Below are 51661 nucleotides of genomic sequence, written 5' to 3' on the forward strand. Positions count from 1 at the left end.
TCTCTTCCTCCGGTTCCAAATTCCACATCTCTCAAATTTATACAGGTCCTTTCAATTTTCTATGAGAGCATGAACCCATCCAGCATCTCATTTACACAAAACCAATAAGACGGGATGATGGAAGGGGAGCAAATTCTGGCTTCGATGGAAAAATGTTATGAACAATCAAACAGGTTAGAAATGAACAAAATTATGTGACTTTTTTCAGATTGACTTGTGTCACGAGAAATATAAAATCTTACTTTCAGCATTCAAGTTGGCATGAACAAGCTATACAATCTCAGTGTGGTCTGATAATGTTAAAAACAGGGTCAGATGCACAAAGGTATAAATCCCTCTACTTTGTTTCTGTACATATTTCTCTGTCTGCTATAAATCCAAACTACGCCTCAGCCTACCTCAAAGGTTTGGCCTTGTTTGCCCTCCAGCAAAGTGGTTTAGAGATGTTAATCATCCTGTGACACCACAACTTGACAGCCTTGCTTTGATAGGATTTCTGCCAATTACAGCCATTTGTTTTTTACCTGGCAAATTCTGTATTAAGCATGAAGTTGTTTTTCTATATTTTAATGAATGAAGCTTGATGTGTTGATCTTCTAATTGTGTTTTTAATGAGTTGTTTTGAGACATCTGATGTAGTTCCTGCAACACACATAGAAAAGGGTATTATTTGAGAGCAAGAAAGTAATCTTTTACTCAGGACAACCATTTTCAGAAAACTTTCATTTAATTTTGATGCCATGTCTCTCACTATCACAATGCTACATGATTGGGAAAGTTCCTCTGATAACTTGAACAGAAATGGAGATTTCTAACAGTTACACAAACTGCCTTGTGTTGTTGTTGTAGTACATGAACAATGGCTGTACATTGACAGATCATAGATCAGATTTATCCAGTGTCTGATCTTTGAAAAAAATAGAGATTTTACATGGTATACTTTTGAATGAATTTTGCAAGTCACAGCTCTTTGCATTAACTACATTGAGGGTAATGTTTTCTTTTTAGTTCTAGGTTTACATGGAAAAAATTCTAGATTTCATACCTGTGGTGTCAGGCTTTTGGACCCCACTGTGTGTGTAGCGTAGCGTTTTTATATGTGTAGTATTATAGCTCTCTAACTGTTTGTGCTCATCAGTAAATCTGAACTTATGGAAGATCACAGTGGCAGTTCGGCCAGAGTTTGATAATATTGGTAATCCCACAGTGAGACTACAATAATCAGCACTCAAATACAGTGATAAACTTTCACAGAAGAATGGATGCTAAAAGCTAACGGAAAATATGACTGCAAAGAACCCTGCAGTTAATTGATGACGTCCCAAAAAAGTCATCTGCAGAGGTTGGTGGAGAGCAGCGACCTCATCATGGAACACGACACAACAAGAATTGTTAGAAGAAGGATGGTTAAGTGTTATCTTGAATGCTATATCTGGATCTGCTCTGATACCCTTGAATGAGCCATTATGGCCTCTGTACCTGAATGAGTGGTGATAAAGAGGATGATGCATCTGAGCTCTCTGCTCATAGTCTTAACAGTGACAGCTATTTGTCATCTGGAGAGTGTATCTGTCTTCTGACTGAAAGGTCTCGCTTTGCCACAACACGCTTTTCACCGTTTGCTATTGCAAATTATGCATTTCCCAGGAAAATAAATGACTATACTGTATGAACTGTATGCTCACTTGTAAAGGAAGACTAAACGACCAGCATCAAGGCTGTCTACATGCTGTCGACCACTGACTGAACATGCATTGTTTCGTATCAACCTTCGTCCCAAATTAATTGTTGATTATTTGAAATTGTTAAAATTGGCTTTGTTCTTAAACATTAGGAATGAAATAAGTCTCAGTAATTTTCCATATGACCTAAAGTGATCCAGGAGTAGAAAGACAAAACAATTGGGAAAGCCTGGGAAAGCAAGGGCAGATTCACACACACACATTGTTTTGGGCTGATCCAGAGAATATGACGAAGCATGTTGAACCTACTCATGTCCAATCATACTCGGTTAACTATTCAAATGTTACCTCAGTAAAATGAACAAGGCTAGCCTTTGATGCAGATATCTAAGCTAGTTTAAGCTGAAAAACGACTAGCTTCTGCAAAGAGCACAAAATCAGACAGTAAATGTTGTACACCTCTTTCTTACAGTGAAAGTAATAACAAAAATGAATAATTCTGGGTTTCTGTAAATCTTTCTGGTCACCTGTACTGCAATCAAGATTTCTTTTTTTACCAGCCTGATGATAAATAACTGTATGGGGACAAATAAAACTGTGACTGTAGATTTTTTAATGCAGATATGTGCACTAGAAACTATTTATAATTTCCCAGATAAGATTGATAACAGCATTTCATCATTTCATCATTATGTCTTAAGAAAGTGTCTCCTCAAGCATATTTGATGCCGCAAATTAGTTGCATTTAAGCAAAATTTCCAGGAAAAGGATGTGATAAATGCTGTCTCTGCATTTTTGTTTCTCATAGAAGCAACCCTGCATATTCCATCCTCCTGCCTCCTCCTCTTTCCTCCGTTCTCTCTTCTCTTCTGTCTTCTTACCCCCAAAGAGATGGGGCAGTAGGACTGCAAGCTAATTTGAAGCCAATCAATATCGGTCTGTGTTTCTTCCTGTGTGTCAGCCTAGTCCAGTGCCCTTGTCTAACTGCAGGCAGAGAGGGGAAGCATCTGTTCGAGGGCTATCGTATTCTGACCGTAAATCTATGGCAGCCACTAAACACCACTCCTCCAAACATGATGCTGAGCGCAAAGGTTATCTGACTGAATCCAAATGAGATTGATTCAGATGCCAAGTCCAGTTGTTAAATGTGTGCACTGACAAATAGCTCTCTCACTAACTTGATGAACTGCAGAGAAGGCATTTTAACTGCTGTTTGAGGTTTAGTATCATTGGATTAAAATATAGGGATTTGGGGTGTTTTATGCAATATGTACACATGAGCTTACACAGGTGAGCCCACACACATGCATTATATCGCCTTGCTTACACTTAACAATGCCAATGTTCAGTCTCTGACTGTTCACAAGTTAAGACCAGTCCCCTCCCTCTTCTCTCACACCCCTTCTCCTTCATCAGCCAATGAGGTTGCTGTCTATTCATGAGCTGGAATGGGAGCAGGCATGTGTAGGCAGCCTGCCACAAGAGGAGGTGTGTCTCCATGAGCCAAGAGTGTGTGTACAATGAGAGTGAGCTCACACTGAGAGAAGAGGTGGTGGAGGAAAGAGTGTCTGTAGGCATGCGACTGAGAGTGAGGGGAAGGAGTGACAGGCAAGAGGGAAAGGGGAGCCAGGTGCACTTTACTTAGCCGATGCACTCACATAAAACACACATAGTAACAACCCCCACTAAAATTTTACACTGAAACACGTGTGCACGCCTTGCTCAGAGCCACAGAGAGGGATCTCTGAAGATATATGGATGAAAAAGAGGACTAGGGGAGCCAAGGAAGAGGAGCCCGAGTGTGTATCGCCCCGGGGGGAGCTCACACACACCGCAGACTGCGCACATACTCCAGCGGGCACTCTGCACTGTTTCCCTGACAACTAGAATGGGCTGCAATTTGTGCACCTTGCAGAAACGAGAGGAACACTACAAACTGCTCTATGAGATTGCACAGGTAAGTGCAACTTAAAGGAGGAGGAAGAGGGAGAAGTCACGATGACAGCGTAGGTGATGATGTAAACCATGGCAAGAATGTGTTGGTGTCTGAGAAGAACTGTATATTCCTCCAATTAGCAAGGAGGGCAACAGTGAGACAGTGTAACAGGAATGGATAGAGCAAAGTCAGAGAAAATGAAAGAAAGAGGAGAAAAACTGCACGCTTCTGTAGGGAAACCCGGAGAAAAACAGGAAAGACAAGAGAGCAATGTGCAGAAATTAGTTACTTCCAAGCAGCCAGGCAGAGATACAGTGTGTGTGTATGTGTGTGTGTGTGTGTGTGTGTGTGTGTGTGTGTGTGTGTGTGTGTGTGTGTGTGTGTGTGTGTGCACCTCTCTCCATCAAAGAGAGTAGAGCTAGTTATTTCTCCTCAGTGGCAGAAGATGTGAGAACAAGTTCAGCACTTCTTTCCGCGCTGGCTTCAGGGGAATTCAGCCCATCTTCTCTGCCTGTGACAATCTAGAGGCAATACAGTTCAAAGGCAAAACCAGCAAATGTGTTCTGCTGTTTTCCTTTGAGTTGTTTGTCAGATGTGGACATACTGACCTGAAACACAATGGGATTTCTGTTGCGGCTCTGCTGTAAAAATCTTCTTCACCAACTGAAATTGTTAAGCCTTCTATCGAAAGTTCTTTGTCCTGCATGTATGTTGAATGAGTTTGCTGATATCCGTTGAAAGTTACAAAATATTTAGAAAGAAACAAAACACACATATTAGAAAAATCATTTTTCTAGTCATTTGAAGATGAAGTTAACAAAGACATAGACTTATATTATCTCGAACAACAATTATACTGTAATTATGAGCAGTTAGATGTGGTGAATGTACAACTTGTCATATTGCACAGAGCTTAGCAGGAATGTGTTGATTAGATAGTGGGAGCATGTGTGAATCTTTTGAAAAACTCCAAAAAAATAACACTGTTCACACGTCTCTCCCACTGCTTTCTGTATATCAACAGGGATGTTTTAACAGGTTCCAAACTTCAATTCAAATATGAGTATGCATGCAGCTACACTGTTTTTTATGACGGTGATATTTTTGTGTGTAAAGCTGATTGTGGGAAAACACGTGCTTTGGGTTTTTCTCTTGTTGGGAACAGCGCAGGCCAGGATTCATTCATCATTTAGTATCTTACACTGTTACAGACACCAGCGAAACTGAATACGGCATAATGAGGCTGGGCATCACTGCTGGTTTGTTTTGTAATGCATATCCTACGCTATCATCCAGACTATTAAATTTCATAATGTGTAGACACTTTAACATTGGTTAATACAGGTTATTTGGCACGTTTTCAATTGGTTGGTGTAAATGATTTTCAAAGGTGACATGGTATCCTCTGTGTTATAGGCTCTTAAAAAATGATCAAACGAGTTATCACCACAGTAACCTTCCACTGTTATTTGATGTTGCTTTTATGAACCTTTTCCACACTGCTGCAATCTGAAGATAATTTGGATTTCACACTAAATGCCCCGGTGCATTAATGAGATGGTGGATGTTTGCATTGTACATCTAAGAGGACTACAAGAGAATTAGCTAGCTCAATTAAAGTAAACACTAGGGGGTCACACCTCCTTTTGTGTCGTTGAAGTCAATGGAATTTACTTGCCAAAACAAAGGCACAAGTGCCTTATGCCTTGCATAGCTGTTTAAAAATGTATAAGTAAGTTTTAAACTGAATTTTAATAAAATAATGTTTGATGTCCCTATAAAAAAAGTTTTCTTCAGCTATATATACCAGTATAGCCTGAACGATGGCAAAAACGTCAATTTGTTCCTATCTGGAAAACTTTCAGCAGAAATCCTGATGAGTTATGTTCCCTTGAAAGACATATACTAACCTTGTGTCCAATTAAATGCGTTATAGAATTTAAAATTCAATTAACTACATTAACATATTGAGAGGATCAGTCTTTCTTGCTTCTGTTTGTACAGTAAACACACTGTTTGTATGTCAGCAAATAGCTCTCAGCTTGTCATGTCAGGGGAACTCCAAAGGAATAGTTTGGCATTTTGGGAAGTACACACTTTTTTTTTGCTATTTAACAAATTTACCCTATCCCCCTGACCCCTGTACTAGTAAGTACGACAGTGTGTTTGCAACTTTTTTGACAGGATAGTTTTGCCCAACAGCAATAACAGTAACCTGCCCTTCAGTGTACAAATAAAGCCCCTCAGTCAAATGAAAGAGTGATGTCCTGGACATACAAACATTTGCCACCATTCCTGCAAAAAAACCCTTGTTTGAAAAGTTGTCCCACCAACTCAGAGTCTGGTGGTGATGTTGGCATCAGTTTCTTTGTCGTAGGAGTGTTTTTCTTATGTTCCAGTAGACTATAACATGTTCTGAAGCCTCCGCCACGAAATATAATCGGAGAGTAACTTTACATTTTTGTGCAAATAGGTAAAAAGTCCTGGTAGCACAACTAAGTCTGCCGTTGACATGTAAAGAAAGAGGAGATCAGCACGTATACTGATGTTAAACCGAAAGCATAGCAGCGCACAATATGATGATGATGATCAAAGTATTTTCTCAAAAAGTTTGGTTTCCGTGCCCAAAACATGGATACCTGAAATACCTATGTTCACGTGTAGAGGCCCTAAGCCACACTTTCATGTGTCTACTTATCTTTTTTGCCTTTATTCAGGCAAAGACCTTGAAAGGGAGCGTTCCAGCTGATTCAAGGCTTGACAGGGAGGGTAATGAGCAAAAGAAACTATAAATAAACAATCATCCGTACCGTCTGGAAACAGATATGACTCGTGATGTGTTTTCCATGGTTTGAGACAATATATAAAATATAACAAGATATGCCAACAAGACAAGAGCAGAGACAATCTCAGTGTTGGAGACCAGTGACCTTCCTTTACTGAAGTCCTGCAACTCTCTTTCACGGCATGACACAACAGATACACAGATTACTATAATTTAGGCAACATAATAGGAACAAATATGTTTTACCATAAAGTAGATTATTTTCCACCTCAATGATGATCCTCCCAGACTAATCACTGAATGGTGTATGCGAGGTTCAGTGCAGATGTCCTCATAGCTGCCACTTTTTCCAGAAATCAAGCTTAAAATACATTTCATTAAATTGAATTTGAATGTAGAAAAGAGACGGCAGCTCTTGTGGGTTTAATGTTATTGTCTCACATTATTCGGGTCCTAAGAGTAAGCCGCATTTCATATGGCATCTATAAAAGGGCCACAACATAGAAAGAGCTTCTGGCAGTTCACGAGTATAAAACAACAGGAGATGCAACATAAAAAACTGAAAAAGTAAATTTGGCTGCAACTAAAACAAAAATGACTGTTATAGTTATGTTGTATTTCTCCAACGCACGGTAAATATCTTGGCAACATGGCAGACAGTCTAATAATATTTTGTCTGTCTGTGTGTATACATAGGTGAGAACACCCACTTACCGTTAAACGTACAATGGTGTGTGTTTGTGTGGCAGTCGGAGGACACCTACGGTTCTCATTACCAGTATGAAAGAGTGGAGGAAGAGAGAAAGAAAAGGGGCTCACCAGGCAATAAGTGTGTCAGTGTGACTTTGTCCTGAAACTTGAGGCTGAGGGGATTCTGCAAATCCAGGGAGACTCCTCAATCATCCCTGTGTCGCTCTCTCCTTTTATCATTCCACACTCATTTCTTCTCCCTAACCTTCATTATCGCTGCTCTCTGTATGTTTTCCTCCCTTTCAGCAATATGTTTCTGCCTTTCATTTTATTTTGGCACACACAGCATTAAATATGTTTCACTTCAAACCGTTCTACGCCATAAGACACTCTGTGCTCATTATACCAGTGGAAAACAAAAGGATGCTGATGATGTAGCTGAAGCACGACGGCAACAGGCCTGGTGATACACACTTGGGTAGATGTTCTGCCGCTGTGGGACTCTTATGTCCATGTGTCATGGTCAGTGGCCCTTAGCTTGGTGATTTCATGTTGGAAACAAGACAGTGTGATGTTGTTATTCTGTTGCTGGAGGTGTGAGGGACTGTTTCAGTGTGTTTATCTGATTTATTCTGATCAGCAGAGAAGCAGACTGCTGTCCGGTCTCAGTGGCCCTTAAAATTACCATTTGGTGCCGTCATCCATTCTTGACCATAAATTTCTGGAGACAGTTGAGGTACACCGCAACTTCTGGGCTATAAAATCATTGTGTCCACATCTGCCATCCAAAAATGATGCCTTACATTACATTACATGTAATTATCACTCACAAGGCTCCAAATACTTTACAAGCTAAAGTTTTGTGATGCAAAGTGTAGCAGAACAATGCAAAACTGTAAGATGCTTAACATCTCTTTGAAAGTCATGGGAGTATGTGTCACACAAGAGAACCTGACTCATGCACCATCTGACCCATAATGTTCGGTTAGAAATTAAACTAAAAGGATGACCATCTCACAACTTCTGCACCCTTTAGGTGTCACCGCCTCATTTTGGACATTCGGATCATTGTACATATAGACTGTGGTTGTGGCTGTATTGGTTTACCAAGCAAAACTTTTGACAATAAAAGAGACAGATCTTGTGTTAAATTAAAAAAGATTTTTAGGGGTTAGAATTAAGACACGTGGTTAGGTTTCAGACTTACAAAGTGAAAGACTGGGGTTAGAAAATGACAGTTCCCGCCATGCTATGTTGATGCTGCCATCCTCAAAACAACACACGAGGGATGTGTTGCCATTTCAACATTTTTTAACCATGGACTGTGACACTGCTGTGATTTGGAGATTGTGACAAACCTATCCATTACACATTTTCTGGTGAGACAGGGTTGTTAGGCCCGCTCTTTTATCAGCTTGCTCATCAAGATGTCCACAGCAATTATAGACTTGAAAAATTACTCTTACAAATGCAAACTGTCTTGGGTACTTTTTGAGGGAATTGAGAGCTGTTGTAAGCACCAGATGTGCTCAACTTGCCAAATCTGCTTAGGGTACTGCATTGATACGTCCATTAACTACTATTTAAAAAAGTCAGAAAAGCTCGTCAATCTTTAATAAAGATATACTTCTTTGACTTGTTAGTTTAATTGCTTTGTAGGAAGACGAAATAAGAACATTATGTTAATGAATGGTTTTTGATGGATACAATCGAATATTTAGCAACACACACATGAATTTTGTTGTTGCAGTTTCTGACGTGAAAAGGCCCTAAGGACATTTTTTTCTTGAATTCAAGATGTTAAATGTCTGTGCATGAGGCAAATAGAAAATGGATTGCAACTGTTTTAAAGTTAAGGTAATAATTCTCCCTCTATAATGTTTGGAACAGCCCTCTCATTTAAAAAAAACAAAAAAAACCCAAAACAGAGCATTTCAGAGGCCAATTTGAGTTTTCAGCCCGCAGGCCTGCCCTGATGTCCTCTACAAGACTGACTATCTCAGTTCACACAGCTGCACTATCCTGACAGGACCGCTTACTGCTGGACCCCAGCTGCCCAGCGGCCACTGAGAGATTTATGGCTCTCGTCAGACCATTTACATTCAATGTTTCATTTGTGATTGTATGTGTGTATCTCTGCACACTCACACTGTGGGGTTCCATTCAAGCTGTAGCAAATATCATTCCAGGTATTTTGCTTGTGGCTGTTGCTTGTATTAAATTGTCCCACAGCCTCTGGCCTTTAGAGTCTCACAGGTCCCATATCATCTGTGCTTTCAGTTTGACCAAAGTCAGCACTATTATAGCAGTCGGTATTGAAGAACAAAATACAATATCTATATTTTAGCTCCCTTTATGCACCATGACACACCATGGCAAATTGTCTGCACATGGGGAAGGACCCTCCAGACTCCTAATAAGGTGTGAAAATTGGTTAAAGGTTTTTTATTGTTTCTTCAATTCAAGCTCAACAGCCACTCCAGATGTTTTTGCTGCTCCCATGTGGTCAATACATATAGAATTAACCTTTTTATCAAACAAAAGCATAAAAATGAAAGGTTTCTGAAAAAATCATAGTTGTGGTAAAATAACTACATTTATTGTAAACTTTGACTGGACAATTAAAACTCCTCACACGGAATATCATAGAAACACAGGTGAGGTAACAGTTTGTCCAATGTGGATTCTGCATCAATAACTTTTAAGAGACACTTTCGAAGAAACTATTTAAAGGCACCATTCCTGACATTGAGGCCTTTTTAGATGTGTTTTGAGGTGACTATCTTGATATAGTGTTTGCAGTTTTGATGGTCAGGCTTACGATATTGTGCCGTTAGCTCCTTTTCTTTCCATGAGGCAGATTTTCTGACACTGAAGGTGACGACTGAGGTCATAGCATTTTTCTGAAAACATGCACCTTACCCCCTTGCATACTGTATATGTGGATATATGTGTTTGTGAGCTGGAGCTGTCTCTGGTGGCAGCCTTTCTTTTAGAAACAGATGCTGTGCCTCATGTCCATCCTGTTAGACACCACAGAGGGGCTAGACGGACAGCCCTTCACCCCGCCATTGCCTATGGTGTCCAGGGAGTGCCACACATAGCAGGGGAGGCTGTGGTCGGACCCACACAGCCGTCGCCTCCATATGGCCAAATCAGAACTGGACAGCGACTGCATTTGTAGGGATTTGAGGGACTTGAAATTCATCAGTGCTATATGTGTAAAGCAGAAAATGATAAGTTTAGTCATTGTGAAACTACAGCGATATACTTTAGGCATGTATGACACAGAAGATTGAAATACGCTCAGGGATCTCACCTTCACTCAGTGTGTTTGGGCTGTAAATGCGCTACGAAAGGGGGGAAATTTAAAAAAAAAAAATTGTGTGCTTATCAGTAAAGCATCACACCCGCCCTTCTTTTGTTTCTGCCTGTCTCAGTGTCTGATGGGACTTTCAGCTTTGCAGAAAGTATTGAATGAACTGACCTTTCCATTTTTCCTGCATTTTTCAGACCAACAAGTTGTCTGCCTGTCTGTGTGGGTCAGTTGAGTTTGACCTTTTCACCTGTGAGCGTAATTCTCCTTGACAAGTCTCTCAGGCACATACAGTATACATGCACACACTTGCTGTGTTGTGTTTTGAATCGCAGTCAAATTGCAGCTGCTGTGCTGTTGCATTAAGGGCTATCAGATCGAGAATACAAAACCTTCCAAATTATCCAAGTAAACTTTTCGATTATCCATTAAATCAGTCATTTCTTCCCCAAAAATGTTAATCTAGCATTATGAAAAACAATTCTGCTGCTTAACATGGATCATCAGGTGTCTTCCATCATGGTAATAGTTGCTCGTTGGAGCACAGCATGGTGATAATGCCACATGATTTAGAGGTACATATGGCCTCGTCAGTGGCGCTGTGGGTAGCACGTCTTGTGGTTGTAGGCCAAAAGTGGAAATGGGAGCTGGGTAAATATTCATTGTTAGCCTCACACAGGAAAGAGCATCCTCGTGTTGTTTGACAAAACAGAAATAATGTGTGATATTTTAATTACGTCCATAATTTCTACACGAATGTTGCGTGAAAATTGAGAGAGACAGAGAAAGATACAGAAAGATGCACAATGACTAAATGCTTCTTAACGACCGGTGTTTATTTGTAATTGTGCCTTTTTTTTCTGTCTGGCTAAGAGCAAACATACACTCCCCTCCGTGTGTGTGGGGGTGTGTGGGTGAGGGGGATGTGGCATAAAGTCAGGGGAAGACTAGTCCAGTATGGATGGGGGGAGGCAGGGGAAGCAACAATCGCCGTTTCGCTCCACCGGCCAACAATCTCCCCCTGCGTTGGCTCTGATAAGCCCAGGATGAAAGCCCTTTCTCTGGGCAGAGTGACACCCCCCACCCCTTCAGACAAGGCAAAGGCTGCCCACATGATGCATGTGCACACAACTACACAGAACAAAGGCAGATATGCATATTTGGATCCACTTTGTTAATGTTTGTACTACACAGAAGGATCACACAGGAGTCATCCATTCATCAGTTTGACCGTCTTTTTGTCATTTTTATGTGTTAAAATGTCATTCAGGTTCTTAGCACCTGACAAGAGGACTTATCAGTTGTTATCAACCTCTCCCTGATTACCACACTGATCAACCGAGTGGCCTGGACAAGAGGATAGGAGCTATGAAAGAGGAAAGCAAAAGATGGGGAGGGGAACTGGATGAAGTATGATAGGAAGGGTAAAGAAGGAAAGAAGATTTGAGGAGATGGTAAAGTAAATAGTGGAATGATGGGTTGTGCACCATCAGTAAATCTTTTAAACCCCTGCATTCTACTTTTAACCTCTTCAAAACAGCAGCCCAACCTCCTCCTTCTCCCATCACTTATCAGTCACCAGACACTGTTTCAAGTCTGTTCCATTTCACTGCCCCTGTCTGTCTTTCTGCCTGTCTGTTCGACTCATTAATAGCATTTGCCACAACCCCGCCTTCGGAGGTGCAATGGATTGTTGCTGCAAAGACCCTGCAAAGAAAAAGATAGCAATTGAAGGCACAGAAGTGGCCCGTCATTCATGTGTGGCAGAAAAATCCATTCATTTTTGTCTAGCATGTGAACTGTCAGCTCGTGTCTGTTATACGGTCACATGCTGCAGGCTTTGTTGTCAGGTTAGACTGGATACAAAGATGAACCATCTGGAGCAGTTATGGATGAGGTGCAGGCATTTGCTGCAGCAAAAAAACTGCACACGTACTCATGAAATATGCACAAAAAAAATGTCCCTTGATATTTAGCCATTGCAGTAGGGGGGGGAAATATTCTAACTCAAACTGTGAGACATAAAAAACCTCCAGGACACTTCACATGAATAACTGCTTTTGAGTTGTGTACATTTACAACAGACTGCTTGTTTTAACAGCTATTTTTCTTCAACAGCCTCTGTCACATCTCCTCTACAACATGGTATCAAAGCAAAACAGCCGTGATGATGCTTAAAAATGCAAATAGCCTAACACTGTGCCACTGTCAAGCATGTTTTGAATCCTGGGACCAGGTGGTCTAAAAGGGGATTAGGTTACACCAGAGAGCTGGTGTTGAGTTCCCACTTAACCAACTTGGGCTTGGGAGTAATCAGGCCCACTCAGAGCCTGGCAACGAGTCCAGTTACAGATAGAATAACACCAAACCATCTGCATCGTAGGGGGTGATTACATTTAGCAGGAGGTGTAACCACAAACCTTATGCTGATATCGGAAATGGCCTCAGGGTGGAGACCGGCTGAGGCTTTGTTTTTTTTTCCTCGTCTGTGTGTGGAAATGTGTGGCACCATTTTATACTGAAGGTGTTAGATTTAGGAATGTATGTGGCCACCCATTAGCACACATGAAACAAGCAGAACACCCAAACCAAACGTCATGTTGGATTACAGTACTAGCCTGATTGAAACTAAATATATGGAGTTAGTCTTCATCAGCATCAATGCATAGTTATGTTGTGAGTGTTTCGCATTTTTAAGAGATGAGCTTTGCCACCAGGTTTAGTGTGCAAAAGGCATTTAATAACAAGCATGATGTTAAGAACATGAACTTTAAATCCCAAACTGTTTAAACAGAATTTATATAAAGATTGTCACATTTTAGGAAACCCAAAGGAATATACCAATCTCGACTACTTACGGGGTAGGCCTGTGTAGCTAATTTGTATTTTCTGTGAGGAACAGATGAAATGAAAAGCTAACAACCTGAGGAGAATTTAGTAAAAGGATCGGAGAAGAACACAGCAGACTAGAAAGCAGAGTGTGCTGCTAATCCTGGAAACCTCTGGGAGAACCAGAGAAACCTCTCCTCTTTTACTGAAGGATGTAGCATCAATGATTTCCAAAAAGCAGCTCTTACACCTGCCTCATACTGATTTTGTACTCGATAAACCAAAATCATACTTATCACAATCACCAGACTGAATGACCACACCAAACAACATGGAAGCTGATGTTTCCCTTGGCAAGACGAGTAGGCTACTAAATCAGTCATTGCCTGCTGAGTGCATAGCCTCTGATTCATCTTCATTACAACATGCTTCACAGCCTCGTTACTTGGAAACTCTCACAAATTAGGCTTGTGACCCATTTTGAGTATCAATAGTCTGAATTAACGAGTCTGTGTGTGATACAATCAATTGTCCTGCCACTAATGATCACCCCACTAGCTATATTATATTTCGGAGGATTTGATTAGCTTCACACATAATGTAGACTTGCAGTCATCCTGAATATTGAATGTAAAGTCTTGACTGAGCCAGGCTGAATGAGGGGTAAATTGCACAACAGCGCATCTCTCACTTATCTAACGAGCTGTGCTTTTGGTTGACGGTATTTTTCATTGCAGGGAGAGCTTATTTCCTGCTTACATCTAGTGAAGTGTGAAGTCGTTTTTCAACTCCACCAAAGGGCAGACTGAGGAAGCTTTATGAATAATGCTAATGTGTTAGGTGCTTCCAGTGAACATAAACATGCATCACTTGAAAATGAAAAAGGCAAAAGTTTAGTGGAAGGAGAGAAATTGTTCACTTCACACTCTAGGCTTCTTCAAAAAAGAAAGATTTAGATTTATGCAAAAAAAAGCAGCACATGAATCTTTGATTTTGCTGCTCCGCACTGAAGTTTTCACTTTTCAGGCTTTAACATGTTTGCTAATTATGCCTCCTGCATCTGTAGCTGGTTTTTTCTTCTTACTTTTGTCTTCAACCAAATCTCTGCTCATGTAAATAACACAAGAATTACACTAAATTGCATTTAATATTTTTTATAAATTTTAAAATGCCTGATTTTAATATTTTTTCTCATCAAATGTCATATGTTTTACTGTGTACATTCCTACGTTCCAGTTCAAAAATCAAAAAAAGAAAATGAACTTGGCTGCTTACTTATAAGCCACAGGGGTCTATGCTAATTTACGTCTTCAGTCACAGTGCATTCAGTCCCAGTCAGCCTTTTGATTTTCTATTCATCTCTTCTCTGATATTTGCATGTGGGGCCACTTTCATGACACCACTGAAGACCCTGCTGGTTGTGTCTATGGTTAACCTCCAGCACTGTGGTTGGTTAGACCCAGAACAATGAGCACAAGGACAGCTGTGACTGAATGGAACCTTGACTGAGGTTGTAGATTTTCTTTTTCACTCTTAAAGAGCCAATTTCCCCAACTTTTAAGGTACAAAAAAAGGTTTTAATATTACATCTTGATGCTTTATACCAATATATAAGCTTATAAATTCAGTGAAATCACTAGTTCTGTGACAAACAAGAATAAAAAAAATTGTAATCCAATAACCATAGATTTGTCAGTTTTATTAGAGAAGGGTGTTAGGGTATTGGAGAAGAAATCAGTATAGATAAAAAAAAAAAAAGTCATACATAATGGAATATGAATAAATAATGGAAAAAATAAGTTTTCTAGGGCTAAAACAAGTTTATGCCATGTTTTTTTATTGGTAAGTGCATTGGAGAAAATGATGGAAGCAAATCTGACTGAAACTGCTACACTTGATTGGGGCTATTCTCAGATTTGGATTTATACTTTTCACCAGTAAACTTTAACAGCAACGTGATGATGTATGTATGCTCTCGATGAACCACTTTTAACATCTACAGGCTTTATCCAAAGCAGCTTAAAAATTCGGAACATAAAACTGTTACAGAAGTGCGAACTAAGTGCAGGTTAGGTGTGTTAAGGTGTTAGACATGTTATAAGAGTAGGATTTCTTGAAATAGGAGTCATCGAGAGATTCTTCAGGTAAAGAAGCACACAGTCTTGCTCTGACAGTATTTGGTAGCTCTTTCCTCCCTTATGGGAGAACAAATGAAAACAGTCTGGAATGTCACTGCCTAGTAAATAAGGATGTCAGTACTAGATGGCCTTTTTTAGTCTAGATAGCACGGTGTAGATCCTACAGTCCCTCTGTAGGCATGCATAAGTGGCTTTAATCTAATTCATCCAATAATCTGCAGCCACTGGTAACCAGTTATGTTCAATGAGTAATGGAGTGACAGGTGTCTTTTTTGGTGATGCATCGTAGAATCTGTAGAGGTGTCATCATTAGGACTGTTTTTAGAAAAATTTATTTAGAAAAAGTTTAAATGACACAAAACATGTTCAAATTCACATTAACCCATCTCCCTCTACTCCAGTGGAATAAAGGTCAACAATACCCTTCTAACGGGATCAGGTGTGGCTCGCTTCAGTCACAGTATTACAGAGATACATGGTATCAGTGATGGCATTGTTACAAGCTTCTGATGAGGGATCTGCCTAAGCTTAATTTGCCAAATAGCAGGCAGACAAAAGTGGCTGTAAACCTGACATTGCTGCTCTTCTGCGGTGCCTCCACTAATTCACGTTTAAGACGGCAAACTTGCAGCTAAGTCTACAGATGCTTCCATAGAGACTTTATCATTGTTAGTTACCCATCCATGGTGTAGAATCCAAAATACTTCTATGCACTGCTTTAGATTCTTTGTTGTCATGATGGTCCACTCGGCGAGGGTTTTGGTTATTTGGGTGATCAGTTAAAAGCAACATTAATGTATGCTCCCTGATAAGTTAAAAGGGCTTCCAGTTGGTTAAGTATGCACATTTTTGAAGCGCTCTCTGCTGCATCACCACAAATTACTGGAAATCCTCTGTTGCAGTCAGAGACTAACTTTTGAATTGTGACGCCAGCTTGAATTTTCATGAAGGAATACATGACAACAGTGCAAATTGCCAATTTTTTATTGCTAATTTTTGGAAAACCATTGCAGAACGTCATCTTCCAACTTTGGTGGGTTTGTGACTTTTTTTTAGCCACCATGTGCAAACAGAAGCCACAAAGATTTTTTTGTGTTTTAATAAATAATCAAATTTTTTCTAATTAATGTAGGTCTCCATGTGGGCGTCATGGAAAGAAAAAGAAAAATAGAGGTCGTCAACTACTTTATTCTAGAGAATAACTGGCATACCAAGATAAGCAGTGTATGTTGCTCAGCTCTCTCATACAGAGGGGTAAAAAAACCTAACCTCTTTGTGAACTCAGCCGTCTGGATGAATTATGTGGGTCTAATCGGTGACCCCCACGGGCCTAATTCAAACTCATTGCCAGTATGTGTTGTGGGGCTGGAGGACGGGCCACTCGTTGGTTAAGCTCAGCTCACTGGCTGTTGTTTTAATGGCAGATGAGAGATTAATGGCAATATAATGACTACGGGGAAGACACAGCGCAACAATAGAGTCTTGCTACAGCACAGGCCAATTACATTACTCTGTCAAGGCAACGTTCTGCATGAGTGCACCTATACACAATTATACATGCGTAAAGTGTACATAAAATAACATTCAGATAATCCCCAGACGCACAAACACATTCACATGTGCAAAAGTGAAAATGAAAATGAAAAATGCATTTATTGATTTCTCAATGAAGAAGTTTTGCAGTCATCCAGCATTAATGGTCCCTGTGTCATCAGGGGGGAAACAAACTGAGCTAATTCACAACCAGCCAGCCCCCTGTTGTGACAAAAGGAGGCTAATTTATGCATTGGTGACATGGTGTGTGAGGAATAAGAGTGTGGCAGCGGGGCTGGATGCCCACTCTTGGATTGTGGTAAATGTGATTTGGTTGCTAGGATGTTGAGGGTGATGAATGTCTTGTTGATGCAGTTTGTCATAACCCAGGCTATCCGTGGCTGCTTAAAGACACAGAGCCTATTAGTTAAACGCAGACACATGATGTACAAGCCCAACAGGCAGAAAGCATCCGTCATTTCATGGGAGAAAATGAAGAAAACTGCCAGGCCATGATTGATATTAAACAAAATTGTGGATTATATTAGACTGTCTCAAGCAGAGCTCTTAACGTTTGCCAACAGGTTATTGTTTTAAGTACAAGTTGAAGAAAAGGATGTTTCAATTGTAGTTTACATAGTTTAGATTATCACATAGTAGAAAGTTATTGTTTTTCCTTGAAAGTATTGGCAGATACTCTGTCATAGATGTCTTGTGACCTTCAGAAAGGGACTACAAGACAAATTATGTTTCATTCTGGGGCTGAAATGGTTGAGAAACATCAGTATTCATGAAGCCTAATTGAAAGGAAGGCCGCCTTGCATATAGAAGTGGCACAGAGAACAGGAAATAAGATAGCTTCTAATGCATTCACTGACAGATGATAACCTTTGATTTCCCCCCTCTTACATCAGAAATGGCTGCTTGGAATGACAATCACAAGTCAACAGTCTCTGATGTCTGTGTGCAGGTTTCTGTCTGTGTTAAGCCAGGGCAGAAAATATATACGCATACACAAATATGTCTTTGTTTGGACGACCTGAGCAAATGGAACACAATTTACTAGCTCAAACTGGTTGATTTACAGAGAAAGAGGCAGATAAAAAAATGGGGCAAATACCTGAATAATGCAACAGAGAAACTGAAAATGTGGAATGCAGTGGAGAATGTGAGGAATAGATGTACATATTCAGATTAAAGGCCACCAGTTACAATGAAAAATATGCTACCCTAAATGGCAAACAATAAGAAGTCATTTAGTGTGGAATTTGGTCTGCTGGATGACAGTCGTGTCTTCAGCTCGACCAACAAGGCTCTCCAGCCTCCATATAAGGTCATTTTCACATGTCAGCAGTTTCACACAATACAGATAGACTGTATTCCTGTATAGAGATAATTACAAACCCTGGAACATGCGTTTTATGCAGTTTTCTGTCAAATTATTTGAAGCACTACATGTAATGTGCCACCCATCTCCCACTACTGCCTTCTTATGTGGATTTTGTGGAAATAACGTCTACTCTGATATAGAAATGCTCATAAATCGAATTTTCCTCCTGTCACTTGTGGGAGTGATACTTTATGGGGAGATAATCATAGTTTTGTTTCTTTGAGCCGACTGTACAAACTTCATTGTGACTGTTTGTTTTTGTCTGTTGTAGCAGACTCCTAAGTCTCACCATGTGTTTCTTCTGAGTCCCCTAACATTCGAATAGGCAGATCTAAATGTTAGCATTAAGTTGCTAACAAGTCCACAGTTGCTTTGCCAACATGCCAATGTCTAGAGGGTATTTACCATGTTCACCATCAAGTTACCCTAAACTGGTCGTGGTCAAGAGTACAAACAAGCATTCCTTGCTATCTCACATGTCGTGACTAAGGTTTCGAGAGGAAATTAGGTACAGTAAGTTTCCAGCAATGAAATTCTATGTTAAAAATGTTTGCACATTATAAAGATTAGGGATCTAAATAGGTTTTTGGAGGAATATCAGAAATAATCTTAGTCTCGCACAACTAACAGTCATCAAGCCAGTCATTTTGAAGGACACTTCGGCAGTGCACATGCTTCACGGTGAAGCCTGAATGTAGGATAACTATTTGAAGAACAATACTCCAGTCTGCTTTTTCTGAGTATCATTGAACAAGGACATTTGAGAACTGACTTCTAATGTTGCTGAGACCCCTTTAGGCATGCTGTTCTTTAGCTTAAAGTCCTTGCGGTTTTATATTTATGCTCCCTCCCACTGCAACATCTAACAGCTAAAACAAGCCAGCTCTGTGGAGACACTTTTAGAGGAAACACACTAATCTCCTGCACACAGATACCATGTGATGTAGAGAGGATTGACCAAAACGGGCTACTTAACGTCCGTCCCGCCAGTAGCTGTTAAATCCATGTTTCATGTTGTCACGCTGACATCCTGAAGCAGAATTAATTGGTTGTTTTTGCCTATTGTGCAGGAGCAAATGTCTGGGAAATAAATAAATAAATAATTCACGAACACTCATAACAACTTGTACACACATTAACAGACATGGACATCAATACATTCACAGGTGAAGATGAGCACAGGTGGGAAGAGCTGAACTAAATTTCAACCAGTAAGGGTCCTAATAAGAGCTGAAATCTCCTTGAACCCGGTGCCACAACTAATCACACACACAAACATGCAGGCATATGCACATACCCCGTTCTTCCCTCAAAAATCCTCCCCCCTTCTGCACTCTCTCCCTGTCTGATTTGCATTTTGGTTAACAGTCTAATTGCCTCTCATTAAATACCCTGTCATTTTGATTAATTGGTGTGATACAGAAATGTGAAAGAGCAGAGCATAACGATGCATAAGAAGCAGTTGCTGATTGGAAAAGATGGTCAAGCCTGGCTAAAGTGCAAAAGAGAAATGTTGTTCATGTATATCAAAACAAACAGAGATTATTCATGATCCTGAATGAATGAAAGTTTGACAATCTGAGCTTGCCATCACAGTTATAGTAAAAGTTCCACAAGTCTCCTCTCCTTAAAGGAATAAGTTAAATGTTAAGGTTAACAATAACTACCTTCCTATCTTTTCAAATCATGGTTGACAGATTTCAGTAGAAACATAGACAATGAACAATGATATATTTTCATATATTTTCAATATTTGAATCATCGATCATTGGAACAATTTTGAAAACACATTCACTGTTCACTGGGTGGTAGCTCACTCCCATGCGAGCATTTTAGTTTAAATTAAATAACTAAATATCTCAGAAAGTCATGCTTGTACTCAGCTTAACCTACAAAACAGTCAAAGATGATCCTCTGTCCTATCAAAACAACTGGAGTGGATGAGCGTACGAAGAGCAGCCATTCCGTGTCATTAATGGGAGAGATGTCAGTCCCCTTGTTCTAAAAGGTGTCTCTGCATTTGGAAAACCTGCTAAATTCACAACTAAATTCAAGATCCGAATCTGGAAGAGTTAATTGTGTCCTATAGTTAATAGTACAAGGAAAAAACTGAAAAAGCTAATGTTGCACCCTTTGAGAAAATCAATAAATAAGAAGGCTGGGCATGCCACCTAAAACTTCATGAATGGACTTTAGATTCTTCTTCATCTTTTTTGGCATAATCAAACCTTGTCTCTGTGTTCAAACTAAACATAGACATTAGTTTCAAGTATTTTCATCTGGCACAAGGCGTTGACTAAGATGGTCCACTTGCACTTTCAAATGTACAAAAACAAGATTGTCTTTTCCTTTGTTGCACCAGTTTATATTGGGAGGAGGAGACTTTTCTTATTGAAATTAGATATTTCTGACAGTGAGACCTCTTAAATCATCCCAATGCAGGAAGAGAAGAAAGAGAAGATTTTTTTAAAATTACTAATGCTCGCTACATGTGCTTCCTCACTCACAAGTATTGCGGTTTTCTATCTCGCTTGTGTTGAGCTGAAGTTCACAAAAATAACGTTGAGTGCTGCATGTCCTCCAGCAGTTACCCAACTGCTGCATAAAACAAGTTATAGCTGCCAGGCTTTAATTATATGTGCCCCAGAATTGCTTCATTGTATCAGTAAATGAAAAAATTTTAATCTATTTACTTGTGGCTTGAGACTATGTACTATTTTCTTTTAAATGTCACATGAAATAAATACTTTTTAAGTACAGTGCACAAGCAACAATTTTCTTTTAATTATGGCTGTGTTCAGGCAGTCTACCTGTGCACTCACCCTCGACATCATGTTCACAGTGTGCCCTAAGAAGGGCTGATGGGTAGCCAGCAGATGCATTTCAACAAAGCCTACGGAACTTTATGTGTCACATGATTACATGTGATTTCAGTTCTTGGTGTCACAATTCAATTTGATTTGTACCTATTGAGTTTCACTGTTAAGGAAGCACCAGGCTGTGAGGTAGCTACTGTTAAAGTTGACCACAAATGTATTTACATATTCTGCCAGCTATAAGAGTTGAAACAAGTTGAACATCCAGCCGCTGACCAATGCAGTTGCCAAACTCCCAGCAAATTATGAGGTAACAGAAACTTTTATTGCTAAGGAGAAAAGCTACACATCCTTGCCAAAGTTACCAAAGATGCTGCAGCACTTACACAAAGTGGCCTCACACTTGTTTCATATATGTGAACACTGAATGTGTCATTCAGCTATTGAATCAGATTTGCAATAGAAAGTTATGCCACTCTACAAGGTTATCCAGCCTCCTCCCTTCTATCTATATAGATGAGAGAGATGTAAGTATTTGAGTGACAAAAGAAACAGAAAAATGTGTGAATGAGAGCCGTTGTATTTGGAATTTTGGCTGTATTAAAATGCACTTAGACTTTTTCCAGAAAGATGAAAAATGGAGTATGTAGAGCACAACTAGGCCAAGTTGGATCTAGTTAAGCATATACATGTGGGAGGGATTGGACCCACCCACCACATCACCTGTGTGCGGTAGTTTGCACGTCATCGGTAGCTCGATGACTTGCACAGTGAAGCTCAGGCTCAAGTGAAGATTCTGGAATGAGCATACTATAGACTGTCCAGTCTTTAATTTCGATGTTATTTTTTTCAGTGGGACTTAGTAACCAATCAGTGCTAATTGACCATCTGTCAAAACAGAGCCACAAGTACATAAAATACATTATGTCAAAACAAAAGATTAGCTGAGTCTCACCTTCTGAATCTCTCATACCCACATATATTGTAAAAGTGTTTCTATGGTCATTCTATTGACATTCTGGAAGACTGTTCCAGATTTTAGAAGCATGAAACTGAAACGCAGCCTCACCTTGTTTAGTCCCGACTCTGGGCCCCAGCAGGAGACTCCTCTCTGAGGTTCTCAGAGTTGGTTCATATGGCTCTAACATGTCAAAGATGTACTTTGGCGCTGGACCATGAAGAGACTAGTACACAAGCAGAGCTGTTTTAAAGTCTATTTTCTGAGCAACAGGAAGCCAGTGCAGAGACCTGAGCACTGGACTAATATGGTCGTATTTCCTGGTTCTAGTCGGGACTCGAGCAGCAGCATTCTGGATGTACTGCAGCTGTCTTACAGCCCGTTTAGAGCCCAGTGAGCAGGCCGTTACAGCAGTCTAACCTGCTGGAGACAAACGCATGGATTAGTCTTTCCAAGTCTGGTTTAGACACTATTCCTTTGATTCTGGCCATATCTTTTAGATGGTAAAAAGCTGCTGATGTTATTGATTTAATGTGGCTGTTAAAGTTCAGGTCTGGGTCCAATATGACCCTGAGATTTCTAACCTGAGAATGGACTCTATTTACAATGCACTTTACCTTAATGGCAGCCATTTTTGCTGGTTGCCTTGGTTACAGGTATAAACACTACAACAAAACTTGGTCACCACTTGGCTGGGTTTGGGTGATGATATCACCTGGTTAGGGTTAAAAATTTGCTGATGTTATTGATTTAATGTGGCTGTTAAAGTTCAAGTCTGAGTCCAATATTACCCCGAGATTTCTAACCTGATTATTAGGTTTTAGAGAGGTGACTGACACTTTCTCTTTGTTTCTGTGGGCCACAGACAATGATTTCAGTTTAGCTGGAGAAAATAGTTTGGCATCCACACACTGATCTGTTCAGTGACACAACGTATCTACAGGCCCGTGTTCTCCTGCCATCAGTGACATGTAGATTTGAGTGTCATCTGCATAGTTGTGGTAGGACACATTATAGCTGTGTATTAGCTGGCCTAGTGGAAGCATGTAGAGATTGAACAATAGGGCAGTGTTGTATAAAGTACTGAAATCTCACACTCAAGTAAAAGTATAGGTACCCCTCCAAAATATGACTTTGGTAAAAGTCCAAGTCACTGACTGAAATGTTACTTGAGTTAAAGTCTTAAAGTATCCGAAACGTCTTGTACTTAAGAATGAGAATTACTGTAAAAATAGATGTACTTAAGTAATGTAATGAAAAGTATAAGTAAAAAGTAAACAAGGCAAATGCAGTTTGAATGACATTTTTTATATTTTGGTAAACTTTGAAGGTCAAATACATTTAAAATCTACACACAACCAAGTGCAGGCAAAATTTAGACCAGGTTTAGACAGAAAATACAAACTTTGTGAACCTTTAAGTTTTTCTTCTTCAAGTAAGGTCAGTGCTGAAAATGAGGCGTACATTACACCATTAAGAAAAAAATGAAACAAAAGAGGCTGCTACTGTTATTGCCATCATTATAAACAAAGGTTTATACAAAAAAGAAAACAAAAGAAAACAATAGGATAAAACTGAAGCTTATCTGGCATCTGAAGAGGGAGTCCAGTTTGAAACCCCTTTTGTAAACCTTTCTAAAAAATAAATAAAATAACTCAGTACAGAAAATGCGGCCAACATCACCAAGAAAAAAAGCTGTTACGATTACTGTACTTCACAAGCTATAGGAGGTGCACACACAACCGGTCATTATACAAAAGAAAAAAAAGAATTGGGAGGGAACTGCAGCTTATCTGGCATCTGAAGAGGAAGACCTTTTTTGTAAAACTACCTTAAAACCTAAAAAAGGGGAGTTTCTGTAAGACAGAATTTCCACGTCTTTGGGCAGGCATAACAGGCATGGGGTCAAAACACTGTTGCGTTTTTTTTCTCTCTCTCTCCCTCTTTTTTTTGTAACGAGTAACTAAACCGAACAATGAAAATGTATTGGAGTAAAAGTATGCAATTAAGTTCAGAAATATAGTGAAGTAAAAGTGAAAGTTGTCAAAAAATTTTAAACTCGAGGAAAGTACAAAGTATTCCCAAATATACTGAAGCACAGTAGTGAAGTATTTTTACTTTGTTACTATACAACACTGCAATAGGGGGCCCAGGATTGACCCCTGGGGAACCCCACAGGTCATAGCCATTTGGTCTGAGACGCAGTTACCAATTTCAACAAAATATTTCCTGTCCTCGAGATAGAAGTTTAAAGCACTACCAGAGATTCCCACCCAGTCTTCTAAACTTTGTAATAAGATTGCACGGTCAACTGTGTCAAAGGCAGCACTCTGGTCCAGCAGAACTAAGACTGAGACTTTGTCTGCGTCTGTGTTCAGGCGGATATCGTTTGTCACCTTGATCAAAAATCCCACGAGTTAGCTGGGAAGAGGAGAATCTGAGTATCTTTGCTCAGATCTTTGCTCAATCCTGTCCCAGATAATGGGCAGAAAATGGATTGATACTTATTATTTTGTAATTCCTAGCTAATTACTTTAAAAATCCAAGACCACCATATTTAAGTGTTTCCTGACAGTTCTTTATTTTCAATTTTAAGACTAATTTTTCGCAATGACATTTGAGGGAAAATTGCAATGGGATTGCTAAAATTGCCTGCTCCTGGACTCTTGCAAACTGCTTTAATGTCAAAGCTTAATCTAAATGTGTAAATAGAACAAAATAAAAGAGCAGAAATGATAGAAGCTATTAAAAATCAAATGTCTTTCAAAGGTGACTTCATAGAGGCAGTTGAGGTAATAAGATTGTATCTTGCTCAGACTGAAAATGGCTTTTGCTTCATAGCAATCACAAAAAATTTCATATATCCAGATTAACTTAAATTTATTTATAGACCAGTTTTGCCCATTCCACAATGGGGGATATGTTGGCATCTTGCATCAACGAATCAGAGTTGATCCGTGTTCATTTCCTACGATATATGTAAAAATGGGCTCTTTTGCGAAAACATGTTTGAGAAAAAAAACCTGGGGCACTATCCAGTTGCATACACTTCATCCCTCCTAAAGACTGTTTCCAAAGATTTTTTTTTGTTTCAGGATTCCAATTTTTCCTGAAACATTCAGCAATTTGCAATACTTTCCTTGTATGGAATCAATCATCATCTGTGGTGAATCATCTAAATCCATGACCCTTGTTACTTTAAGCACATCTCTAAAAAAGTCTTTGAATGCAGGGGCAATGACAAGTTCTTTACCTGTGCTGAATATTCTCCTTGGTCACATTTTATAATGACTGGTGGCAAAAATGGCCTTCTGCGGGTGTGGTTCCCCCACAAAACCTCATCATGCGAAGAGATATTAAAAGGAAATAAAACAGCCATCACAAATATAGTTTATAATCTAACAGAGAAAGTCTTTGTCAGTATATCTACTGATAAAAATGTACGTATATGGTCCGACGGTGACTGGACCTGCCGGCAGAGCATTTTTCCTGAGGGCATGAAAGAGGCCCCAATTTCCACTGTATGTTACAACATACACAACAACGAGTTGTTCCTGGCTAACTCGGATATAGCCAAATGTCTAGGGAGAGGAACAAATGATTTTCATAATTCTTTAACATCCCACAACATACCTGTGTGTAGTGTGCTATACCACAACATTTACAAGCAGATTGTCTCTGTTCGCATGAGTGGTATTGTGACTATGTGGGATGTTCTTACATTAAATGCAGTAATGCAGTTTAGAGTCACACCAGAAAAGTCTGTTGGGCACACTGCTATTGCCTTCGATTAACCCCAACATTTTATTTATCTATATTTATCTAACGTTTGTAGTTTAAGTTCTGCAGTTTGCAGGTTGTGATGGCAGTGTGGTTGTCTTTTCCTAAGCCCATAAGGATTTTTTCCTACTACATTTCCTTAGTCCTATGATGTTTTCCATCAAGCTACAGAAACATAGCTTTTGGAAAAGACAATAGGAGATCATTTTGTAAAGAAGACTTCTCCACAGCACCCTTTGGTCTGAGTATGTGTGGATGTGTAGGAATCCTTCCTTCTTTTTTCTTCCCCAATAAGTTAACCTAATATATTGGTAGAGAAGTGGCTGTTTTCCCACAATACACTGACATCCCAAGCATGCTTGGAGGCAGCGCATTCTATTACATCGCTTACTCGCAGATCGTCTCTATTTGCTTAAAATGTGTTGTGACAGTGCTGGATGTCCTAACATGAAAAGCAGTCATGTAATTCAAGGTCACTTTAGATAAGCCTGTGGAGCACATGGCTATTTCATTTAATCAACAATGGTTGATCAAGAACTGCTATTCTGTGAATGTAACAGGTTCCCACACTTATTGAGAATTCCATACTGTTTAATTGTAGATGACAACACAGTCAAAACCATGAACTACTGGTGCAGTGAAAGAAATGGTATGTTTTTCTAAGGGAATTCAAGTGGATATTTGTTAGTAAAAAAAAAATGAACGTACCAAGAAGTCTTAGATTAACTGTTAACCCTTTGAGTAGCTGGGTGGATCTCTGCACCGCAGGGTATCATGATCCATTGTAAACCTACTCAAACGTGATTTATGCATACGACCACATTGTATAGATGCTTAAAGTCTGTCTGGAGATGATGTAAAGCTCAAACTGTGCGTGAACATGTGTGTTTGATTCCATTTGCTCACAATGGCATCGTATCTGTCAGATTTAGCTGAGAGGTTGAGTGGTTTGGCTCTTATCTCTGTCCAACAGACACGCACATACACGCACAAACAAACACTTATTCTTATCGCAGAGTTTTTTTTACCACTCATGTTCGTATTCAGGAGTGGAAACGACATTTAGCCATCTTAAAGGCTAACTGATAAAACCCTGACACATCGGCTTTCACTGTGTCTCAAGCCTGTCTCGACAAATCAATCAAATCAATACTTCACATTTACACTTTTTTTTCCTCAATATTCAGAGAACTTTTCTAATGGGGATACAATCTGGATAATGCTGGAGATACTCCAGGATGTGTAAACGTATCTTCATTAAGTCACATATGTACAGTACTTTGATGCTGCAAGATCTTAATGCCTCTGATAGATATAGATTTTTTTAGCCAAAAAATCAAAACAATTAGACAATTCATTAACGCAACACAGACAAACAAGAAAACTAATCTGTGTCTAAAACCTAGAAATAACTCTGACGTTATGTCACAATTTAATATTGTTAATTTAAAAATCCTAGAGGAAACAGTTCGGCAGCTGAAATCAACAACTTGTTCTCTGGACATGATACTATCCGACTTTTTAAAAACCGTTTTTACCTCAGTAGAAAGTGATCTCCTACGAATAGTTAACAGCTCACTGGCATCAGGCATTTTTCCCAAGTCACTAAAGACAGCTGCCATTAAGCCACTCCTAAAGAAGAGAACTCTAGATGCCTCTATGATGAACAACTACAGACCTGTCTCTAACCTCTCTTTTATATCCAAGATTGTTGAGAAAGTTGTATTTAACCAGCTCAACGACTTTCTGAATGAAAGTGGAAGTCTTGATAACTTTCAATCAGGCTTCAGACGTCATCACAGCACTGAAACAGCTCTGGTCAAAGTGTTAAACGACATCAGGTTGAATACTGATTCTGGTAATGTTTCAGTCCTGGTTCTGTTGGACCTCAGCGCTGCATTTGATACTGTAGATCATAGAATCCTGTTGCACAGGCTGGAAAACTGGGTTGGACTTTCTGGAGCGGTCCTTAACTGGTTCAGGTCCTACTTAGAAGGCCGGAGTTATTTTGTTACAATTGGCAGCTATGAATCTGAGTGAGTGGCCATGACTTGTGGAGTCCCCCAGGGGTCAATTCTTGGACCTCTTCTGTTTAACTTGTATATGCTCCCTTTGGGTCAGATATTGCAGAACTTTAACATCAATTATCACAGTTATGCAGACGATACACAACTTTATGTGTCTCTGTCACCGGACGACTGCAGCCCAGAAGACGTACTGTGTCAGTGTCTGGAGGAAGTAAACACCTGGATGAGAGAGAATTTTCTACAATTAAATGAAGACAAAACTGAGATCATTCTGTTTGGTAGCAAAGAGAAGAGGGTCAGCGTTGGTAAATATCTTGAGACTCCGGACCTTACAATCACTGACCAAGTTGGTAACCTCGGAGTGTTGATAGACTCAGATCTGATTTTCAGCAGCCACATCAAAGCTGTCACCAAGGCAGCTTTTTACCACCTCAGAAACATCAACAGAATTAAAGGTTTCCTCTCCCAAAAAGACCAGGAGAAACTCATCCATGCATTCATCTCCAGTAGACTCGATTACTGTAATGCTCTTTTAACTGGACTTCCCAAAAAGAGCATTAAACATCTGCAGCTCATCCAGAACGCTGCTGCTAGAGTTTTAACCCGGACTAAGAGATCTGAACACACCACACCAGTTTTAAAATATTTACACTGGGTTCCAGTCAGTCACAGAATAGATTTTAAAAGCCTGCTGATGGTTTACAAATCCCAGAACGGTTTAGGCCCAAAATACATCTGTGATATGTTCAGAGAATATAAACCCAGCAGAGCTCTTAGATCCAAGAACTCAGGTCAGCTGGTCCAGTCCAGAGTCCAGACTAAACATGGAGAAACAGCATTTAGCTGTTATGCTGCAAATAAGTGGAACAAACTGCCAGTGGAGATTAAACTTTCACCAAATGGAGACATTTTTAAATCCAGGTTAAAGACATTTCTTTTCTCATGTGTCTATGCATGAAATATCTTTTAACTTATCTAGACTGTTGACTGTTTTTAAATTCATTTAAATGATTTTATTTTTCTCTCTTTATATTCTTTTATGTATTTTTAATGCTTCTTGCACTCCCTGCTGCAATGCTTTTATTTTATGTAAAGCACTTTGAAATGTGCTATACAAATAAATTTGATTTGATTTGATTTGATATAAATGTTTATAATTGGAAGTGGTTTTAATCACTCAAAAGAATAAGAGTGACACTTGCGAAACTAATCTTGCTGAAGGGTAAAGCAAAAATGAACAGTGTTAAGACTAGAAAGAGAGTTCCCTCTCAGTCTCATGTGATTGATCCTCTACCTCACTTAAAAATCATACATTTCGATGTATTTAATCATACACTATTTGCTTTTCTCTATAGATTCTGAAATGTTCACTCTTTTTTAGTTTTGAGTGCATCTTAACAAGCTTTTAGCTGATCCAATCCCATTAAGACCTTGTTTTTCTCATGTAAATGACATAGATTCTCCAGTTTTGGTGTTTAATTTGTTGCTCCAGCACTTTTGTCCTTCACGTTTAAGCATAAATTTTGGTAAATGGTCAAAAAATTGTGTACAATTAAATTAGCAAACTTGTGTTTTTCCAACTCCAACATTTTTCTAAATTAATCTCATTATTCTCAATTGGAAACTTGCTTTTGTAATTCTGCCAACACTACTCAAATGTGCTATTAGATCTGCAGCAATATCTTTATATATTCATAATATTACTGCATAAACAGGAAAGCAGTCAACAAAAAACATGGTCCAAAATCAACCAATAACATTTTCATTTCTCTGGTTTTCTGAGTGCGTGCCCTCAACGAATATACAAAGTAAGATTGCATTCATGAGCCACAGTATGTTCCTCCCGAAATGTAACACACCTCTTTGAACCTTAACCTTTAGGAGGGAGTATTTGAACAGACAATAGGATTTGGTTTAGGGCTACTGGGAACCATTTTTATTGGCAATGATAACCTTTAACTTGAGAGGTGTATGAAAGTGGTGCAATATAGTTGGTTCATTTCAGCTCTCCCGAGGGGCTGCCATGAACTCTGGACTATTTTTATTCCTCCTGCGAAACTTTCATGGGTCATATCAGATGATATAATGAAGTGATATTGTGTCTTTGTCATCTTGGTCACAAGATCACAGTTGAGGTGTGAGAAAGGGATCATGTAGTCAAAATGGAAACTGTTTGCTATCTACATCTCAGTACATCTACTGGTCGTGTATATGGCTTTCATGCCTGATATCCAAACCAACCATACACACATGCACATAGAAAGGAAGCTGCTCTGATTGAACTGAACTACAACTCCTGTGGGGACACTGTCCTCGGGTAAACAACAATGACACAAAACATGGGTGAATTATTTGAAAAACAAAACAGAAAAATTTAAAGTGCATCGGAAATGTTGTTTGTATGAGTTACTGCATATTTAATGCAAATTATGTGTGATAAAAATGTAAATGAGACCGATTACAAATCGAAAAGAAATGCAATTTTAAACTGGACATGAGGAAAAAGAAATACATGAATGAGCTTTTTGACTATGAACCATTTGGCAGAATCTGCATCTCAGTTAAGCCAAAGCATTAAAGCCTTTCTCAAACTTAATATCCTCATTTGTGGTTTAATTATCTCTAATGCTTTTGTGTATTTGATGTACATAAACACCTACACACACACACGCGTACATAAAACCTAAACGTTCTGAGCCATTATCCTCTGTCTTTGTGACATCTGCCAGCCATTAATCAGCTCCCAGTTAGCTCACCAACGGGCAGATTGGATAGAGGAACAACAGCAGGTAAACACTCATGCAGGTGTACTTACAATGACTCCTTGCCTTCCAGAATAGTCTCTCTGAATGAAAGTGAAAGTGTCTGCCTGGTGAAAATAAATGTTGTGGAACTATACTTGTATCTGTGGCTCTTTGACAATGTGATAGTTGAGTCGGTTTGAGAAATTTGAGCACAAACATGAAAACTTTCACAGGTTTGTTGCAACTATCTCTGTAAGCTTTTGCAATATTTAATGCAAATTTGTCATCTGTCAGCCCTAACATAGCAACAAATTTATCATGTACGAGTCAATCAGAATGATACCAGTAGATTGATACCAATGACTATGATGCTTTCTGTAGGCATAATTGGCTGCTACTGACCACCATCCTGAGCACTCTTCAAGTTTCAAAGATGTATAACCAATAATAATGCCGACAACTGACATGAATGTCCACATTTTATGCAAAGGCTTAAAGGCTGAGGCTTGGTATCAGTCTGATACTTACAGACATACACAACCAATGCTAATAATCAGTTTGAGGATGTGACAAACTAAGAATGGGCACACTTAAAATCTTAAACCCGGAAATATGTACAGGGATGAAAAAAGCCATGAAAAATTGCCAGTGTGCCATAGATCAATGAATATGGACATTGAAAGCAGTCATTGCAATGTTTGACACAAACATGCCTTCTTTCCATTGTTTCCCGTGTGGCACACACTTGTTATCTTGGCAGTCATGGACGTGATGTCGTGCTGCTTCTTCCCATTTTGCTTCTCATTCATCTGAATTAGTATTATCATTCTATGTCTAATGGGCTTAAAGTGGTAGGAAGTCAGTGTAAATGATGCGGCTCAGTTAGATTAATTTGAAAAAGAATGAGAAAACCATGGAAAAGCCCATTTAAGCAAAATTTGGTATTTTTTTGGCTGGTTTAGTAAATGCAGCAGCCTAGTACATTATACAGTCTCTGTAAATGTGTGTGTCGTCAAAGCATAGCACATGTTTTAGACAATTGGTCAATTTAAATGTCTGAATCTGCTGGGAAAATGAACTGTGCTGGTAAAAAAAAAAAAAACACAAAAACCTGCCAAAGAGCCCTTAAAGCATTTGTCTTGTAAATTATTTATTTATGATGGAGAACTGGAGAGACTTGAAAGGTACAACAAGGTTTGCTGGCCGGAATGTGGAATAAGTTGCTCCATGACTCATAGATCATTCATAGGTGAACATTGGTTTGAAAAATAAGAAAGGTTTGCAAGGTCTCCTTCGGCTTTTTTGCTCAGCTGTCTCTCTTCCTTCTCACAGACAGTACAATAAACACTGAAGATTTCTGTCAACTGATACAGAGCAAGAATCACCTCATTTTGCCCTCTGCTACCCTAGGTTAATGGGCGTGACTTCTCCAAGGCTGAACATGAAGACGCGGTGGTGGAGGCCATCAGGCGAGACCCCATTGTTGTCCAGGTTCTCAGACGAACCCCCACCAGAGCCACCAACGCTGCTGTGCCTAGCCACAGTGGCTCACCGCAGGATGTGTGTGTGGTTGATGTTTGCACACAAACGGACATCACCTTTGAACACATCATGGCACTTGCCAAGCTTCGGCCGGTTACCCCACCAGTGCCCGACATCTGTCCCTTCCTGCTCTCTGACAGGTAAGGGCAATGACTTAACTGTGTAACTGTAGGGAACTTTAGCATCCCAACTATTCCCTGATGGGTACAGAAAGTGAGTCACGTTGGTGTGAGAAGACACAGATCGGTTGGAAAAGGGTTTGCTCTAAATTTTGGGAACCAATGTCAGGAAACAGTTTTTTTTGCATAAAGTGATTCTGAAGCTTCCCCTAAGGTTGAACTGCTGTTCTCTTCCATTTCACAGTAGCCATTATCGGCTTTGCCACAATGTGGAAACCTCAAACAAAACTAAGCACCGATATCATTATGCACTGTCGAACTGGCATGCTATAATTGGTTCAGTGTGCTACATCCATTTTCTTTAATGGAGACTTTTGCTGGGCGATTATAAGCCAATGGGCTGACAGAACAGACACCCTGATACTGCATCCATTCTGTTGGTATTTATATGGCTTTCCTCAGTTTGTCTCATAAAACTATAAATCTGTCAGTCTTGATCAGAGATAATGGAGAAAACATCATTTCAGAGGCCATGGCTTTAATGAGAGGAATGGTTGACATTGCTGGTTTGACATTTTCTTGCTACATGAAAATCATTGTTAAGAATTGTGACATAAAAATGGCTAATAATAGTAAAATCTACTTCACAAAATGTGTACAAGTCTGTGATGATAAAGAATGGGTAGGAACCAGAAGTAACTGAACATGGCATAGAATAAAGCCATAGAGGAAATTTAAAGGCACATGTATATGGGAATAAACAGGACAGGAAAGACCTTTAACATAACTGCTTCTTTTCTCTGTAGCTGTCATTCCATCCACACCATGGAACATGAGTTCTATGAATGTCCAGAGTACCTGTCTAACACCCCAGCAGAGGTTGAGAGGACTGAAGACTATGAGTATGAGGTACAGTTTTTTTTTTTTATCTATCTAAGTTGCTATGAAACTTCATATCAACTTTACGAGGATTCTTACACCCAGGTTCTTACACCCAGGCTACAAACCTGTAGCCTGTGCCACGATTGATGACCAGTTGTCCTTCTCTGTCAATGTTGCATTTCTCTCTCGGTCCTGTTGCCATTTCACTTTACAGCATCATAAAAATAAGGTCTTGTCTTAGTCAATATGTCACCTCACTCTTGGCAAAGGACATGGTTATATCTTACTTTGGATACTGCAATGCTTTTCTCCCAGCCTTCACAGTGAAACTCCTACAGATTGTCCGAGACACGGTGAAGCGTCTTTTTGATCAACAAATAAGGAAATTTGAAATGACTCATTGAACTTCACTGGTTGGCTGAATCTCATAACAGCCAGCTCTCTAAACTCAGTCATACAGGTTTACGCTCTCTCTTGATTACTGTGTTCCACCTATGAACATCATTTGGTTCTGCCATACCAAGGCACAGGGTGATGTCATTTTAATGTTCTCATTTGTGGTTCCATGATGGTGGAACATCTGACCAAATGCAATCAGAGAAAAGATTTCCCTTTCTGTCTTAAGTAATCTCTTGAGGGTTCATCTCTTCTGGAAACACATCCTCTCCTAACACCCTAACACATCTAACCTGCACTTACTTGCACTCCTGCAGTAAATGTGTGGGGCTGTATCTGCTCGTCTTGTACTCTGTCCTTGGAATAGATTTAAATATATTTAGCACTTATTGTATTGACCAATGTCTCTTCCTGCACTAAAGCTTGAATGCTGTTGCTCAGTTGTAAGTTGTTTTGGATAAAAGCATCTTCTAAATGTCTAAATGTAAATGCAAACTGTCAACAGAGGGTCAATTCTAATGTATTTGGTGACTCCCTAGCCTGCCCTCCCATGGCTTCATCAGTTTAAAATTTCCACTCTCCAAGTAGAAATATCAAACATACGCTGTACGTTCACATTCTGCACCACATTTCCATGGTGGCAGATACATCATACCACATGATGTCAGCCAGTCTACCTGGAGGTCTTGCCATGTGACAGTGATGGGTGATATTTGCTACTCTTAGTGATTCTCCCTGGTTTAATAGGCACTTCCTGGTTCAGTGAACTGCATTGTGGATCATTAGGATCCCTCTGCTGCCAGCTGTGGCCTAATACCTTTCAGCATCATATGTATGAAAAAAAGAAAAAAAAACTCATATGTGGGTTGGGTGTGGAGTGGAGGCAGCAGGCTAGTTTGCGGTAATAGCAGTTGTATCAGAACAAGGTCAGCAGTACAACATGTACACACTTCTACCCCCACCTGCAGCACATGAACACACCAAATCAGCTGTCCTCACTTTCCCCTGTCCATCCATGTGTATCTAACTGAAACAAGAATGGCTTTCCTCTTGGTTGAAACTGAATAGGGCTGCCATTCCCAGGAACATTACTTCTGACAGACAGGTTTAGCTTCACTTCAAACTGATTGTTCACATGGGTACGCCTGCTGTCATAATACTCCTGCTACTTCTGCCAAATCTAGCACACCATAATAGTGCCAGGTAACAGCAGACCTATTACTTTTGCATGCAGTATGGGTGCTTTGATTGCTAGCATAGAACATAATTCACTTAAAATTGCCATTCTCACAGTCAAAAATGCGGATATGGAAATGTGTGTTAAAGAACGGTTTGCACAGCGTTTAGATATTTACGTCTCCCTCCCTCCCAAAGTAAAGTTGAATAATAGCAGATTTTTAATGAATACTATGTTTGATCCCCAGGTCGCACAGAGCAGTTAATGAAGTGGCAACAGTCTGCCAGACAGCAGCCAGTTACACAGCCAGTGTTTCCCAAATGAGTCTTATATTAATAGTTTAATTATGTATTGTCAGCGGGAGCCAAACTTCAAATGCTGGATTTTTAAATCTTCAAAACCACAATTGAGCAGAAATATTTGAATGCAAACACAAAAGGCTGTATTGAGCTTTGAGTGGTGCAGGGGAAAATATATGGATCAAACTCTAAAGCACCTCTACCGCTAAAGGGATAAGGCGAGGATTAATTATTGCCTTTTAATAACACCACAGGTGTATTGATTGTGTAAGCTCATAATTCATATATTTAGACAGTAAATAAGGAACTAAAAAAAAGCTTGAGGCATTGTTTCATCTAAAAGTAATTCATTTAAAAGTCATATATTTCTTTTTTGCTTATATTTGGAGTCCACAAAATTATTATTGTGCAGTAAAGATGGCTGATACCAGCAGCTGAAAGGAAGTCATCACCTGTAATGAGGACACAATGAGCCAGTGAACATTACACTTGGCGGTAATTACTTCTGAATGAAACATGGGTAGCAGTTAAGTGCATGCCAGATTGCGGTGTTGGTACCAGATGTTTAACATGCCCCTAAAAGACATAATTTCACCTACCGTCAATATGTCTTTATTTTTCCTCATATACATTCATATTAAACTGGGAAATCATGTCACAAAGATAAATTCCGTCCATTGTTAGCCAGCTGAAATGAGTTTTAAGTCACTGCTGCAAACGTGAAACTCCACAGCAGTGTAGATTATGATCTAATCATAACTAATCAAGCCACAAATTCCAGTAATCTTCAGACACCTGGTGAACCACCCAGTGTGCACTGACATTATGCCATGTAATCTCATTGCCTGCAGCTGTTATTTCACTTTCAGGGTTTTGTACAAATCGGCCAGTGTACTGAACAGGTGAGGAGCGTGGGTAGTAGAGAGTAGCACATGGTGATACAATATCATAAACTCCTTGCACATCTCAACCTTTGAAGGTCAGGGCTGTTTGCACAGGGGGCTGAACGCCACATAAATTAATTTCTTTTTCTGTCAATCTCTGCTATTGTGGTTTCCCATGACAGAGAAAGAGAGGGCTGGGGGTTCACTCTTGCCCAACCACCATCCTCAGCCCCATTTTACCCCATGCTTCCTTTCATATCATCACAGCGGTGAAATGAATTTGGCAGTGATAGGTTAATAAAGAATACCCCTGGAGTTATCTGTGTGTGATTACCTTCATACACAGTGGAGATCAAAAGGAATCAGTTGTGAGTAGGACTAAACTTATCGAATTTTCTGGTAGGAGGGGAACATATACATTAAAGACCTGCCCTGTATCTTTGTGGTGAGTCCAGTTTGATAGTTACAGACTTCCCATTGATTGATGCATAAGTCACATGATGGTGCTATGCATTTAATTTCCATCCAATGTTCTTGGATAGGTATCTGATAACGAGTTATAGAACTGTTCTGTATTCTGTAGTCAATCATAAAAGTTTCAAATTGGTTACATTTTCTTTGATTTTTCACATCAGTCAAATGTATTTTGACTGCATCCGGAGTATATAAAAATGTCTTTGTCCCCAGATTCAAGGACTTTATGAGAAAACAATAAAATAGTACAGGATTAATTGATTCCAGATGAGATGGAGCAGGTATTTACCTTTTCCTTTTTCCACATTGAAGTCAATGGATCACAAAATTGTCTTCACAGCCTTAAAGCTGGCCTTTTAAAGCAAATATCTCTGACAGATAGATTAACTATAGGAATGAGACCCTGTGTGCAAGCTTTCTATATGGAACGAATTTTATCACGTGATTGATTTTTTTTTTAAAAGATGCAAATAAAAAAAAATAAGGTATTGGTGTGCAAAGGCCTTACAGCTGGTGTTGTGTTAAAGCAGCGCTGTTTTACAAGCAGCCTAATTCTTCAAGAGAGTAAAACATTCTGGAGATATACACTTACTAAGCCTAACTGCGTGTTCCAGACAAAGAACAGAAGAAGCTCCCGATCCGAAACCTTCTGGTTTACATTAGCTGCTGACTTAAAGGATAAGACCGGTTTTTTGACATTGGGCCCTTGATTTCACATTATAACATGATGTTCTACTCACCCCTGCTTGTTGTTGGTCATTTGGAGCTGTTCCGAAGATATTCGCGAGGCGTCTGGCTGCTCTCTTGAGATATTCGGCCATGAAACGGTTTCCTATGGGCAAGCTTATACAGGCACAAACTATGCTGTTTATAATTTATTAATTACTCTACACTAGCACTGATAACGTGGAGGTACGTCGCTTACTTAAAAAAATCCGGGTTACTAATTTTGAATTTTAGCCGAATGAATAAATAGGCAGCAGGTCTGTGGGCTGTCTGTGGCAGTAGCACGATGAGGACGTCAGTAACACCCACTTTACGACAAAAAAAATCAAAATTACAATAACCCGGATTTTTTTAAGTAAGCGACGCACCTCCACGTTATCAGTGCTAGTGTAGAGTAATTAATAAATTATAAACAGCATAGTTTGTGCCTGTATAAGCTTGCCCATAGGAAACCGTTTCATGGCCGAATATCTCAAGAGAGCAGCCAGACGCCTCGCGAATATCTTCGGAACAGCTCCAAATGTTCAACAACAAGCAGGGGTGAGTAGAACATCATGTTATATTGTGAAATCAAGGGCCCAATGTCAAAAAACCGATCTTATCCTTTAAACTGTTAATAATGGTGGTGGGAACATTATACTCTGCTTGTGAAAGTTCTAAGTTTCACAAAGCGGATAGGATAATGAAGTATGAGAACTACCTCAGAATTCTTCAGCATTACCTCAAACCAATCAGATAGAAAGTTGAAACTGATTGGGTCTTTGGAAAGCAGTCCCAAGGGTACATCATAACCTACCGAGATAAAGCATGGGCAGAGCAGGTTAACAATAACTTTTTGGAATTAACTTTCCAGTGGTAGGACCTGAAACCTACAGAAACCTACAGGACACTAAGCAATTTAAATTAACTCTACCAAGAGGAGTGGTCAAAATAATCAGATAAAATTCTACCAGAAGCATAGCAGTTGCTCCCAGGAGCATCTGGTCAAGGTGCAATTTATACAAAGGTGTTCCACCAGATATTGAGTGCGCAATATCTATATTTTTGTCTTTATACGTATGATGTTGATATTTTGCTAAAACAAAAGCTACGCATTTAACTTTTGTTAAATGAGTAGTTTTTTCTTTTGTTTGTGTGTGACAGGAAGTGGAGCTGTGTAGGCAGAACTGCCAGGAAAAGCTTGGTCTGACGCTGTGCTACAGGACCGACGATGAGGAGGACACAGGCATCTATGTCAGCCAGGTACATGGAATCTAATACTGCACCTTGTTACCACGTCTAACCATTTCATTTTGGGTTTTGGTGGACTGTGCTTTTTAAAAGCCCTAGAGAAGCACTTACTCGCAGTCTGTTCACGAAGGCCCCATGATCAGTGTCATTGTAGCAGGAAGTTATTAAAAGATTGAATAAATCCCACATGCATCCCCATCTTTGCATAATAAAAAGGAGAGAAAGACTCTGACTGAATTAGGGAGGAAGGAGAGAAAAATGTTTTCCAATCAAAAATATCAACTAAGAATGAGACACGCATGGCCAAAGAGGAAGTCGGGTTTGAAATGCGATTCCCTTCCTGCCAGTCTCATTCTTTCTCCTTTAACATGTTCTAATTGGAGGTTTTAATTAGCTCTGAGCGACTGCCATTGCGTTGCCCAAACAATATGTTAAATGACACATTCTCCCATTAAGTGGAACCCATCTGAACACCAAATACACAAAGCAAGAAGGGAATATGTTACAAGGTTTTTTCATTCAAATGATTCTTAGCTCACAAAAAAAAAAATGACTTCCTTTTGCAAAGCTGGTGATGAGGCAGAATGAAAACAAATTATTGAGCTACCAAAGACAAACTCAAATGAATGATGCAATTCCGAGGAATTCAAGCACCGAAAACAAGATTAAAAGAATCGCCAGTTTGACTGCAGGTGCAGTTTCAATCCTATTATGAACACGAAAGCGAGGCTGTGAAAAGTAAGAGCTACTATGAGGATTAGCTCACCAGCGCGAGGGTGAGCATGGAAGAAAAACAAAGACATGCAGAATATTTAACTTCTCTAGTTTTTCACCTGTTCCTTTTGAACCAGGCAAAAAAAACCACAGACCACCAGCACCTGCGGAACTTTGAACAAACGGTGGAAACGGTCTCCCAACGACAGAGCGCATCTATTTTTATTCGTTTGATAAAAGGATAAATAAAAAATTGAAATTTTCCTCATTATAAGGCGTGTATGGATGTGAGCTGCTTTGCTTTTTTTCCTCACGTCTCCTGATCTTAAGTGCAAAAAAAACAAAGTTTCAGGAAGGATTGTTGAGTGTAGCTGTGGCTTACATTCGGATCCGCTGGGATGCGTTATGAAAAAGAGGTGTTGATTCACTCAGCAAAAATAGAACCGTATCTGTGCCACAAACACAAGCACATTTTTATGTTTCATTTACCTTCTGTCGCCCATTCCTGCGACTGAGGAGGGGGAAAAAAACGCATCTTTTTGTACATGAAAAAAGCTGACTTTTGCAGACATGAGAGTGTAGTGACAGACTGTATAATGCATCTTTTTAGAATTCAGACTAGCACAATGACTAGATGTCAGCACTGCTTTCTGTGCTCTTTTGTGCAGGTGGAGCCACACAGCATAGCAGCAAGAGACGGACGCATCAAGGAGGGAGATCGTATTCTGCAGGTGAACATTTTCATCTGAGTAACTGAAGTGTTTTAACTCCAAGTTATATCATGAACTTTCATAGTTTCTGTCATGTTTTTCTTCACTTTGTTTAGGCTTGATCATAGCACTCTACGAATAACCTTTTCTCTTGTGGAAAATGACATGCCCGTGGATCCTCTAAGCTGCTTGTAAGACAGTCTTTTAAGAGAATATCCAAGCGACTGTTGTCTGCAGCCTGGGCAGGAATATGTATATTTAATCACCTCGTTTTACCAGGGAAATTAAAGTCCTTGGTTGCAGTTATACCAGGCACTACATCATCTCTAGGACCACTCTCTTTGTTGCAGTCTTGCTCTGTCTCTCATTATGCAGAAGCCCCTATGGGGTCAGGAGCTGTGAATATCATTCCTTTTTACTTGGGTCCCTCTTTGTAAATCTAACCAGAGTGGTAAAAATGTTCACTTTACATAAATTATATCAAAGGTTTTAGGAAAAATGGGATGCCATTGTTTTGCTTGCAGAATGCAAAAATGAACCAGTGTGAAGAGCTTTTTTTTGACATGCCTGTTTTCCTTAAATAGAATCAAATCTAATTGTTTCAGTAGCCTTTGTTTTTCCAATAAACTGGACAGATCTGCCCACCACCTCAGGTTTATGAATAACAGTTACCGGGTGTGTAAAACCCAGCAGTCCCTTGTTACGTCTGAACAAGAGGCTGGCTGCTGATTTTAGAAATCCTAATCATTTTTCTGCACAGCCACATGCATATGCATTCATGCACATGCATTCATGCACATACATAATCTTTGTAGATATGGGTGTGCAGATGTGTCTCATAGGTCTGACTTCCTGCAGCGAGTTAACGAGTTCACACAAGACACCTTGGACTTCTTAGAGCCTTCTTCCTGATTGGCCAACGCTGTTACCTCTAAAAGCCTATTTAAGCCTTTGGAGTCTCACAGTCTGTAAGGTGTAATCATGGCTCGCTGACATGGCTTTTGCAGAAAGATTTTCTCAGTTCCGCAAGAGGGTATGAAAGAGACTATGAGCTCTGAGGTCTTTAGATGGGAGATTTCAGTGAGAATGCACATTGCTTTGAGCCATTTTGCATCTTCAGCATTTGTATAAAAATGGTCATGACTAAGCATCCTAATTTGGGGATGCCCGTGTACTCAAGGCACTTCCTGAGATTACACTTTCATTTATCATTAAAGGCCTTATATAACATAAGAAAACTCTCATGCTGGCACGTTATGATGCTAATTCTGATAAAAAGTTATTTTTTCTATCTCTACATTTAGAATGTATGTTCCAAAAATAAGTAATTTAATCAAAATAAATGCAAAAAAAGGAGCAATGAGTTGTTTATACTTGTCAATGCCACAATATCTGTGCTATTGCTACTGATCTCAATCAAATAGCACTTTAAGTAGCTTTGAGTCTGGGCAACAGGGTACCAACCTATATCTCTATATTTATTGTATAATGCATTCTTAAGTGCCTCCATTCTCTCAAAGTAGTGTTTGTTTCCTAGTTCTATGAATGATTAGTGGGGGGAGAAAGGCCATCTCTTCTCCTGGCCCTATTATCTTCCTCTGACAGCCCCATTACTCTAGTGCGGAAAAGATGAACGCCACCTGTCAAAGAACAGTTAATTGTATGTCTGGATGGTGTAGTGAGAGCAGAGTCTCGCGACCGACTCCCTTTGCCGAGTGGTTTTGCGGCCTGCCCATGCCTCACAGAGAGAAAGAAAAGTGGGCGGTAGAGAGGACATGTGGAGAAGGAAATGTTTGGAAAAGCAGACTAATGGAGGGAGAAAATGAGAGGCGCGACAGAGAACAAATATCAGGATGTGAACTGAGATGCCTTGCAAAATGGGATCAATGAGTTGCCCCTTTCATGGCGGATAATTAGAGCTACATGAAATATTGGGTATATGGACTTAATATCAATTCTTTCTCATTAACATGGCAATCCACGTTTCTCTTTGATGCACAGATAAATGGCTGTGAAGTGCAAGACCGAGAGAAAGCTGTTGCCCTGCTGTCAAGTGAAGAAGCAAGGAGCATCACACTACTGGTGACAAGGCCAGAAACCCAGGTAAACACACACCAACCCCCCCCCCCCATTGCCCTGTCTTGACAACCTCTGTCATGTCAAATAAAAATAACTCCCCACTAAGTGCCTTTCCCTTTGTTTTTCCTGTCTGTGTGGTTGCTTGGAGTTCCTACACATACAAACATCTACACATAAGAGCAGAACCAGAGAGACGGGTTTCTGACAAGATCTTGTGATTACAGCTGGAGGAAGAGGCTGGTTGGCTGGATGATGAGCAACAGGAGCTGGTTGAGGAGCTGAAGATGGAGATCCTGGAAGAGAGGAGAAAGCAGAGAGAACATGGCTATGACAGGAAAGATATGGTGAGGATGTACATACACAGAAACAAAACATGTCCAGCAGAACGATGACAGGGGAACAGGCTGTATTTGATTTATATAACCAGAGCGTCTTTTCAACCAAGGGTGTGGAAAGCTGAGAGAAACATTGGCTCCCACACTTATCATGCCCTGTCCCATATTCTATTTAGTCTTAGATCACAGTCCCCCAGTTTGTATTCACTGCTGTCCAGTCAAGATAAATAATAAAATGTGGAAGGATATTTATTAAACATTGATTTTGCTTTTGTGTTTAAAAATCCATATTAGTAGCTAGGGATATTGTGACTGTCATACAAATTAGAATTATGGCAGATTTAAAGACATTCAAGGACATTTCATGTCACTTTTATACATCTTAAAAGAAACATATTATGCCCACTTTTCACAAGCTGACATAATTTTCTAAGGTTAATGAAATTTCTGTGCCATTCTTGGTCAAAATAGCAATACCAGAGTACAAAAGCTCCTTTTTCAACCATGTCCTCACACCTCTGTTAATAGCAGCTGTTAATTTAATGTAAAATAACATTACGAGTGAGCATATCAGAAAAACTGTCGCATTCAGTGACCTGCTGAACTCTGGATAGACACTGGACCCCATGTGGCCTCCTTTTTTTGTTACCCAAGAGTCACACATTTCTGTCAATTGACATTGTGGTCCTTCTTCCATGACATCTTTTGACTTTCCAATAACAGAAGTCAGAACAGACGAATCTAACACTACCTCTGAAATATGCCTTTTACGTTTTCCTTTGCCGCTGCACAGTCGTTTTTTCCACATAACTGAAAGCGAGGATGAGGCAAGAGGTATTGAATTCATAATTAGATTTCATTCAAACCTACACATTGCCCCCTGAAGCTTAGTAAAAACGTGGGTTATGGTAGATGAACTCAACGCAACTGATTGCATTTATAATCAGAACATTATCACAGAACTTAAATCATGAGGCTTATTTGTCCCAAACAGATATCATTTCTGAGTACTTAATTTTCCCTTCTCATTCAATGACCAATCAAGCAACAAGCATAAGCTCTTGTGACTGCATGAAATAGCACTGATTATTTGGATTGTTTTACACCAGCATCAAGCCGAAGAGGAGATGACAACAGACACAGCTACCTGTTCCTCCAACAATCAAGACAGTGGGTTCGGACGCAGTACAGACAGTCCAGAGCACCAGCCTCTGCTGGCCAGACTTCACCGGAGGAGCCCAGCCCGATGCCTAAGGGAACGATGGCTGTCGGAGCATCCACACACCAGGCAAGGGGTGCAACAGGAAACCCAGGGTACAAGAACAATGTCCACAGTCCAAGGCCATGAAGGGGTCGTCAATATTCGCAATAGTGGAGGCGGAGTCCTGGGTATGGAGAACTGCTTCCAGCAACTCCTAGAGCTCAAGTGTCAAATACGAAATGGAGGTGAATGTGGGGTGTACTCAATACGACACAGTATAGAGTGCAGCCTCACTGAGCAAGGCAGAGTGGAGGAAGATGGTGAAGATGATGTGGGAGGCGGGGGAGGGGTGGAGCAGGAGTTGAGGATGCTAAATGAGGAGCTGCGGAGCATTGAGTTAGAATGCCAGAGCATCATGCAAGCCCATCAGCTCCGCCAATCCCATCAGCTGGAGCAGTCGCAGCCCACGCCCCGCTCACCAGGTAGAAGCCCCAAAGATGGACGCAAGCGGCACGGCAGGCTGGCTGACATCCACGAATACCCAGAGAGGTTGGACAGTGATAAGATTCGTGAGAAGGACAGTTCCAGTGCCTACAACACCGCAGAGAGTGCTCGGTCAACGCCACTAGGTATGGAGAAATCCCCAGACCACTCTCTCCAGAGACATATTAGCATCACCAACCAGAAAAACCTCAGACTGGCATCTTCAGCACCCTCCACTCCCATCCCTATCCCAAAGCCTCAAGGCACAGCTAGACATTGCAGACCAGTAGATCCAGGTCCAGTTATCTCTAGCAGCCCAGACCAGAGCAACCCTTCCCGATCCGAGTCGGACCCAGCACTGCCGGCAGACGATGAAAGGTATGAGAAGAAGGGGAGGACCAGAGATCTGAGGAGAGGGCTTCCTTGTGGCTCTTCGTATCAGTCAGCCACTTACCATGGCCAGGGGGGTTCCAAACAACTTCAGGTATGCATCATCAAAAATGTATTTGGGTCTAATGTTGATGTGCCTGTGAGTAAGGCAACAGCGTGATAACTGTGTCCTGTGTTACAGAGCTACATGCAGCTGCTCCAACAGCACTCATCCCTGGAGTATTCTCAGAGCCAGCTGAGTCTCCTCAGTGTGTGTCGAGATCCTGTACACCGGAGCGGACGGACTGGGGAACCCCGCCTCGAGTGGAAAGTCAAAGTTCGTGCTGACGGGACACGATATGTTGCACGGAGGCCTGCTCGTGACCGTATACTGCGGGAGCGGGCACTGAGGATCAGAGAGGAGAGGAGCGGGGGTATGACCACAGATGACGATGCCATAAGTGAGATGAAGATGGGCCGCTACTGGAGTAAAGAAGAGAGGAAGCAGCACTTGGCGCGTGCCAGGGAGCAAAGGAAGAGAAGGGAGTTCATGCAGAGGAGTCGCCTCGAATGCCTAAAGGAGGGACCTACGAGTGCAGCTGAGGGCAGGAAGGAGATCAATATCTTGGAGCTCAGTCACAAAAAGATGATGAAGAAACGAAACAAAAAGATCCTGGACAACTGGATGACCATCCAGGAGCTGATGAGCCATGGGGCTAGAGTCCCAGAGGGCTCTAAAGTACATAATGCCTTCCTTTCCGTCACAACTGTTTAACAGACACATTTAGATACAGCTTACTTCATACTGAGCTCTTTTATATCACGTGGCCTGCACGTCAGGAACCACTGCTTGGTTTTGAAAAAGCATCAGTTTGTGAGATTGGACAAAAACCTGTTTATGGTGACGAGTTTTGTAGCAATCCAGAAGCAACTTTGTACTTACACTTAAGAATGTTCAACCATCCGTACCACACCTGAGCCATTGCGAACGTGACCATTTTTACAGTGGCTTTTTTTCGGTGATGAACTGGTATCTAGTAGCAGGTTGGTTCAAACAGATTCACAAAGAAAGTGGAGAAACCAACACAGTAACTGTGTATACTTTGTATTGTGTCTCCATGCTCTTCATTCAACAGTTTCATTGTATATGAAGCGATTTCACTTGCCTCGTTCAAGGTGCCGTTTTTTTCTTTTTTTTTACGAGGAAATTATAGTATTTTTCACAGTTTGTAACCTCCGTAACTTTTTGTAAGGAAATTTTTACACTGAATGTCAATGTACTGTAAGCTGTTTATTGCAGTTTCTTATTTATATTCTATCACCAAACCATCGATGTTAAGGTGAGACTATTTGATTGTACTGTAGCCCACACTGTATGCCAGACCAGAAGGTGAGAAAAGAGAAATCCCATAAAGATCACTGGAGGACAACTCTTCTTATAAAAACCTTTATTGTGTTATCACTTGAGTCAAAGTTGCGTGGCAAATGTATAGCACTCAATTCAAAGCACTGAAAACGTCGATATGCCATGGCATATGGCTTTTTGAAACAGTCTTACCTCAACATGCAGTCAAAACTCTGGTCAAGATTTTAATACGAGGCTTATGGAATCAGTGACAACCTCCAACTTTTTTCTCAAAGCATAAATCAGTGATTTATTTTAAAAATGTTAATCAGATTCTTATTTATATTGTTTACTGTGATTGATATTTATTGTAAATTATTTTTTATGGTCTGTCTGATTTACATTAAGTGGCTATCCTTGAAAGGGCAACACTTGTCAAGGGACTGTCAAGATGGTGTTTTTGCAGCCATTCAAGTGGAAACTGCTGCTTTTTACTGTAAAGTTAATTGGAGAGGCCTTGAGTTCAGTATTTGTTGATGGTGGTGTTTGTAATAAAACAATAATAAAGCCACAGAAAGCGCTATCTTGTCAGTTGTGACCATTTCTGCATTTTGGACTAAAGTCATCAGAGTGTATTTACTTTCAGTACTTTCAGGATATATTCATTTATATGTACATTTTTAGCCATGCTAGCACAATGGCTTTGGGGTTAGCAATTTCAGAAGCTCTAATTTAAGATTTAAACATTATGCCTGCTAAACATTTAACTCGAAATGCCACTGAGGCTCAGAGCTTAAATCTAATTAGATCTCTTGTGTTCACAGTAATTCCTCCATACACAGAGCCTATTAAGTGTCTTGCTCAAGCAGTGGGCTCATCAGCTGTGGGTGGTAACTGTGTTTTTCTAGAATGCTTTCCTCTCCTTGATGCCGAAAATAAAGAGCTATTTCATGTTTAGATTTGATAAGTTTACATATGGGGATTGCTGTCATAATAAAGATGTAAAGTGTACAGCAGACGTGCTGCACATAGCAGGAAGCTGACCTTGACAGAGACGCCTGGAGGGTGTTTGCAAAAGTAGCTCTAAACCATCAAAGTCTCAAAGTAGGCTGTGGTCACATAGTCATATAGATGAAAACAATATAAGCGCACACACTGTATTCATCATGTTTACATTGACTAGTTTGTAGCGTATAAACTAGGCTGTGTAGTTTCATCGGAGCTTGGCAGTATAGGCTATGTTGCTTGTTGCTGTAATTCAGCAGAAGAAGCAGTTGTCCTGACTGAGCTCTTGAGAAATTTTTAAAATCTCTGGAATATCTGACAAGTTGGCAGTCAGTCACATGAGTTTATTGTTTGTGAGCTCAGATCAGTTACAGCACGTGGTTTATGTCATTTTAATCTTTGCCAGGTCAAACATGTTTCACAATGTCGTTTCATTCTTCAAAGGCAATGAAAACTAGACTTCTTATCGTGAATTCTCCAGCCCATTGTCATTCTTGTACCATCAAATATTGCCACAGATGCACAAGGTACCACCGCCAAAATTGCTGAATACTTCACACTGGAAACAGGCTCAAGATGTCCATTGAAGTGCATTTGCCTATAGTTATAATGAATATGATAACATAATAATATGATAACATAATAATAATAACATAATAAAAACTAACTATACTAATCAGATAGGAACATTATCCAAATAATCATGTCCACATGCGCATAAAAACAAAGCATTTTGATGTTTGGTGGCTCGATGGCACACATGGTGATTTAGCCTGTCGCTGAAATTGACAGTATTCATGTATTTGTACTAGGATGACTGACGGTGTCGGGGGTGGTGTGTGTGTGCGTGCATGGAGGGGGTGCATGTCCATTCAGCAATAGAAAGCATCAAAGCTACACTATACTCTCATTTCTAAGCCATAAGGAGACACCGGTGAAAACCAGTCTCCTCATCCCCTGTCAGTTTGCTGTATCTGTCCACAGCTCACTGAACTGAGGAATTAATGAGACACTTCAGACTGGCATCCCCATCACCAGCTCTTTATGCATAATATTAAATCAGGTAAGCACTGCACCCACTTCCCTCAAAGCCTTCCAATCATCCCATATTACATCCAACATGGTATATCTGTGTGACGGGAAGTGTCACAGGAGCGGAGGAATAATTCTTTGCAATCAGCTTAGAATTATAAATGATTAATCCCAATGTGGAAAGCAAAGATAATTGAATGTATTTGAGTGTTGATCTGTTACACACCAGTGGTATTGTGTTACCCTAGACAGGATGTGTGAAGCACAATAGCTGGACCAAAACACACAGCTCATTGCTTCAGCTTTGAGACTTATGATTCCTACAAGCTTCAGGCTTTCAAGAAGAGAGAACTCTGAGGAACAAGATTCCTTAAAGACGTCTTGCCTTTTCTAAAAAGTTTCATTACCATGTAGGTCACATGGCAAATCCACTCCACCCAATATAAAATATAGAAGTTTTATGACTTTAGTTTTGATGCACAGGCGTGGGTGTTATAAATAAATGCTATACTGATAAATCCTGCAAAGTTGGACAAGAATACTACATGTGAATATCACTTGAATATGAATTTTTCAATGAACAATGAAGTTATATTTTGTTATCTTAACGCATACTGTTCATACATATGTATGGAACTTCCCACAAGGCTACACTCGGGCAAGCATTGGCACAGATTGTACCAGTTTGCAAGGTGACAGAAACAAGATGAGGGAGCCTTTCTTTGAAATAGAAAAAATATATCAATGAAAATTTTAAAAAGAAAAAGAAAACCTAGTCCTGAAGAGTGTCTGCGGTGCTGGATGCTATGGCTGAGGAAAACACGCCGGACAGATTTCAGTTGAGAGGGTTTGGGATTTCATGAGAATCTAAAAAAGCTGGTGGTGCTCTCTGATGGGGAAAAGGCCACATATTGATCCAGTGGAGGTAAAGGCGGGGACGCAGGAGAAACTGCAGGCTCAGAATGAAACCAGCAAGGTCTTTCATGTGGTGATAAAGATGGTGGCTCCCAAGTGAGGAGTATAGATCCACTGGAGGTTGAACATGACCTGAAATAAAGGGGGGGAAATGTGCTGTGAGCAAAAACAAACAACAAAAGTGCAGAATCTTAAGGAACCACATCACTGTGGCACAATAGTACACAGTGTTTGTTAGAACTGATAAAGGGAAATAAAGACAGTGGTCAATAGTTGAGCAAGGCCCTATATCATATCTTATTTAAAAGGGAAGCATTGTAGCCATGACAAAAATGGAAAATACATCATTTAAAAAATGCTGAATGAGTGAGCCTCACTTCTCTAACCTTAATGCACAGACAGTACTGTGCAAAAGTGTTGAGCTCCCCCTCATTTCTTCATATTCATGACTAAGGAGCCAGACTTTCTTGTAATCCTTTGAAGTGACCTTGAGCAGTAGTTCCTCAGGCTGAACTGAAGGTCTTTCAAAGTTTTTTCTGTGGGAACGGTGGCAGCTTTTTCACTTAATTTCAGTTCAGTCCGTGTACCTGGCCATATTCAGAGAATTGTTTTAACTATTAGTCAAGTCAAATTTATTTGTATAGCACATTTCATGTACAAAACAATTCAAAGTGCTTTACTTAAAATAAAAGCATTGCAGCAGGGAGTGGAAGAAGGATTAAAAATACGTAAAAGAATATAAAGAGAAACAATTAAAATGAATTAAAATGATCAAAAACAAGCAATAGTCTAGATAAGTTCAAAGATACCGTGCAGATTTCATGCATAGACACATGAGAACAGAAATGTTTTTAACCCGGATTTAAAAATGTCTCCATTTGGTGAAAGTTTAATCTCCACTGGCAGTTTGTTCCACTTGTTAGCAGCATAACAGCTAAATGCTGCTTCTCCATGTTTAGTCTGGACTCTGGACCGGACCAGCTGACCTGAGTCCTTGGATCTAAGAGCTCTGCTGGGTTTATATTCTCTGAACATATCACAGATGTATTTTGGGCCTAAACTGTTCTGGGATTTGTAAACCATCAGCAGGCTTTTAAAATCTGTTCTGTGACTGACTGGAAGCCAGTGTAAAGATTTTTATTTTTTATTTTTAATAAACATCCTGCCAGTCCGACAATTCCTTCAATAGCTTATTAAAGCCTATTTTTTTTTTTTTTTAGAGGAACTCCACAACCTCGCAAACCAACTTAAATAATGTGAAATCCCCTAAATTTAAAATATCAAAATACAGGTATTAATGTAAATCGGGCGAGTCTGCGATATCGTGATCCTTAAAACTTTTGTATGTAATGGTTTTGTCATCAACGACTGACCAGCAAAACATCTGTAAAAAACTTGATACAAGAGAGACAAAGAAAAAAAAAGCAGCTATTTATAAATGCACCCAACAGTTTTTAGGCATTATTCCCCTTAAAGGATAATACCGTTGAACATCTGCTCAACACATAAAATGCATAGGAAATTATATATTGGCCAAATAATACTCGAATGGTTTCACCAAAAAAAACCTTCAAGAAAATTTCCCACTGCATAAGATTGTTTTTAAATGATTTTTATTTTCAAGTGGTTTTAGAGTTAGTAATTTAATATGATGTACAAAATCAGCATATATAATGTGCCGATTCCCCCTTCTTCTCCTCTAAATCTCATTCAAATTCCAACAGCCGAATTGGTGCAGCAATGTAGCGCAGATGAAAAAGCATGATAGCTCAGCTGTCTTTAATCTAACAGCGCTTTTGAAGCAGCACCGAGTAAAACGAGAACAAAGTCAGGTGTTCTTTGCAAAGAAACTGGTTTTGACGCTGATGGGAAACGGGTGACACATTGTGCATGTGGTTGGATGAAGACTATGTGTCCTTGATTCTTATTATACAGTGTACTACTAAACAAAGAAGAAAATAACAAGCACTCCTCAATTTAAGCTCTATTATAAGACAAAAAAAAAGCATCTTTATCTTTTGTTTTGTTTAAAGTTTTATCACAAGACCAAAGAAAAATAAACAGCGGTTAATTATTGAAGTAAGATGTTTTGTGTGCTGCTTGGATGTGTGTATGTGTATGTATGTGAGTTCCACAGAGGCAGACTAGAGATAACGATGCATTTAATGGCAACTTTTCCCCAAGCATATAAAAAAAGTCATCAGAATGAACTTTTGTGTTGCTAAATTCATTGTCATGACAATTTATTCTGTTTAAATGTATTCAGACTGTTCCGTACTTATTTTGAGATATGTCTGTTTCACACTACAGTTCAGGAAATCTGTTTGCTATTTACTTTCTGTCTTTCCCAGTACTCTGGCTTCCTCCCACAGTCCAAAAACATGCATGTCAGGTTAATTGGTGATTCTAAATTTATCCTAGAAGTGAGAGTGTGTGTGTGTGTGTGTGTGTGTGTGTGTGTGTGTGTGTGTGTGTGTTTGGCCCTGTGATGGAGTGGCAACCCGTCCAGGGTGTACTCTGCCTCTTGCGCATTGGCAGCTGATATAGCTTTCAAGTTCCAGCCTCGCAACCCTGGATGGATTTACTTTCTGTTTATTGATAGTATCCAACTTTAACTTAGCTCCTGACTCAAGGGAGTTGCTGCTAAAAAAAACAAATCATTAATCACAAATGCTTTTGCAATGTCAAAAGGGTAAATGGCTCGTAATGTGGGTGTGGGTATGTGTCAACGCTGTTTACGGCAGTGTTACTGTATTGCTAATATTAGGTATATGGAGAAACATCATTATCACAGTTGGATTAATGAGATCTTTGTTTCATTAACACATAACTGAAGTGAATAAAGCCCAAAGCTTGGTGTCATTGTGTGCTAATTTTAGCAACAGCACATTTAGACGTTAACACTCAGAGTCTTGAATGTGTCTCAGGCTGTGAATGTAATAAATATACAGCGGATATACACATGGGGTCAATAAACAGTGTGTTCCTTTTTGAAATCAGTGTGTTGTGAGCAATCTGGCATGAAAAGACTTGCAAATGTAAACTTGATAAACCAAAGTTGTTGGTTGTGCCAACAACAGCCAAGTCCGTCATACATTTTCATATGCGGCACAATCAAGA

At 39.8% G+C, this 51661-nt stretch overlaps 1 protein-coding gene across 1 annotated transcript; it reads left to right on the top strand.

Annotated features, from left to right (window-relative positions):
* The first annotated feature begins 3232 nt into the window (after positions 1–3232).
* Positions 3233–46128, top strand: pdzrn4 (PDZ domain containing ring finger 4). The gene is made up of 9 exons (XM_075472461.1): positions 3233–3639; positions 32035–32306; positions 33092–33194; positions 38267–38365; positions 39736–39798; positions 41779–41880; positions 42081–42200; positions 43301–44359; positions 44447–46128. Exons 1-9 carry the CDS (start codon positions 3571–3573, stop codon positions 45017–45019), a joined length of 2460 nt encoding a protein of 819 aa, XP_075328576.1. The 5' UTR covers positions 3233–3570; the 3' UTR covers positions 45020–46128.
* Positions 46129–51661: the final 5533 nt, after the last annotated feature.

This window comes from Odontesthes bonariensis, chromosome 8, assembly GCF_027942865.1.
Source record: "Odontesthes bonariensis isolate fOdoBon6 chromosome 8, fOdoBon6.hap1, whole genome shotgun sequence".
Taxonomy (NCBI): Eukaryota; Metazoa; Chordata; class Actinopteri; order Atheriniformes; family Atherinopsidae; genus Odontesthes; species Odontesthes bonariensis.

Excerpts from the sequence above, each read along its gene's own strand:
- pdzrn4 (XM_075472461.1), top strand. The coding sequence starts at position 3,571 with ATGGGCTGCAATTTGTGCACCTTGCAGAAACGAGAGGAACACTACAAA. Across the intron at positions 32,307-33,091 it reads CCCTTCCTGCTCTCTGACAG|CTGTCATTCCATCCACACCA; the intron begins GTAAGGGCAATG and ends TTTTCTCTGTAG. Across the intron at positions 33,195-38,266 it reads CTGAAGACTATGAGTATGAG|GAAGTGGAGCTGTGTAGGCA; the intron begins GTACAGTTTTTT and ends TGTGTGTGACAG.